We start from the raw sequence: 51,349 nt of genomic DNA, 5'->3' as shown, positions 1-51,349 counted from the left end.
TCAGCCCAGGCAACTAGCTTGTCCTGGGGGAGGCCTGTCAGGCTGGAACCACAATGCTGAGCTGGTGGCAGGTGGACAAGGTTATAGGGCTATCTCTGCAGGACAGTGTGGCCGCAGCACAGTCTCCCATCTCCCGAAACGGAACTGGAGGGGACCTGAAGCAGCGAGCATGCCCAGCGGCCGGAGCCCAGGAGAGGAAACAGAAGTTGCTGACTTGTCTGGACATTCAGACCTGGGCTGAATGCTTTCTAGACCTGAACAAAAAACGGCCTGAGATATATATATATCCATTATTTGTTGCCTCAAAAAACTTATCTTTCATATTTTTACCATATTACACTTGTGGCAGCAGAAGACCCAGGACTGGCTTCTGCTTCCACATCCAGTAGAAGATTGCGCCTCCTCAAAAAGTGAGAACCTGGATGGGCTAGGCTGGAGAGGAAGGTCAGGCTGTGAGCTGCAGAGACTATTTACTAGAGAAAAAATGAGACAGAAGGGGGAGACATTATTTCTCATATGAGAATCTATAAGGAAGGGACAAGAATTAGTATCAAGAATTTAACTCATCTGAACAAAAGAAAGTTGAATAGTTTGGTATAAAAATAAACAGTACATCAAGTGAACTCAGGGTGAGGGGAATTAAGGAGAGGGTAGAATAATATAGAGAAAAGTTTAAACCAAAATAAAGTTCAATCTCAGCAACACAAGTTTAATATGGTAAGAATATGAAAGATTAAGTTTTTTGAGGCAACAAATAATGAATATATATATCTCAAGCTGTTTTTTATTCAGGTCTAGAAAGCATTCAGTCCAGGTCGGAATGTCCAGACAAGTCAGCAAACCTTTGCAGGATTAATGAGTCTTGAAAGCCTTGTCATATGGGAGACACCAGAGTTTTAACACCCTTACCTTACAGGGACACACGCTAATATCTCAAGAATTAATTCCAAGTGGAATTAGCGAAAAAAAAGTTCATTTATTCTAAGAACTCTCAGCTTGTAGTCAGTGACTACTTTTAACTCAAGAACTAGCCAATTTTTATTTATCACCTTTAAGATTCTCGTTGCATTTTCAATCCTCTCTCATTACATTCTAGGTAAAAACCAGAGCAGCCCTTGTTTAAAATGGTGGGAAAAAACAATCCTTAAAGAAGTAAAGAAGCCAACTTAATAAGGTATTTGCCTTTTTAGGCATTTGGCAAATTTTAAAAACACCACAGCTAAGAATGGGAAGACAGCAGAAATTTCATCCTACCATCATAAATGAAGGAAATGCTAAGTTTTTTAAAAGGTTACTGAAAATCCAGATCAATCATTTTCCCCGTACAAATCTCCAAGACTCCTTAAGGAACCATAGACCTCTAAACTAAGAGCAAGCTATCTATCCAGGGTTGCTTTAAGATTTCTGGAGGACCTTTGTCTTAACACCAGAATTTTAACAAAGATTGTGGTATAGGGAGGGAAGTGCAATTTTTTTTTTAGTAGTAGTCCAGGGATGTATCTGGGGATAGTGTTAAGGACAGTAAAAGGACTTAAGAGGCTTTTTCTTATCAGCACTGGGATCCCAGGAGTCTCATGGCCTTCAGTGACAGAAGCTTCATGTGGCTCTGCCATATTAAGATGGTTTTCAGAAACTCGAGGGTTGACAATGCTTGGCTGCTGCTGTTCACTCAAGATTAATGGTAATAACTAGCACTCTGCCAGTGTCTTTATTTCTTCTCATTTGAGATCTGAACGTGCTCTAAGGTAGGGAGGGATAAGGAGTACTCTCATTTTGTGAACAAATGACTAGTTCAAGGTCATGCAGACAGTAGGGCATGTAGTCGAGGTTGGATATGTTCTCATTTAAAAAAAACAGGATCTTTTCTGCCACACCAGCTGTCCGTAGCTGAGCTTTAAACCCTCCATGCATTTCACACTTTCCATTGCATAACTAAGGAATAATAGAAGGCCAAATGAGTGGCAAGACTTAAAAGGGTTGAAAGTAATGTTAATTTTTTCAATTTATTATTTTATTCTTAATATACTTTCTGTGAAACGTTGATGTCCTTAATGATCTCCCCATTCCATGAGCTGTTGCATTTAGGTCTAGATCCAATTCATGTGTCATTAATATGCCCCCAATAAGACAAGCTCCTTAAGAAGGGGAGACAATTGTCTTTTTTACCAAGCATCCTCCTCATCTCTAAACAGTATCAGGAACTGTAAGAATTGGTCTTAGATGTGGAATCTAAGACCTGGGGCCAAATCCTGGCTTTGCCATTTATAAGATATATGGGGAAAGTCACAATCTTTTCTGGTCTGTTTCTTCATCTTCAAAATGAAGCATTTAGATGTGTTGAGTTGTTCACAGGATCGTAGAATTAAAGGGTTACCAACCTACTCTTCTCCATGCCCTTGTTTCTGAACTTAGTACAACTTTCCTAACCAAACTGGGACACACTTTTCAACAAAAAACATAATCTTCACATTCACACAATGTAAGCATTCACATGGATTTTATTAGTAACTTCATTTTCACTTTCATGTTGACAACCAAGTATATCGGTGGCTTTGCACAGTTGAGAAAAAGAGGTACAATGCAAGCTCCAGAAAGTTCGAGCGATGAAAGAACTGAAAAAAAAAATGGAAAAGTGGCTAAGTCTGTGGGTAAATGAAATGGGACATCTATCTATCTCCAGCGGCCCACCAACCTGTGGCAATCAATGGCAGAGTTCTGACCCAAGCATGTGCTTTTCAATATGCTCAATCATGAGGCCAAAAAGATTAAAGATAACCATTCTCCTTTTCCCTCTTTCGCCTCAAGATTCTTTTGACATCATAGCCCTAGCCCTTCCCTGCCCAGGTCAGGGTTACCTCTTACTCTTTCCTACATTCTATGGGTTTATTTCTTTTCTTTCTTTCTTATCTGAACTCAGGTCCTCAACTTCAGGGCTGGTGCTCTATTCACTGAGCCACCTAGCTGTCCCCATTTTATGGGTTTATTTCATAGTTTCTGTTAGGAAAGTGCAGATTATTGGAAGTAATGTTTTGTTATAAAAAATTGTCGTAGAAAAGTGTTTTCAGGAATCTCTAGTATAAGTTTTTGGTAGTCACAGGAACCTAACTTCCTATTTCCCATGCATCAATTTGCATTTTTTAGTTTCACATTATTTTCAAGAAATGTTGCCCCCACAACAGTGACTGATTATTCACTGAAAAAAATAAATGTGACCTACATTTATATATATATATATAATATATATATATATAGTATAAAAAAAAGGAAATTGAGATTTTCTTGAATCAACTCCCAGATCACCAAAGATATTTAGATATAAAACTGAGCAAGTTGAGGTCCAGTAAAATGACTTGCTTATGTCATAGCTAAATAGACAACAGAGCTGAGACAATTTCAAGTCTTCTTCCCCCCCACCTCCAATTTGAAATCTTTTCCATTTTGTCACAACTGACTCCCATTCAATGTTGAAAAGAAATCTCTATAAAATTCAGATCCTATTTAGAATTTATATTTTATTGAAGTTAAAAAAATTATAACCAGACAATATGGATAAAGTAAACAATTTTATAATTTGACTATACAGTACTCTTTTTATTCACTGATTTTCACTAATATAACAGAGGGTTGCTCTTGTCTAATTTTAAAGTTGTCCAGTTAAGCCATTATCTTGGGATTTTTTTTTTTAACAAGCTAACCCATCAGTATTTAAGAGTTTCTTCCCAGAAACATTCATATATTATATTGGAAACATTCATATTTTATTCAGGAAACATTTGTGTTTTATACAGGATATACAAATCTGAGGAAAGATACCTGGGCACACAACTATAGCTGCAACGCCTTCCAAGCTGCATTGTAGTGATAAAGTTGTTCAGCCAGCTGTTGACTATGTACAACAGATTTTAATAATGCTATTTACATTGGAGCTAAAAGTGCTCAACTACCAAGTAAAGGCCACACTCTGCTTTCACAGCCTGTGAAAACAAAACAATTATATACACTGTAAACAACACAGGGCATGACATTCATTTGCTAACCACAAATAACAGCTTTAGATCAAGCATACAGTGATGAGTGATTTCTTTAAAAACCGTATACCAGTATTTATACATCTGAATGAGTGTCATCCCCTTCAAAAGTAGTCCCTTTAGGACACTATATATTTATCCCACTAATCTGCATTTGGAATATTTCTCCTGTCATTGGTGCTTGCCATTCAAACCACTTTCAACTCAGATACTCCATTTATTCTATCACTCCAATCTTATCTCACTGGCCTCCCTAAAACATAGATGCCATCGAGAACAAAGTTCACTGAAGTTTAAAAAAAAAAAAAAAAAATATGATCATATAATTGTTTAAAAATAAATCACTCATTACTTTAGAGTTAAACCTCACACAGGCTCTAACAGTCCTCTTCAGTTTCCTGCTTTCTTATGGACACTGCAGCTTTAACCACGCAGATCAGGAACCCAATGATTGTCATGGAGACCCAGCTTACAGCCAGGAACACCTTTCTGAGACCGGTGACAACACATCCAGTATCCAGGGCCATATGGCAAGGCTTGACAGTAGGGCTTTGGATGCCACCGGCAGAGTGACACATCCCCTTTCACATACTTCTTTTTGCACTTCTTACAGGGATCTTCTTTATAGCGTGGATCTCGAACCCAGCGAGAATCTGCTGGCCTGATGTTGTAGTATTCAATGATAAATTTAAAATAGCAGCAAGTGCATTTAAGAGCTACCAAACTCTTAGTTGGAAGAAATCTGAAGATTTTCACCATTATATGATGGGGCAAGAAGGCCATGTACTGTGGAGGCTCCAGCAGTTGTTGAATTTTAAACCTTGTCTCCAAAAAGTCATGTGACACCTGCTTCTTCAAACAAGCACCTTCTAAACCCTGCAGTGCATTTCCCATAGTACTTTCTGTAGCAGAATCAACTAGTGCAAAGGGCTCTACCACTGAAACACTTTCCCCCCCAAGTTCTGTATCATCTGCACAAGAAACCTTGTTTGAGAGAGATCTTGGGGAATTTCTTGTACTTTCACTCAATTCGGAACCAATTTTTTCAGGTTGATTAGGCTGAAGAAAGAACAGCATCCCTGGGAGTGGATCTTCACAATGGCTTATACCAGAATCCTGGTTTTTCTCCACCTTGGATACAGAAATACTAATACATACAGACTCTCTCATTCTTTGATCAGGATTCTGGCTAGGAAATGGCACAATCTTCTTACTCATACAATCAACAGTCCCCCCTTTGTTTTGCATAGCATCTGATGGTAATTCTTGAGGCTGGGTGTGAGGCAGAAAAGATGGCCCATGGAGCTCCTCGGCCATCTCCACGTCACACCTGCCCTGTATTTTCATAGCGCTCTGCTGCCCCGGCTCTAAGGTTGCGCTGTCCACATGAAAGTCCACACCTGCTGACAGCGAAGCAGGGGAGGCACATTCCCAAGACTCTGTTCCCTGCAGAGAAGAGCAGTGGCCAGCACTCTCTGGGGCACCATCTCTAGTCCCAGCCACAGCGGGATTTTCCTGGGCGTTTGGGATCTCGGGGAACCCCTTCACAGCTTCATTCCCCTCCTCCCGAGTGCCGTTTGCCAGCAACACCCGGCCCACGTGCCTCCGGAAGCTGTTATTTCTAGAAAGGCCTCCCCCCGTTTCCCGTTCCCTCTGCTGCTTCAAGCATTCCGACTCCAGCCTGGCCACCATGTCGAGCACGTGCACAGTCTCACCCTGTGGTTTGCCGCCCTTGGGATTTTCTCTCGGAGGGTCCTCGCAGGCTTCCAGGACACAAAAGAGATCAGAGGCTGGAGGCACCTCCTTAGATTGCCTTGTGAATCTCAGAGTGGCAGAAGAGTTGATACAGTTTTTGGTGCACGTAGCCAGCAGAGTACTTGCTCTCTGCTCTAGGAAAGCAACCATTTCAATGACTGATGCAGGCCTCCCTGGATAGAATCCATTTCCATTGTCACTCATGTAATGCAAAGAACAGTTTTCAATATCACAAGCAAAAGGCTCAGGCTGGTAGGGGCTGACACTGCCTTCTTTCATCCTTTCTAATTGTACCTTGACTTTTTTAAGATCCACAGATTTCTTCCTTCTCTTAGTAGCTCTTCCGTCAATATCCCAAGTGCTTTTAATTTTCATTGAGCCTGTCCTGTTACTGCACTGATGGGCTGCAAAGAAGGCAATTTTCTCCTTAGTATTGCCAGGTTTCACAACAGCCCAAATACATAATGGCTCTTCTCCTTCTTCTACTTGTTGGACTGTCATGGATGGTGTATTATTCTTATCTTTAACATTCAAGCTTTCGGCGGGACCTTTTCCATTCATATTACACATAATATTTGATGAAGTAATCCCACAAGGATCTATTCTAGAGGATACTTTGAAGATCGTAGTAAAGGAAGGACACTTTTTCTTATTTTTGCCTTTGGCAGATCAAATGAGTTCTCAGTTTGTAGTTTCCAAAGGTCAAACTATCTTCTGCAGTTTATGATATGGCTTAACCCTTAGGTCAGTCAGATGCCCTACAGAAAAGAAATGTATAATTAGTGAGATGATTTCTAGAAAGCTGAGGAAATAAATTAAGAATTAAGAATACCTACATATTTATGCAAATGTAATATCACTATGAATATCAAGAAGCCAGAGAAACAAGACATATTATGACTCCACTAATAAAAATAAAGGCTCCATGATTATAGTGGCCCAATTTTGTTTTTGAAAAGAGATAATGCAAATATCAGAATTGCCTTACAACTGAAATGATAGAACTGCTTTTTCCCCCCTTCTTCCTCTGTATTTTTATTACAAGGGGTGGCTCCACTCAATGGGTAAGAGAGAAGAAAGGTATATATATTCATAAAGATAATATCAAAAGAGAAATATATCAGTAAATTTTTAAAAATTGGGTTAAGAAATGAATTATGCAAGAAAGAACCAACAGTTTGGAAAATAATTCCTTTAAAAAACACTATTAGACAAACAGAAAAGAAAAATATATTTAAGAAAACAACTCCTTAAAAGGTAGAATTAGCCAAATGGAAAAGAAAGTACAAAAACTAATCAAAGAAAAAAAAAAAAAAATAACGATCCAAGCTTCTTTCCATTCTCCACCCAACCCCTTTTCGCCTAAGAAATTTTTACATGACTCCAGGAAAATGAGTATACAAAAATACACAAATCAAACATGTATTGATAATAAACCATACAGAAAATTTGAAACAATTCTTTAGTAGATGCATTATTTTAACATTTATTAAAGATAAAATATTTGCATTTTAATGAGATGGATGTGCTAGTTTATTTTTACATAAGAATTAAATTTTCGTGGAATATCTGATGCTTTTTAACTGTTGCCAAACTTCATGACTACCACCATCAGTGAATGACATGACCCCAAATGGGATCACAACACAGTTTAAAGGGCTTTGCTCCACAATTTGGAACTATACCCAAAAGGCTATAAAACTGTGCACTCTTTGATGCAGTAGTGCCAAAATGTTTGTTGCATCTCTTTCTGTAGTAGCAAAGAATTGGAAAACAAGTAGATGTCCATCAACTGGAGAATGGCTGAATAAATTATAGTATATGAAAATAATAGAATATTATTGTTCTAAAAAAGTGATGAATAGGCTGGGGTCACATTGCTCTTCTTTACTCTTGCAGCCAACTGAAGCCTTAGGCCCCTGCTCTCTCTGCCAAAATGCCGGAGGAAACGCAGACCCAGGACCAACCAATGGAGGAGTAGCAAGACTTCTGACTTTCAGGTAGAAATTGCTCAGTGGATGTTTTAAATCATTAATACATTTTATTCTAATTAAGACATTTTTCTAAGAGAGCTAATTTCAAATTCATGTGGTGCCCTGAACAAAATCAGATACAAGAGTCTGATAGATGCAAGTAAAACATTGTGAGAAAGAGCTGAACATTAATATCATTCCAAACAAAGATGATCACACCTTTACCAGTTTGGATACTGGTTTTGGAATGATCAAAGCTGACGTAATCAACAATCCTGATACAACAGCAAAGTCTGGCACAAAGCTTTTATGGAAACATTACAGGCTAGTGAAACTATCTCTATAAATGGTCAGTTTGGTCTGGGTTTTTATTCTGCCTATCTGGTTGCTGAGGTAACCGTGATCACCTTCTAATGATGAACAAAAAGCCTGGGAGCCTTCAGCAGGAGCAGTCATTCAGTGTCAGAACTGATGGACGTGAACCTATGGGTTGTGGAACAGTAATTCTGCATCTGAAAGAGTACTTGAAGGAAACAAGAAAGGTTGATCTGAATATCTGAAAATATACATCAGAGGGAATGAAGAGATCAAGAATTTTCTCAATATCTTATACAAAATAACTTATTCAGACAAGTCTAGGAAATAAGCTTCATCAATTCCAAGATCAAGTTTGAACATCCTGCAGATTTGTCTGGCATGTGTCTGGAGATCTTCCAAACTGAACCCAGAAAGAAGATAGCAGCGCAGTTTCATGCAATAAGATGAACAGATCTGGTCAGGATTTCTCTCTAAGTATTTCTTTGCCGCCATGTAACCCATTATTGAGTTGGCATTTAGTGCTTGGGCCTTGGTTATTCTTTCCATGTTTGCTATCCAGTCACACATGCTTGTGACAATACAGTGATAGATTTCTAGGATGTCTTTCATGATTTTTCAGATAGGTTCTCTTTATTTTTATTAAATCACTTATGGAAATTATTTACTCCTTAGTCTCTAGAATATATTATTTTTTGAGGTATCTTAAAAATGTTTATAAAACTGCCTTTTGAAATCTTATTTTTATCTATTTTATTTTTTATTATTTATATCTTATAATAAAAAGAACTGAGTTTCATTCTATTCCATCCATTTTTGCATGTGTGAACCCTGAAGTCTAGGAAAATAAGTGTTAACACCAAGGGGAGGAGAGAGAGAGAGAAAAAGCCTAAGAGATTTATATGAACTGATGCTGAGCAAGACAAGTAAAACCAGGAATATACAATATACAGTATAAACAGTAAAATATACAGAATATACAGTAAAAACAAGATTGTGCTACGATCAACTATTGTCACCTGTTAGTAGTAACTGTTGACCAGCAGAATAGATTCTTTCATGTGAAGAGCATGATAACAATGCAAGGAGACTGAAAGGCAATTGCTCTCTCCTCTTCCCTCTTGCTCCTACTTATTTCATTCCCAATTCACAAACAACATCTGTGGTTTTTGTTTTTGGTTTGGTTTTTTTTACTGACATAAAGGTTGATTTGCAATTCCTTCAAGTGTGCTATGATTCACCGCTGTGGGGGCTTTCAGAGAATTGACCTGCCCCTTCACACTTAGGCAATTCTATGACAGAACTGGTTCTTTTTAATAGTAGGCAATCCCAATAAACTCGAAGGAAAAATGCCATCTACATTCAGAAAGAGAATATGGAGACAATGTAAATCAACACATGCTATATTCATTTTTTTTCTTTTTCTCTTGTGGTTCCTTCTCTTTTGTTCTCATTTTTCTCTCAATATAATAAACAAGGAAATATACTTAAAAAAAGAAAAAGAAAAACAAATGAATGTAGTACACATAAAACCCCCAAAAATGTGTTTTTACATATAACTGGGAAAATAAAACAAATGAAAATTTTAAAAAGCTGTGCTGTACAGAATGATTTCAAAGAGACCTGGAGAGACTTACATGAACTGATTCTAAGTGAAATTAACAGAACCAAGAGATAACAAGACTATACGATGATCAATTCTGGACGTGGCGTCTTCAACAATGAGATGATTCAAACCAGTCCCACTTCTTCAGTGAAGAGTCTACACCCAAAGAGGGGACTATGGGAACTGAGTTATGGACCACAACATAGCATTCTCACTGTTTTTGTTTGCTTACATTTTGTTTTCTTTCCCAGGTTTTTCTTTCTTCTTGATCTGATTTTTCTTGTTCAGTATATGTATATATAAATACATATACATATATTGGATTTAACATATATTAACATATTTAATGTGTACTGGACTACCTGCCATCCAGGGGAGGGTGTGGGGAAGGAGGGGAAAATTTGGAACAAAAGGTTTTGCAAGGGTTAATGTTGAAAAAGTACCCATGTTTTGTAAATAAAAAGCTTTAATAATAATAATAATAAAATTTAAAAAATAAACATAAAAAAAACCTGTGCTGTAGAAGACATTGAGAATCAGTCCAAAAAAAAAAAATCTAAAGAAAAAAAAATGTAAAATGCCTCACAAAAAAACCAACTGATCTAGAAAAGAGATCCAGAAGAATTTAAACATTACTGGACCAGCCAAAAACCATGATCAAAAAAAAACCTGGATAGCACCTTTCAAAAAATTATCAAGGAAATGTCAGAATTATTAGTTCAAGGAGAAAATATTGTAAGCAGCAAGAGGGAAATAATTCAAATACCAAAGAGTCAGAATTACACAGTACTTAGCAGCTTCTATATTGAAGGATCAGAGACCTTGCCATATCAGATTTTGGAAGGCAAAGGAACTTGGATTACAACCAAAAATCAACAACCCAGCAAAACTGAGCATAACCTTTCAGGGGAAAAATGGAAATTAGGTGAAATAGAAGATTTTCAAGCTTTTCTAATGAAAAGACCAGAGCTGAACAGAAAAACTCCAAATACAAGATTCAAGAGAAATATAAATTTAAAAGATTTTGTATACACAAAACCAAGGCAGCCAAGATTAAAAGGTGTAATGACCAGGCTAGTTTTCTGGAGATCCCCTGCAAGAATGAGCCTTAGTCTCAGCAGGATAGACACCATGGGGATGGTCCCCAGTTCTCTCAGCCTTTAAATACCCTATTACAATTACATCATTACAACATGTTGAATACCTATGAAGTAGAGCATCATTACATCACTATACTAAGTATACTTGAACTAGAGAACCATCATCTTATCAATTACACTGAGTTAACACTGTTTTAAGTATCCTTGTTTCAAATATACTTCTCCAGAGTTCCCACTTTCATTTTAAAACAGGTCACAGTACTCCCTGACTTCTCAGGAAGGGAGGTGAAAGCACCAAAAAGGAAATGCTCACACCCTCCCTGACTTCTCAGAGAGGTGAGACCACCAAAACAGTTGTTAGCAGGTTTCCTCTGGACTGAAGGGCCTTACTTGAAACAGGTATACATAAATCCATCAGCATGTGAGGTATTACACAAGCACATAGCAATATAGCACAGGCCAGTAGTGATATAACAAATAACTTGAATAAACATAAAGAATTACACATGCCACTGAGTCCTAAAAGTATGCAAAATGTTTAGAAGTATGTGCAGGTCCATCATCTGTTTTTATTGCTTGTGGCACACCCATAATTGCAAATACTTGTATAAGGAATTCAGTGACCACTAGGGCTGTCTTTTTTGCTGCTGGTATCGCAAAAGTAAATCCTGAAAAGGTGTCCACTACATGTCTTTTATCCAGATGACCAAAAGATGGGTCATATCCATTTGTCAAATTTCGTTGGGTCTCAAACCATGAAGGTTTTCTCTGGAGGGAGCATAGGAGCATGGAAAGGAAGGCAAGCTGCACAGGCTTTCATTATGCTTGTAGCTTCCTCTTTTGTTATCCCAAATTGCAAACAAAAAGCTCAAGCAGCCTCTTGATGATATTTAGAATGAGATTCTTGGGCTGCCTGAAATAAAGGAGTATCCACTGACATGGTTAGAAGGCTATCTGCCTTTGAATTTCCATACAAAATAGGACCTGCAAGATATAAACCTTACCTTGACACTTTCTCACTTGTTCTTGAAATTCCTTAAAGGGGACTTTTTGTTAGAAGTTACAAATTTTATTTGGGCTGTGGCAATTCTATGCACCACACCTCACTGAATAAGCTGAATCAGATATTATATTTACATCTCCTGGATAGTAAGAGGTAACATGATTGCATACAATACATTCTGCTGAGTGGACTGAAAAGGAGTTCTGACTACTCTATAGTTAAGTCATGAGAGTACATAGCACAAATGTTATATTTGGATGCATCTGTAAAGATAGTTGGTTCTTTAAGAAAAATCTTTTCTTCAAAAATCCATTGTCAATTATGTAATAGCCAGATTTATCTTTAATGGAGACCCCGTGTGTAAAATTTGGAGCTGTGGCCAATAAAATCTGCCACTCAGGGATGGTTTCACAGCATATATTAATTTGTGCATTGGTATAAAAGGTGTATTTCTTATCAGGTCTTATCCCAGATAATTGTACTACTCTCTTAACAGCCTTTAATAAAATTCTATACATAGCACTGGGTAAGGAGTAAGGCTTTGTTTTGGTTGTTCTTGGAGGGTGACCCATTCGATCACACTGTGTCCTTGATGTAGCAAAAACTAATATTTTCAAGGGTGTCTGAATAACTCTTTCAACCACATTGGATAAAGCCAGTTCAACTTCTCTCAAAGCCTCTTAGAGCTTCTTTTGTAAGCTGGCACAGTGAGTTTAAAGCAGTGTCTCTGCTTAAAACGTCATATCAAGGTTGGAACTGATAGGTAGTTAAACCTAACACTGGATGCAGCCATTGAATATCTCCTATTTCAGAAAGTCAAATAAGAAGTTCAACTTCTCTGTTCTTAAAGATAGCTTTTGTACTCTAAGCACCTTAGGATATACTCCATATCCTAAACAGAGAAAAGGAGCGTGTCTTTGAATTTTTTCTGGAGCTATATGTAATTTATATTTCCTTAGTGTTTCTATGGTCTTTTGTAGACATGCTTCTAACATTTGCTCCTCAGGTGCATGCCCCAAGATATCATAAATGTAATGTAAGAACGTAAGTTTTGGAAATGCTCTTCTTACTGGAGTAAAAGCAGTAGCCACACACACATTTGACACACAGTAGGGCTGTTTTTCATTCCCTGTGGCAAAACTGTCCATTCATATCTTTTATAAGACTCAGCTAAATTAATGTTGGGTACTGAAAAAGAATCTTTTCATTTCCTCCTTATCCAGAGGGCTAGAATAGAAACAGTCCTTAATGTCTATAACCTAGAGAGGCCATTGTCTATGCAACTGAGTAGGAGATGGAAGTCCAGGCCATAGTTTTCATCTGTTCATTTACTTTTCTTAAATCAGTCAACATTCTCCATTTTCCATTCTTATAACAAATACAGGGAATTTAGAAATTTTAGAGATTTAGAGATGGTTTTAAGTGTCCTTGGTCAAATTGCTGAACTATCTATTTCTACTGTATCTATACAAGTACTATACTATATCTAATATACTATCCGATAGTATATTATATGATATCTATAATAATATATCTAATAAGACCAGAAATTTATCACTTAAAGGCCACTGTTCTACCCACACTAGTGTATCAGTTTTCCATTGAATGGAAACAGGTAAGAGGGCAGGCACGCCTTCAACAGCAGCCCTGCCTAAAAAGCTGAAGTACTTACTTGCAATTCTAACTGTTGTAAGATATCTCTTCCCCACAGATTGCCGGGGATTTTTTCTACTACAAAAGGAGTAAAAACTCCTGTTTCAAAAGGGAAGCAAAAAACTGGAGAAAAAACTTTTCTAATAAAGACCTCATTTCTAAAATATATAGAGAACTTAATCAAATTTATAAGAGTACAAGCCATTTGTATGATCTAGACATAAAGAATGATATTATAAACAAATTAGAAGGATAGTTTACATCTCAGATCTGTGGAGGAGGAAGGAATTTGTGACCAAAGGAGAACTAGAGATCATTATTGGTCACAAAATAGATAATTTTGATTATATTAAGTTTAAAAGTTTTTGTACAAACAAAACTAATGCAGACAAGATTAGAAGGGAAGCAATCAACTGGGAAAATATCTTTCCATCCAAAGGTTCTGATAAAGACCTCATTTCTAAAATAGAGAATTAATTCAAATTTATAAGAATTCAAGCCTTTCTCCAAATAATAAATGGTCAAAGAATATGAACAATTTTCAGATGAAGAAATTCATCTAGTCATATGAAAAGGTGCTCCAAATCACCACTGATCAGAGAAATGCAAATTAAGACAAGTCTGAGATATCACTACACACCTGTCAGATCGACTAAGATGACAAAAAGATAATGACGAATGTTGGAGGGGATGAGGGAAAACTGGGACACTGATATATTGTTGGTGGAACTATGAATGGCTCCAACCATTATGGAGAACAATTTGGAACTATGCTCAACAAGTTAGCAGTGTTTCCACTGGGCTTATATCTCAAAGAGATCTGAAAGGAGGGAAAGGGACCCACATGTGTAAAAATATTTGTGGTAACCTTTGTGTAGTGGCAAGAACCTGGAAAATGAATGGATGCCCATCAAATGGAATATGGCTGAATAAATTGTGGTATGTGAATGTTATATTATTGTTCTGTAAGAAACGACCAGCAGGATGATTTCAGGAAAAGAAAATGATAAAATGCTGGAGGGGATGTGGGAAAACTAGGACACTAATACACTAGTGATGGGTTGTGAACTTATCCAACCATTGTGGAGAGCAATTTGGAATTATGCCCAAAGGGCTACCAAACTCTGCATATTCTTTGATCCAGCAGTGTCGCTACTGGATCTATATCCCTAAGAGATTATTAAAAAAGGGGAAAAGGACCCACATGTGCAAAAATGTTTGTAGCAGCCTTTTTTTGTGGCAGCAAAGAACTGGAAACTGGAAGCTCATCAGTTGGGGAATGGCTGCGTAAGTTATAAGTATATGAATATTATTGTTCTACAAGAAATAATAAGCAGGATGATTTCAGGAAAGTCTGCAAAGACTTACATGAAAATGCTGCTAAGTGAAGTGAGTAGAATCAAAAGAATATTATACATAGTAACAAAATTATGTGATGTTCAACTGTGATGTCCATCTGCATCAACAAAATGGATGACAGAAACTAAAGAACATAGTGTTTTCTTCAGTTTTGTTGTTTGCCTCTTTTTTCTTATTTTTTCGCCTTTTTGATCTGAATTTTTTATGCAGCATGATAAATGTGGAAATATGTTTAGAAGAATTGCATATGTTTAACCTATATTAGATTATTTGCTGCCTAGGAGAGGGACAAGGTAGGGAAGGAGAGACAAATTTCAAACGGAAGGTTTTTGCAAGGGTGAACATTGAAAACCATCTTTGCATGTATTTTGAAAAACAAAAAGCTATTCATAAAGAGAAATATAAAAAGGTTATTGTTTACACCCTGACATGGGAAGTGACTCCTAAGAACTGTATCTCTATTAGGGCAGTTAGGAGTATACTTAGTCAAGGGTATGGGGTATAAGTAGACTTTGATATGATGAAAAAAAAAAAAAAAAAGGATTATACTGGGAGAAGAAGGGGGAAGCAGAATAGGGCAAATTATCACAAGAATAAGTATAAAAGACCTATTAAAGTAAAAGGAAAGGAAGAAGGCAAGCACAAAATGTTGAACTTATTATTAAATTTGGACTCAAAGAGGAAATACATACCCATTCAGATACAGAAATTTATCTTATCCTATAGGAAAGGGGGGGAAAGGGTGAAAGGAAGGTGGGGCTGATAGCAAAGGTCCCATAGATAACGAAATAATATGAATAACTAAACATATATGCACATATGCACCAAGTGGTATAGTGGCCAAAGCTTTTTATTTTCAAAACATATGCGTGGATAATTCTTCAACATTAGCCCTTACAAAACTCTGTGTTCCCCCCTTTCTTCCATGCCCTCCCCTAGACAACAAGTAGTCAACATATATTTCTACCACGTTTAACATATATTGAAGTACAACATATGCATACATATTTATACAATTATAGTGCTGTATAAGAAAAATGAAATCAAACCAGCTTAAAAGAGAGAGAGAAAGGGGGAAAGGGGAAGGGAACAAAATAAAATGCAAACAAAAAACAAAAAGAGTTGAAAACGCTATGCTATGGAACCACACTCAGTTCCCCTGGTCCTCTCTCTCTCTGCATAGATGTCTATCTTCATCACCAAACAATTGGAACTGGCTTGAATCATCTCATTGTTAAAGAGAGTCACGTCCATCAGAATTGATCATCGTATAGTCTTCTTGTTGCCCTGTATAATGATCTCCTGGTTCTGTTCATTTCACTTAGCATCAGTTCATGTAAGTCTCTCCCGGAATGGCCAAATTCTTAAAAGAAAAATTGAGTTACAGGAAGAAACTATATTACTGGTGGATCTCAATCTAACCACAAAATAAACAAGAAGTTAAGGAGGTAAATAAAATTTTAGAAAGTTAGATATGATAACTTCTGGAGAAAACTGAACAGGAATAGAAAGGAATATACTTTTTCCTCAGCAGTACATGATGCCTACACAAAAACTAATCGCATATTAGAGCATAAAAACTTCAGAAAGGCAAAAATATTAAATGCATCGTTTTCAGACCATGATGCAGAAAAAATTACCTGAAAAAGAGCAAATAAATTGAGTATACAATTTTAAAAGATAAAAGAAAAAATTAAAAATCCCCAATTAAATATCCTAAAAATCAAGTGATAGTAAAAATTAAAAGTTAGAAAAATGTTGAATAAATTTAATTTTTTAAAGTTGGTTTTATGAAAAAAAAATTGATTTTATTAGAAAAGGGAAAGAACCAAATTGGCAACATCACAAATGAAAAATGGCAAACTTACCACCAATGAAGAAATTAAAAGCAACAATCAGAAAAAGAAATTAAAAGAATTAGACAATGAAAAAAAATCTTTGTAGATGATAATATATTAAGAGAACCAATTTAAAATTATTTGAAATTATTAACTTTAGCAAAATTACAGGATATAAAATACTCATGTAAATCATCAGCATTTATAGATTTCCAACAAAGTCCAGCAGCAAGAGGAAAAAAATTTTTCAATTTAACAATAACTATAGACAATATAAAACACTTGGGAGTCTACTTGCAAAGATAAACCCAGGAAGTACATGAAAACAGATAAAATACACTTCATAGAAATATAATCAGATCTAGACAATAAGAAAATTGCTCATTGACAATTTTGTCTAAATTAATCTCTTTATTCAGTGACATACCAATCCAATTATCAAAAAAGAATTTATGGAACTAGAAAAAATAAAATTTATCTGGAACAGAAGCTCAAGGATACCAACAAGGGAATCAATAAAAAAATCCAAAAGGTGGTCTAACCATATTAGATCACAAACTACATTATAAAGTGATAATTTTCAAAAACAACCTGCCACTGGCTAAAGAATAGTGGTGGATCGGTGGAACAGATAGGTGAAAAGTCTGTTAATAAATTACCATAATTATCTAGTTTAACATCCAAGCTTTTAGAACAAAAAATTCACTATCTGACAGAAACTGCTAGAAGTGGAAAACAGTATAGTAAAAACTAAATATAGACCAATACCTATCTCACATCATATACCAAAATAAGGTCAAAAGAAGTACATGATTCACACCTAAATGGTAATATTATAAGCAAATTAAGAGAACATGGAATAATTTTTCTGTCAGATTTGTTCATAAGCAAAGGAATTTAGGATCATGAAAGATAGAGATCTTTACAAAATAAAAAATATATAAATAAAACTGAAAAGTTTTTGCAGAAACAAAACCAATGCAACAAAAATCTGAACTCAGATCCTCCAGCTACCAGGCATAGTGCTCCACCTACTGTGCCACTTAGCTGATCCCACTTTTATGTGTCTTTTACCTCCTAAACCAGAGATATTAAAGTTTATGCTTATTTCTCCTACTATAATTTTATAGATTAAAAGACAGGTAGAACTATTAAGTACTGATAATTAACCAAAACCATATCAAGTCCTTCTAGCAACAAAAAAGGTATAATTTTATAATCCAAACCTTAAGATAATACATTGTGGACCACTTATAGCATCCTCAAAAAGCACTCATTAATCCCACAATTAAATAGATGTTATTCAAATCTCTATTTTAAGTTATCAAAAAATATTTCTTTTTATAGATTCTTCAACCTACAAAATTGAATAAAACAATCTTGTTACTTGTCAATTCTCAACACATTCTAAACAACTTTTAAACTTTTTTTGTTTCACTTTTTTTACATCACCTTAATTTCAACATACATTTATCTCTCTCTGCTATGTCCAGTGAGCTATGCCTAGTAACAGATTAAAAAGAGCAAGTAAAAAAGCAATTCAGCACAACCAAGTCATTAACATTATCTGACACCACTATTCCAAACCCTTAATCCCAAACATTTGCATTTTCCCAATTCTGAGGCTAAACTTGATTGCAATAATTAGAGTTTTGCTTTCTTGGTTTCTTTTTCTCTCCCTCTTACATTGTTATTATCATTGGATTTACTGTTTTCTTTTTTCTGCTTCCTTTACTCTAAGTCAGATCAGACAGACTTCTCTGAATTCGTCTTGCGAGTAATTAATATTTTCTATCACTCATGAACCACAACTTCTCTCCTAAATAAAGGGCATCTAATTTTGCTTCTAGTTCCTTGCTACCAGAAAATGTTATGATTATTTTATTCATGAGGACTTTTTTGCTTTTGATGTGCCTTTGATACCAGTGGGATTTCTGGTAGATCAATGAGTTTATATTTTAGTCATTTCAAAATAAAACCACTTTAATGGCATTCACCTTCCAGAATGGGTGGACCAATTCAGAGACACACCAACAGTAAATGTGCCTATCTTTTAAAAGTACCTCCAACATGAACTATTTTCCGTGTCATCTTTGTCAATTTTGGGAGTATGAGGCAACAGCTCTCTTATTTTAATAACTTGTCAATCTTTGACTTGGTGTTATTAGTTTGTAACTTCTTTTGACAATGTTTGCTCATATCATTTGATCATATTTGTTCAATGATAAATGACTGGTTTAAATCCCTATCCATCTTAGCTATTAGAAAGAGTAGTATCTGATGCAAACATTTTGTTGATCATGTCCATTCTTATTTTCATTGATTACATTATTCATGGGAAATAAAAAAAAAAACTTTACAATTTTATATAACCAAGATTATCTATTTTATGCTTTGTGACTCCCTCTATTGCTTATTTGATTAAAAATTCACTTTGGCCACGAACATTTCAAGTTACCTAATCTTATTTTCTTTTGGTATGATCTCTGATATACACATTGTGCATTTAGATTAGACCAGGATCTAAAGTTAAGTACTACCAGACACTTTTCAGTTTTCTCAAGAGTTCTTACTATGAAAGATATTAAAAAGATCCTTTTTAGTTCAAATGAAAATAATATTAAGAAATATTTTCTCAGAACTAAACAAAACCCTTTCCAGACTTCCTGGTTTGAAGATCTAAATCAAGTATAAAAGGTCTTTCTTAGAGAAGTGGACAAAAGTACCTCTTTGGTTTACATCATACTCACTATGACCAACCTTTTTTCATTAAAGATTCGGTCAACAAAGAATGAATTCTGGATTAACCCAAAATGTATTTTAACACATCATTTTTCCTTGTTCAAGATTTCTATGTTAGTTCTTCAAATAGTATAAGGGAGAAAAATGTATTTAGGTGGGGTTAAGAGGAAAAGAAATGAGGGAACTATGTTCATTTAAGGCAAAAATAGATTGGATAACTGGTTAATGTTAAATAAAAATTGTTCCTGATGGATAAGCCTAAAATTCAGAGTGGGATATTAATTTTTTTCCCCTGCAACACTGTCACAAGAGTTGCTCCTCAAATACTTTTTATTCTCGGGTTTATCAAACATCTGATTGTTGAGTTCAACAGAATTTGATATATCCTATCTAGTATTGGTCGACTTTTCTATCTTTTAAATTAATATCAAATTGTTTTGATAATTACTGCCTTATTGCATAATCTGAGGTCTCAAAATTCTTTTCTTCATTTCCTGTCGTTTTCAATGTGTGTGTATTTATGTGTATATATGAATATATGTGTAAATGGGTATAGCTATGAGGGGAAGGGAGGAGTGTTCATAGGAAATCAAAAATGCTGAACCAAAATAAAATCCTGATTTTAAAACTTCAAGCCCAACATTATGTATAACTACATTGTTTATGCCATATACCTTCACCAGCCTTGTTCAAATCCTACAGTATATGATCTTGGGCAAGTCAGTTAACATCTTTTCAGTTTCCTCACCTGTAAAATGAGATGGACTTCCAGCTTTAAATCTATGATTCTATGAACCTTCCATTTCTGAAAAGGAAGGGAAAACATTATACCAATTTTGCTTCAGGATTTCATATATAAAAAAGATAAATATTCCTCTGTCCTGCAACATGATAGATGAATCCCACCCAATTTAAAAAACAAAAACTTTATCTTAACATCCTCTCAACCTTTCATCCTATATATTTTTTTCATATTCTAAATTCAAATTCTTAGAGAAAAAGCAGTCTATATTAATAATCTCCACTTTCTCACCTCCTACTCACTTTGTGAAATCTGTCTTCCAACCCCATTAGACAACAGAAATTGCTCTCTCTGGGTTATCAATGGCTTTTCTTTTTAAATATCAGATCCAATGGCATTTTCTTAGTCGCTTTCCTTCTTATACCTCTAAGCAACAACTGATAACTTAATAAATGCTTACTGAAAGCTCATCTTCCCTCCTTTTAGACATTCTCCTCCCTAAGCTTGTATGCTGCTGCTCTTTCTTGATTCTCTCCTACCATGACTGTCTTTCTCAGGTTCCTTTGCTAAATCATCAACATCCCACCCCAACACTCCTAGTGTGGGCATATGACAGGACTGTTTTACATGCTCCATGATCTCACCAGGTGCCATAGGTTCAACTCTCATAATTATGCAGGCAGTTCTATAAATCATCAATCATTTATAGAGCACCTACAATATGGAGACAAAGACAAAAAACAAATAACTGTCCTTAAAAAAAAAAAAAAAATAAGTATTTTAAAACATAAAATTATTACAAGATAATGGGGAAGTACACTAGCAGGTATAGGGGAACAGGAAAGATTGTGCATAAATGTAAGTAAAAGGTGGCAGTTAAGCTGAATTTCAATTTTATATTTTACTCATTTATTTACTATTTGATTTTACCCCTTAAGCAGAATTTTGAAAGAAAGAAAGGATTCTAAGAGGCATGGAAGGACAGCCACTACAAAAAGTATATAGGTGGGTTCTGTGGAACATTTTGACGTGTGAAACACAGCAAAGCCAGTTTGGCTGAACAAGAGAGTGCAAGATGGGCAATAATACATATTGAGACTGGAAAAGATTGGTTTTGGACAAGCTTTATATTTTTTCCTTGAAGCAAAAAGTTGCCACTGAAGTTTCTTTAGCAGAGTGGTGCTTGGAAAATCAAGGCAGATACAAGAAAAATAATTTGGAGAAGAAAAAGATCTGATGATCTAGTTTGGTGGTTGTGTGAACAGAAAGAAGTATTGTCTATTCTACCTCCACTGTATCTTTTGTAGCTCCACTCACATGGAGTCCACACTCTTTATGGTCTAGTTAAACTGGCCCACTTGCTGTTCCCGTATAAAAAAATTCTATATCCCACTCCAGTCTCCTCTAGTCTGGAATGTATCCTTCCCTCTCTCCACTTCAGAATTCCAAGCTTACTAGAACTCGGCTCCTTTTCAGTTTTCTCAAGAGTTCTTACTATGGAAGGATCTTAAAAAAGGATATTAAGTGTCACCTCCTAGAGAAAGTCTATCCTGACACCCAAATTCTACTTCCTATAGGAAAGTAATTTATCCTAATCCTTCCAATTGCTAGTGCCTTCTCTCTTTCTCATTCTCCAAATTATTTTGTACTTAATTTTCACATTTTATATAGTTACTTTTCTGTTCTCCTTATTAGAAAAGGTATCTTTTAAGGGCAAGGACTGTTTTCTTTTTATCTGTTATACTACCAAAGCATAGCCATAGTTATCTGTACTTAATAATTGATTGCTGAATAAACTGAACAAAACGACAAAGACAACTGGGCAAGTCCATATTCAAACAAGATATAAAATAGTTTAATTTAATAGACAGCAATGACTGTACTTTATTTTCCTGCCAGAAACAGGAAATTCCAGGGGCACAACAAGCAATGCCATTTAAATTCATGAATTGAGGGAAAAACTAATCATTCAGAGTTGAGGCACCCTCCACTAAAATGGTCTAGCTTAATAATTTAAGCTTGGCTCCTTCTGGGATGGAATGTCCGCAAAGAATCTCTGGGTCTTTTCACAACAGATTCCTCTAATCTGACCCCAAGTCACTACCTCACTCCACCAAAAACACAGATACAATTAACATCTTACCAAAGGTGTCTTCTGATAAGAAATTAACATAGGCCTTATAAGATATATCCATAGATAAGTCAGTTTTAAATGATTCAAGAACCTCAATGCAGGTGCAAATAAATATACTTTGTCAGCTGTTTCATAAACAGATCTCACTCTCAGAGCAATAAGTCTTTTGCTCCTGAACATACTTATTTATAATTACTTTCTTATGAAATGAAAACAAGATGGTTTGATATTCAATAAAGGATTATCTTTCTCTAGTACTGAAATTACCCTCAGATATTTCCATTAGGCAGAAATTTTAAATTTAAAAATTGCCATTAAAGACAATATAAAAGTAAACCTAGGGGCAACTATGGTGGCACAGGACTGAAGTCGGAAGAAAAACTTTCTAAATTCACATCTGGTCTCAAACACTTAATAATTGTGAGATCCTGGGCAAATCATTTAAGCCTGCAGCCTTATTTTCCTAATCTGTAAAATGAGCTGGAGAAGGAAATGGCAAACCATGGAATCACTAAGAGTCAGATAGGGCTGAAACAAGTGAACAACATAAGCCCAATGCTAACTACCACAATAAGGTTCAAGTTTATTTTGTTTGTTAAATAGATCTACATTCAGAAAAAGATCTAAGGAGACTGATGTAAATCAACACATGCAATGTTCATCTTTTTTTTGAGTTTTTCTCTCTCCCACAGTTTTTCCCTTTTGCTCTGATTTTTCTCTCCCAACATGATACAGAAAGCAATGTCTATTAAAAATAAATAATGCTTAATGATTTCACAAAACTAAATAAATCTATGTAATGTTTTATAAATTTTAATTTAGTGGTTACTGACTGCAACAGAAAAGTTAGTTTTACTGGTAAATTTCCTTTAAGGCACATTAAACTAAAAAATAAAGTCATGGATGGAAAACAAAAACAGAAACAACACAAACAAGTGAAAAACCTACATACGCCTTCCCTCCTTTCCCAACTTCATTTTGGGTCAGGCAAGGGAAGCCATTTTCCTCATCGGTTCCCAACTTCATAATCACCCTTAACTGCTGTCTCCAATTCCACAAATCTAATTAGTTATCTCTTCTTATCAATTCTACCTCCATAACAACTCTTTCTTTCACTACACAGAACCAGCATCACCTAAGGTCAAGCTCTTAGAAATTTTTGAATGGACTACAGTCTCCTAGTTAGTCTCTATTCTTCACCCTCCAAAATTACCATCCATCTTCTGTAGTAATAGTTTTGACTACTTTCCTCAAAAAAAAAAAAAAAATCTTAGTGGCTCCCTATTACCTCTAAGATAAAATGCAAACTCTTCACCTTTACATTTCAAGACTCTTATAATGTGGCTCTAGGCTTTTTAGTCTTTTTACTTTATTCCTCATGAAACACTTAAATATTGAGCTGAATCTAGCTATTTACAGCTTCCTATCCAGGTATGTACTCCTCGCCTATTCTACACCTTAGAATTCATCTTAGAAATTAAAGAATCACAGAATCACAGTCTTACTAGCCCTATCCACCCTTTAGTGCAACCAAACTCTTATTAATTAATGTTTATTATATGGCTGAGAGAAGGGAAAGGTGGTGGAAAAGTCATGGAAAGCTCCAAAATAGTGCAACTAGGTGAGTTTTGGGTTTATGGTAGTAAGATGTTCTGAATTTAATTATTGGTGTAAGGTCAACAGGGTAGAGCTTGTCTATATATCTGTCAATGAGATGTTATGAAGTTTGGGGGGAAGGAGATCTGGTTTTAACTGTTGTAAGTAATTTGAATTGAAGAGTCCAGCTGTTGATCTGTATTGATGGAAGGGTGTTTCTATAAGAGGAATTTCTCACAATAATGACACCACTGGTCCAAAAATCACCCCTTAATAAAATTAGAATTGCTAACTCTTCTTGATTTATTAATGGGTAAATGAAATTATTCCAGATACAAAGAGGCAAATGAAAGTGTCCAGATATTTAACAATGATACTTGGTAAGACTTATTGGAAATCTAATAACACCAAATCACAGAAATGAATCTACAAGGACACTTGGAGGTCATATAATACAACCCAGTCATTTTACAAGGAAGTGGAGGCCCAAAGATTACATAGTTTAACCCAATTAAAGAGATACTAAGCACAAAAGGAGTTTGAATCAAAGTCCCTTGATTCTAAATGCAGTGCTTTTTTCAAGCTACCTCTGAATTTTATTAGCTTCCTGAAGAGCATCTTTTAATAGGTTTGTGAACAAACTATTCCTACTTTCCCCAAATAAAATATGCCAGGGTTTGAGGTAGCATAAAATTATTGTGCAAACAGTACATCCAAAATATCTGGGCAGCTAGGTAGAAAACACTTTGACTAGATAGAGGTCTTCAAAGAAAGGCTTTCCATATGTTCATTAGAAGTCTTTAAGGATATGAGAGGTATGAATGAGTGTATACAGATTTTCATTAACTTTTTATTTCTCTTGAGTTGGAGAAAACCTTTTGCAAGCATATATATGAGGTTGTGGAAGGCTACCTGCCATGGCTGTGACCAGATTCTTGGTGCCGTCTGTGGGGGTTACTGGCGAAGGTACTGGAATTCCCAAGAACATCAGGGAATGGCTGCAGAGTGCCTACTGCTTTGCCACCAAGAGGAACGACTTCTGGAGGAATTTGACTGTTAATTTGGGATTTTTTGCTGCTGATGTCAGGCTGACTCAGAATCTGAGTGACACTGACCTGATGTCAGGTCAGTAGCTCAGCTGATTTAACTAGTGACGACTTCATTTCTAATACTGCCTTCTGTGATATGAATGCAGTTTCTTGGAAGCTCTATCCAACTTGCAGCTATGATTATGACGACCTTCAGGAGATCTGCTTTGACTAGCTACCACAAATCTGATTCCGACTTGATATCTTTTTTCTGTACAACACTAAATATCTTTTTTTCTTGGGTCAGTCTATGATCAGCTATAACTTTCTACTTAGGCATGGTGTGGGGTATATTGTCTTTGTACCATATATTGCACATATCTTACAAATCCTCAAAGGTTGGACAGTATGTTACAAAAGGCATTTGCTGTTCTCTTCAGTTATTAAAAATTTTTTTTTTCCTCTAAAAATGTTTGAAATAAAGACATTCAACAAAGAAAAAAGATTGCAGTTTCAAAATTTTGTAAAATGAAATGTTAAAAAAATATAAAAATCACAGAAGGCTCAAATAGCTCATGCTTATATCAAAAATGTAAACTAGTTCAATGAGAAAAAGAAAATGCTTTTGTTTATTAAATATAATTACTATTATCCAATATCTTGTGATTGACTTAAAAAATTCTCAGAGCCCAGCAGAGAATTAAAAAGAACTCTATTATTGTTGGATATATCCAACTCTTCATGACACCTTTTGGGGGTTTCTTGGCAGATACTGGACTGGTTTGCCAATTTCTTTTCCAGCCCGTTTTATAGAGAGAAAACTGAGGCAAACAGGGTTAAATGTCTTGCCCAGGGTTATACAACTATTAAATGTTTGAAGCTGGATTCACTTCAGGTCATCCTGACTCCAGGCTTGACACTATCCACTGCATCACCTAATTTAATTCTTGAACATACCTTATCATCACAGTACTTTAAATTTGAACCCATTCTCTCCAGAAATCTTTTCTCTGCAGACGATGAGAGAGTAGGGAGTAAATGCACCCTATTTGGGGGGTAAATGTTATTATATACTCAATTTTCCACATTATTCTACTATCTTAGAAAATAAACTTTCTAAAAGCTAATTAAAGGTTGCTAGACAAGTTGTCAATGGAGGGAATATTAATACAAGAAAACAAGCTTTTTAGGGTAGCTATTATGCCATTTGTCAAGGCATGTGGTCAATAGGATTCTTTTTTCAGATATGAGCTTCTAAAATCCCATCCAATTCTGAGTCTGTTTAGTAAATGTAACAAAGAATATTTTAAAAGGTAATATCGTTCTATGAACCACTACATAGAATTCCCAATCCTTCTATTTTTGTCCACCTGCATTTTTGATTTCCTTCACAGGCCAATTGTACGTTATTTCAAAGTCTGACTCTTTTTATACAGCAAAATAACTGTTTGGACATGTATACATATATTGCATTTAACTTATACTTTAACATATTTAACATGTATTGATCAACCTGCCATCTAGGGGAAGGGGTAGGGAGAAGGAAGGAAAAGGTTGGAACAAAAGGATTTGCAACTGTCAATGCTGAAAAATTACCTATGCATACATCTTGTAAATAAAAAGCTGTAATTAAAAAAAAAAAAGTAATATCACTGATATTTTTCATTTTTATTTTTACATCAACTAAATTTCCCAATGTATCCCTCCTTACCCCAAGAAGCATACTGTTGTTAAAAAAAAAAAATACATAAAAGTTTCATAAAGCTAACCTCCATATTGAAAAAATCTGATAATATATGCAGTGTTCCATACCTACAGTCCCCCTCTTACTTTTACAACAGACTTACATTTTTTAAAAGGCCTGTTTGTCCAAGATCCTGCCCAATCAGTCCCAGATTCTTTTCCTTTTCCTTAATGACAGGCATTTTTCACTGATACTGAAATCAATTTGTCTCCTTAGGGACATTCTAAAATGACTGTGGTGGAGCTAGAGTGGCCCGAACTACCCCAAATCTCTGTATTATCCTCCAGGGCAAAATGGAATTCAAGACCTTTAAGTATTTGGGATCTACAATTCTCTTTCCTGTAAGGCCACAAATACAAGCAATAATCTTCAGTACATTAATTACACTATAAGGCACATTTCTAAGCATACTACTTATGATTCTAATAGCAAAGTCAACCCAAAGAAAATGAGACATTTTATAAAGGAACTAAATAAGAAGGTATTGGACTAAAAAGGCTTGTGATAAAATTAACAAAAACAAGAAATATCCATATCGAACATCACAAAAAGAATTTAGTTGTATCCACCTGAATGAAAAAAATGAACACAAAAAGAAAATCCAAAACTATATGTCCATTTATGGTAAACAAAAGATGAAAGATCTTTAATCCCACCATTTTACAAATGAAAAAGTGAGTACAAGAAAGGTTAAGCAACTTATCAATAATCACAAAGACAGCTTGTGCCTAAAATATACCAAATGCTCTATTCAAACACAAACATTCTAAATGGGTTCACTACAGACAGGCAGGCCTCTTCTAAGATTGAGGGGCCCCTGGGCTCTCAGTAAGTCTTTTACTCCTTATTACCTGACAAATCTCTTCACTTAAGAATCTTCTCAGCAGACTCCTCCTTCACCAAGAAAACAGACTAACATGATAACTCTATTTAATCTCCTATTCCATATCTCAATATCAACTCATAATTTTTTTCCTTTATTCCAGTCTCTGATAAAAAAGTAGACCTTCTTTTGTTGTGTTTTTGTTTTTGATTTTTTGCTCAGCGAAGTCCCTCTCACTATGCATCTGATGTTTTTCCTTTCAATCTATTCTAGGTACCAGTCATCCCAGCCTTCTCTTTTCCTTAAACTTCAATCTCTCTCTAGCTAGGTGATCCTTTTCTGTTGCCTACAAATATTCCCAGATCTCAATAATTCATTGCAAAAAACTTTTTATCAAGTTGTGTACTTGTGCACATGGAATCATGTTATATACTAGGGACCCAAGATACATATATTGAGTCCCTTCTCCCCCCGCCCCCCTCCCAAAAAAAAAGACTTTACTGAGGAAGTATATTGCAGTCAAATGCATGAATGCAAAAGGCACAATATAAGTTTTAGGAACAACTAACAGGACATTTGGGCTAGAATATTCACCAAATGTGTGGTTGTAAGGTTTAACAGGAGACGCTGGAGGCAGAATGAGAAAGTTTTTAAAAGCAGCATGAAAAGCTTACAAAAATGAACCAATGAAGTCTCTTGAGAAGTGAAGTGACATGACAGGACCTGTTTTAAAGATATCTTAAAAATACTAACTTGAGAACTATGTGGATTAGAAAATGAAGACCATTAGGCCATTAGCCATTACAATAATTGAAAGGAAAGGTAAAAGGGTCTAAAATGTAATAGTGGCCATACCTGAAGCATATCAGATGTGGCAGCATGCAACTTGAGTTCAATGAAAGTACCATACAAATTCCAAATGAAATCCAGCTCAACTTTTTCTCCTATTCAATTTTGTCCATGTGAAGTACCTATAAAACAAAACAAGCATCAATTAAACACCCACAACATGCAAGTTCACATCTATAAAAATCTAATAAACTACTCCCAAAAGCTATACATACCAATTTGGGAGGCATATTTTTCCTTTATTTTTACCCCAAGCAGGTGTTTAGACCAATCTATTTCAATTTAATAAATATCATTTCAGTAAACAAAGTTTTTAGCTTTAAAATTATTGTTTAAATAAATCTTTCAAATCAGTACCAAATGTATTAGCAATAAAAAACAAATATCAGCAAAAAGGTGTCGTTGAATGTTCCTAAAATAAAATGACTAGCAGGCTATAAATGAACTCAAAGAAGAATCAAGTGCAGATGGGCTTATAAGTTAAATCATGTCAAATATTTCAGTGTTTGAATTTCAGTATTAAAACACAAAAATGGGGAGAGGGAAAAATGGACCCTTGCAATTTTTGTATAGTATAAATTTAGGCTTGATAGCCAATCAGGAAAGAATACAACTAAAGAAAATAGCCCAATGAACATCAATGCAAAGAGAAACAAAAAGAATAAAGTGTAACTCCATATTAAAAAGATTATATGTTATGAACATATTGGAGTTATATTAGGAAAGCACAGTTGACTCAAAGGAAAATTACAAATATATTAATAGCACTGTGTTTAATAAAAGACAATTATATCAATATAGGCTAAAGCAGCTTTTGACAAAAAATCCAGTATCTCTAAAAAGCATGGCCATGATTATTTTTTCTCTTAATATGGTGAGTAATATTAATCTGAAATTAAACGCAATATTATGTGAAATAGAAAAAGATTAGAGGCGTTTGCAAGAAGATGGCAGTAAAGCAAACAAGAAAATCAAGGAAATAAGTATAAAGAAGAAACAAAAACTTTAGTAAAAGATATAGCATTATAGAAAACCCAAAAGTCAACTAAACAACTAAATGAAACAATAACTTCAAGATTATAAAACAAGCCCATAACTAATTAGCATTGCTAACAAAACCCAGCAGAAAGAGATGGAAAATATATACAATTTTTCAAGTCTCTCTGCCAAGTCACACACATGAAATGTACAAATACAACTAAAAACACTCTACAGGAATAGATTGATCTAAATAACTGGAGAACATAACTGGAGAAATAACTGAAGAAATGTCCACAACAATTAAGTTGTGTCAATGAACAAGTAAAAAGCACAGTGAATAGCACACCAGGCCTGGAGTTGGCAAACTCCATTTCCTAAATTCAAATCTGACCTCAGACAAGGGCAAGTCACTTTACCCTGTTTGCCTCAGTTTCCTCATCTATAAAATGAGCCAGAAAAAGATATGACAAATCACTCCCAACATCTTTGACAAGAAAATCCCAAATGAGGTCATGAAGAGTAAGATATGACTGAAATTAGAACAACCCACGTCAGTGTAATATAATCAACAGGACTACCTAAACTACATACATATTCATCCTATACCAAAATACCAAAGGATTATGAATTTAGGATTTATGAAACTTAAAATAAATTCATCAAATGCAAACCTGAGCTTGGTAGCTCCAGTTTAAATGCGAGTTTACAAGAGCTATTCATATTCATATTCACTTTCAGTTGCAATCCTCTTTCAAATCTTTTCTGTATGAAGAAATGCTGACATTAGCTGACAGCTGTCCCGCTCATAGTAAAAATTATTTTTTTATTAAAGCTTTTCAAAGCATATGCATGGAGAATTTTTCAACATTCATCTTTGTTTATATAGCAACTTATAACTTGTCTTTTTCCTTTTTCTTCTAAACATATTTCTACAATTATCATGCTGCACAAGAAAAATCTTATCAAAAAGGAAAAAAAAAATGAGAAAGAAAATAAAATGCAAGCACACAACAACAAAAAGTGAAAATAATATGTCATGATCCACATTTAGTCCCCACAGTCCTGTCTCTGGGTATAGATGGCTCTCTCCATCACAAGTCCACTGCAACTGATCTGAATCACTTCGATGTTGAAAAGAACCATATCCATCATCAGAATTGACTGCTGTATAGCCTTGCTGTTGCTGTGCATAATGATCTCCTGGTTCTACTTACTTCACTTAGCATCAATTCATAAACGTCTCTCCAGGTTCCAGTTCCTTTTCACTACAAAAAAAGGTTGCTACAAACATTTTTGCCCATTTTCTCTATTTTATGATCTCTTTGGGATACAGGCCCAGTAGTGACACTGGGGGATCAAAGGATATGCATAGTTTGATAGCCCTTTGGGCAAAGTTCTAAATTGCTCTCCTGAATGGTTGAATCAGTTCACAACTCTAACAATATTCTAGTTTTCTCACATTCCCTCCAACATTTATCATTATCTTTTCCTGTAATCTTAGTCAAACTGAGGTGTGTAGTGGTGTCTCAGAATTGTCTTAATTTGCATTTATCTGATCAATAGTGATTTAGAACATTTAAAAAAATAATTTTAAAAGATGCATAAGTGAATAACTCAAAAAACAACCCAAATTCACCCAAAAAGTGAATAACCACTTTTTTGTATAACTATTTCAAAAGAATCACTTCTGAATTCCAAACAACAAATTTGCAAGCTAACTTTTGAAATATGTGTTCATAAAATGGGAATAAATAGCCTATACCTCAATTCAACCCACATTTATTTTCTATCTATAATATGTAAGAGAAATCATGTATACCAGAGAAATTACTACAGAAGCCAACAAAATAGTCCTTGTCCTCAAGGAGCTTTCAGTATTTAAGATTAAAGCATCAAATCTAGAGTCAGAAGGCAGCAACTAATCAAACTTCTCCATTTTACAGATGTTCAGGTCACCTAGATACCAAGTGAGAAAACTGGAATTTACTACACATATTGAATACAAACCTAGTGCTTTTCCCCACTACATTACAGTGGCAGATATTTTAAGGATAAAGAAAGCAACAAGCAACTGGCTAGAGAAAAGAAGAAAAGAAGGATCACAAGAAGAAGCACTCCTTTTATGAAACTTCGGTTTTAAAAACCAAAGATCCTCAGGACAAAAAACAAGGTATGAATTACAGACACAGAATCAGTATATATGAATATACAGAAAAACTATAATGTTGGTTTTGGAAAGATGTTAGCAAAAAAAAAAAAAGGGGGGGGGGAGGGGATGGAATGACTGCAAGAAGAACAAAGAACAGGCTCCAGGTCAGTCTCTTATCTGCAATCTAATCTTAAAAGGTTGCTTTATACAATAAGAGGTGACTGGAGCAGGGTCAAATTATATGTCAGAAGCAGGGTTCAAATATATGACTTCTTGACTCTGACATAAGTTCAGTATCCATCACACCATATTCTCTCTCTTTTTGTTGACACATCCAATGCAATAAACAAAGCTAAGATGATATAAAATGAAAATATTCAATGGTGGAGATGAGGGATTTATGAAAAGAAGGGCACGCTAATGTACTACTGTTTTCTGTTTTTATTTTAGAGAAGCTATAAATTGCTCAGGAAACTAAAAGGTTAAAGGACTAGTCCAGTGGGGAAAGTATGTGTCAAGACAGAACTTGCCTTTCTGATATTGGGGATATAAAAACAAATATAAGTTTCTATCCTCAAAGAGCTGGTTGTGGGGGCTTAAGGAGAGAAGGAATCATAGATATAAGTGTGTGATTTTATATATATATATATATATATATATATATATATATATATATATAAAACACACACACAGGCTTTGATAAGTGAGCTTTAATTTTATCTTACTGGAATTAGATCTGCAGGACATTTCTGTTAAGAATATCAAAGCTACAAAGTAAGGAATAAGATAAGGAAGAAGTGTTTTGGTCATGTATACTTATTGTGTATCTAAGTTATATTTTAATATATTTCACATCTACTGGTCATCCTGCCATTTAGGGGAGGGGGTGGGGGGGGGGGTAAGAGGTGAAAAATTGGAACAAGAGGTTTGGCAATTGTTAATGCTGTAAAGTTACCCGTGTATATATCCTGTAAATAAAAGGCTATTAAATAAAAAAAATAAAAAAATAAAAAGATAAGGAAGAAGACTAAGATGAATAAAGGGAAAAGGGGCAGTTATCCTAAGGAAAAGAAAGATTCTAGGAGGGACAAGACCATCATTCAGAGCCAAGGATAAAGTCTAATTTTTTTTTTTTCAAATATTTCTTCTCCCTGTTAAACATTTTTAATTCTTCAATGAATAGGTCGTCAATTCAGGACAGATTCAAGGCACTTTACCATGCTGTTTGCCTTACAATTTATAAATGTATTTCATTAACTTCATTAACTATAACTCCAAAACTTAACACAATTCTCTAGATATGGACTAACTAGGGCAAGAATACAAAGGAACTATAGACTCCATGTTCCTGAAAGCTGCTTCTTTTAATATAAGCCAACCTTTTGCTATCAAAAGTATACTGCTTGGTGTAGCCTCAACTTGTAAAACAACATATGAAACTGAATATTTATAAAAATCAAGTCTGGACCCAAAAAAATAAGAAAATACACCTTCTTTGAAGGGTACTTGACCCAAATATGAAAATCGGAAATGACAGATGTACTATCTTATCTGTACTATCGAAGTGTCATATTCCTCTTTTCATTTGTTAAAGGATGGCTATATTGGGAAATAAAGGTGATATTAAAAAAAAAATTTTTTTTAGGAAGACAAATTCAGGTTTTTAGGGCACTTCATTATAATGGAACAATGAACAGGGCACAGGTATTGAAAAGATAGGAAGTCCTCAGTTTGAATCCTGTCTCAGAGATCTACTAGCTTTGTAAACTGCAACCTCTTTGTGCTTCTGTTTCCTCATACACAAAAGTCTACCTCACAAAGTTGCCAAGATCAGGTGATTTAAAAATTTTAAATTGTTTCAAAATGCAGTAGCAATATTTATACTAGCTATTATTATAATAAAGAATCTTAATTCAAGCTGCTTAACAATCCATCTAATTATATTATTGTTTAAGTTCTGTCTATTGAGCTTCTCCTTTATACTTTTATCAAAAGCTCTGCTGAAACCTTGGTAAATAATCTATGGTTTAAAAAAAAAAAAAAAAAGGAACTTAGAAGAGTCTAGCTTAGCTGTTTTCTTGAAGCAGGTAAGCTGGTGCTTTGATCACTGCTTTCTAGATGTGAACTCTCTTTAATGATTCACTGTAAAATGTTTACAGAAATCAAATTCATTCTCAAATAGCTCTTTTTTTAAAAAAAATGAGAAAAACATCTGTCCTCCAATTTTGTGTCAACAACTCTCTCCTTTTCAGGAACTTGAAAACATTATTAAAAGTGTCTATACCACACCCACCAAAGGAAGTTTTTTATCTGGTTCAGGTAACCTCAAAGAAAATGAGGTGCACTCCCACTTTTTGACTTACCAACTCCCCATTGGCTATTTTTGTTATTTCCAGGACAAAAGTCATTCTCCCATGGAAGGGCTGGGGGAAGTGCAAGCAAAACAAGACTGTAACAACTCTTCCTGTTTTCCTCAACAGGTATTGCCCCATCAAGCAAAGGTCCTGCCCCTTTACAGCTGTAGTTAATTTCACAATACAACTAAAAATGACAAAAACAGCCCTGCTCTTCCTTACTTTTCCTTGATAATTTTGGCTCAATCTGAGTTTTAAGTTTGTAACAAAAGCTCCTGTATTTATCTTCTGTTGACTTGTGCGCATCATTTTTGTGTCAGAGGACCCTCTGGTAAAAAAATAGGATTAGGTCTATGAACAATTTCATAGAATCATGTTCGTAAATAAATGAAAGAAAAGCTAAATTTCAATCAAAAGTTACTATGATATATAACTTTTCCCCCCTTCCAAATTAATAGAGCACCTGAAATCTATTCACACATTAAAGAGTTGCAGGTGAGAAACTCCTGTTATAAACTTACTTACATTGGTTCATGAGTTTTCTGTGCATCCATATATTAGTCTGTTCATATAATTTGTATTTTTCCTATTAAAATTGTTCCCCTAAAGGTCTTCACAACTTCATCCTTAACCAGGTTTTTTGCCTTAGTTCTGGCCCAACCTCATACACAGAATGTTAATGGAATCCTACTAATTCTACCTCTGAACCTTTTTTACATCTGCTTTCCCAAAACAGAGATCAGTTTAAGATTTGACCGACTCACCCTTCTCTTCATTCTCTATTACACACTTTGAAAATGCTATGGGTTTCTAGGAGACTTGTACAGTGTAACAGCAAGATTATATGATGATCAACTATGGATAAATTTAGCTCTTCTCAGCAATATGGTGATCCAAGACAATTCCAATAGACTTGGAATGGAAACTGCCATTCAAAACTAGGAAAACTATGGAGACTGAATTCTGGTGTTTTCACCTTCTTGTGTCTGTTTGCTTTTTCTTTCTAATGGTTTTTTCCCTTTTGGTCTGGTTCTTTTCTTGCACAACATGATAAATATGGAAATATGTTTAAAAAGTATTGTATACGTACAACCTATGTCAGAGTGCTGTCTTAGAGACAGAGAGAAGGAAGGAGAAAAAATTTGGGACACAAAATCTTAGAATAAACAATAAGAACTACCTTTGTAGTTGGAAAAATAAAATACTGAGGGAAAAAAAGAAGAAAGAAAATGTAGTCAGTGATTCCCAGCAATAGCTCTTCATCTCTTTTAAAATAAGAATCAGCTACAGAATACAATTTCTACTTGTTGATTCTTCCACTTTCTAACGCAGAGGTAGGAATCTTTTTCTGCCAAGGGCCATTTGGATATTTCTAACTTCACTCATTTAAAGCAAGGGGGGAGTTGCTGCACCTAGCTTTCAGCTGAACATCACCTGCAGTTGCCTTAGTAAATGACTTTACAGGCCTCATACAGCTGAATGTTTCCCCATCCATGTTCTAAAAGATAAAATTAAGGGAAGAATGAGCAGATGTCTAGATAGCAGATTACAGAAAGAGAGGGAGGGATGAAGGGAGAGGAAAGGAGAGGGAGGGAGAAAGAGAGAGAGGGAGAGAGAGGGGGGAGGGGGGGAGGGAGGGAGAGAGGGAGGGAGAAAAAGAGGGAGGGAGGGAGGGAGAAAAAGAGGGAGGGAGGGAGAGAGAAAAAGAGAGAGGGAGGGAGGGAGAGAGAAAAAGAGGGAGGGAGGGAGGGAGGGAGAAAGAGGCAGGGAAAGAAAGAGAGAGAGAGAGAAAAAAGAATTACCCTAGTCTAGCTCTTTTACCTCTCTCCTATTATTCTCTTCAGTAAAGTATACCGGACTACTTTAAGAAAAAACACCAGATCTGGAGTTAGGAAGACTTATTTTCCCAGTTCAAATGTGGCTTCATATACATATTAGCTGTGTGATCCTGGGCAAGTCATTTAACTGTCTCAGTTCCTCATCTGTAAAATGAGTTTTGTATATAAAAAGCTATAATTAAAAAAAAAATGGGTAATTTTTCAACATTGATCCTTGCAAAAACTTGTTTCAACTTTTCCCCTCCTTCCCTCTCCCCTCTCCCCTAGATGGCAGGTAGTTCCTATACATATTAAATATGTTAAAGTATATGTTAAATACAATATATGTATACATATTTACACAGTTATCTTGTTGTACAAGAAAGATAGGATTTAGAAAGAAGGTAAAAATAACCTGAGAAGAAAAAACAAAAATGCAAGCAAACAATAACATAAAGAGTGAAAATGTTAACTCATATTCATTTCCCAGGGTTCTTTCTCTGGGTGTAGCTGGTTCTATTCATTACAGATCAATTGGAACTGATTTGGATCCTCTCATTATCGAAGAGCATGTGTCCATCAGAATTGATCATCATATAATATTGCTGTTGAAGTGTATAATGATCTTCTGGTTCTGCTCATTTCACACAGCATCAGTTCATGTATGTCTCTTCAGGTCTCTATATTCATCCTGTTGGTCATTTCTTATAGAACAACAATATTCCATAACATTTATATACCACAATTTACCCAACTATTCTCCAATTGATGGGCATCCATTCAATTTCCAGTTTCTAGCCACTATGAAAAGGGCTGCCACAAACATTTTTGCACATACAGGTCCCTTTCCCTTCTTTAATATCTCTTTGGGATATAAGCCCAGTAGAAACACTTCTGGATCAAAGACTATACACAATCTGATAACTTTTTGAGTATAGTTCCAAGTTGCTCTAGAATAGTTGGAGCCATTCACAACTCCACCAACAATGCATCAACTACTCCAGTATTCTTGCCAAGAAAATTCCAAATAGGGGACACAACTGAAATGAATGAACAATAAAAAGGTACACCAATCCAGAGTCATGATATAGTAACTCAAAACAATTCAGAGCAAGACGAAGTCAAATTTGTCTCCTTGCACTTGGGACCTAGGAACCTTGTGCTTATTAGTTGTATGACTCTAAGCAAGTCACTGGAAGCTCTCTATGTCTTAGTTTCCTCATCTGTAAAATGGGATAATAAACAGTACCTATCACATAGGGTTGTGGTGAGGACTGAGTTAAATGTAAAGTAATGCTAGCCATTATGATGATTTGCTGCCTAATAGGGTAACTAAGGTCAAGGGTTTTACTACACTCAATTTTGTTTCCTGTCAACTCTGATTCACCTTTCACTGTACCTACTCTGTGATATCTAGCTTGATGACTACACATACTCTGATAGTCTCCTCCCCCAAACCCTTTCCATCCCTTTTACTGTATTTTCCTCCCAAAAAGCAATATAACTCATTTTAAGTCACATAGAGGGATAGCCTAGAACCTAAAGTGAAACAGCTAGGAGCCAGAACAACCAGCAACCCAAGAGACCGTTGGATCTTTTGAATGGGAGGGTCTTTAGGAAGATAAATCAATTGCAGTCCTTCAGAGACACCACCTTTAGACATATTTAAACCTACATTACAACCACCTACCTTCTCTACCCATTTTAATCTTGTAATAAAATAATACAATACCATCTCAAAACACTAGTTACCAGGGACCATGGCTCTATTTATTATCTAACAAAATTATTCAACAGTTAAGTGCTATTTATTTCATACAATAATATGCTATTCCTAGCTAAACCTTTCAATTTCTTCCCAAAATACATTCATCAGGAATTAATATAAATAATGTAAACTCTTTTATTCTAGAGATGGCAATAATTATATAGTCCCTAATACGTGCCAAGTGCGATGCTAAACATTTTTACAAATATTCTCATTTCATCCTCACAATCCTGAGGTGCAAATGCTATGAGGAAAATAAGACAAGCAGAAGTTAAGTGATTACAGAGTGAGACTGAATTTGAATTCAGGTCTTCCTGACTCCAGAACCAGTGATTTGTCTTTGTCCACTGTTCCTGGAGGTGCCCCTACACCACTTAATAAGGCACAGTCTCTTTGATCTGTGAAACGTCCACTTTGGACACAAGGAAATCACTAATCAAATCCAATCTGTCCTTTTGTTTCATTCTCCACATAACAAAAATTGATTTGCAGTACAGTGTACAAGAATTCAGTACTGAAGATCCTTTAACAATTTCCAATGATATTACTTAAATACAATTTAAAGTATTTCCAAATATTCCTTGTCTTTGTAGAATTTCAGTTTTCAAACTATGCATTATGACATCATTTCCAACTCGGCTGGACTATCCTTAGTTCAACATTAAATGTGCATGCCAAGCATAGTCTTAAAATGGGGGTTAGAAGGAAGGGGAAAGAGAGATTAAAGAAGAGGCAAAAGACAATCCTTGCCCTCAGAGAGCTTACTATATAATGAGGGAGACAACATGCAAAGAAATATATACAAAGCAAGCTACACACAGGATAAATAAAAAATTAAGAGGGAAGGTACTGGAATCAAGAGAGATTATTTTTGTGATTTTTTTTTTAAAGCATCTCTAGCTTTGTTTCTCATTTCTAAGGATCTATTAATCTATTTTAACATAGCAGATGAGTTTCCTGTAGGAGATGGGATTTCAGTCTCTATTAATTACTGTTTAAAACTCATAAATCACAGCATTCATATCTTTTTTTTTTTTTTTTTTTTTTTTTAATTTAATAGCCTTTTATTTACAGGATATATACATGGGTAACTTTACAGCATTAACAATTGCCAAACCTCTTGTTCCAATTTTTCACCTCTTACCCCCCCCACCCCCTCCCCTAAATGGCAGGATGACCAGTAGATGTTAAATATATTAAAATATAACTTAGATACATAATAAGTATACATGACCAAAACATTATTTTGCTGTACAAAAAGAATCAGACTCTGAATTATTGTACAATTAGCTTGTGAAGGAAATCAAAAATGCAGGTGTGCATAAATATAGGGATTGGGAATTCAATGTAATGGTTTTTAGTCATCCCCCAGAGTTCTTTTTCTGGGTATAGCTGGTTCAGTTCATTACTGCTCCATTAGAAATGATTTGGTTGATCTTGTTGCACAGCATTCATATCAAGGGAAGTTAATCCTAATAGTACAAATGCATCACACAATATGTATCATTCTTTAAATTTTTAAAATCAACAATGCTTCTATGTAATTTCAAAAACCACAAGAAAATTATAAACAATACACAAGTCTCATGGATGTGAGACACTAACAGAAAATTTATTACTGATATAATCCAGCTTTATGCATCTCCAAATTAGTAATGTCAAAAATATACGTATTTCTCAATACTTGCATTCTATACTTGTTTCATTAAAAAACTAGTAGTTAAGAGTGGATGCTTATCAGCTGGAGAATGGCTGAATAAGTTATGGTATATTAATGTTATGGAATATTATTGTTCTATAAGAAACAATCAGCAGCAGCATTTCAGAAAGGCCTGGAGAGACTTATATGAACTGATGCTAAGTGAAATGAGGAGAACGAGGAGATTATTATACACAGCAACAAGATTATACGATGATCAATTCTGCTGCACATAGCTCTTTCCAACAATGAGATGACCCAGGCCAGTTCCGATGATCTTGAGAAGGAAAGAGCCATCTATACTCAGAGGACTGTGGAAACTAAGTGTGGACCACAACATAGCATTTCCACTTTTTGTTGTTTGCTTGCATTTTGTTTTCTCTTTTTTTTTTTCCCTTTTTGATCTAATTTTTCTTGTGCAGCAAGATAATTGTATGACTATGTAGAATATTTTGGATTTAACATTTATTTTAACATGTTTAACATATTGGATTACTTGCCATCTAGGGGAGGGGGTGAAGGAAAGAAGGGGAAATTTTGGAACACAAGGTTTTGCAAGTACTAATGTTGAAAAATTACCCATGCATATGTTTTGAAAATAAAAAGTTTCAATAAAAAATTTGGAATTATTAAAAAAAAACTAGTAATCACTTCTGTGCTCACAGACATAAGTGTGACATCAGCAATTACCATTCACAGCAGAGTTCTACTATGCTTTGAAATAATTATTGTCCCCACTTAACTTAACAAACCCCATATAAATCCAAATTTTAAACTGTTCAGATTTAATAGCTTCTACTTGATTCCAATGACTTTTCCACATTCACAAGAATATCAAGATCTGTGAAATTAAGCTTGAATCATTAAACATTTCAAAACTAATTCCAACCCAGAATTTCTCTCCAAGTGGAGTTCACAGCTTAATAGATCTGGCAAGCTCCTGGTCATTTCAATGAGATCAAAAAGCTTCCTTAAACTTGTATATGAAGTAAACATGAAACAAACAATTAATACTAAAACAAGCCAAACCTCAAGTAAATTTCCTTATCCCCAAGGTAAGGGTTTTCCTAGAATAAGATAAAGGGACCATTTACTTTGTCATTATATCTCTAGGGAGTTATTTCATCTTTCATTTCCTTTACTTTCTCTTCTCTATGACTCATGTTTTTTCCTTGTCCCCAAAAGGGGTAAGAGAATGAGACTCCAATGACTTTCTGACCATAAAACAAACACATCTGAAACTTCTGCTCTTGAACCTTCCAAGAGGACACATCCAAGATTAATAGTCAGCTCTGGCAATTGTTTATGATGAAAGATATGAAGCTATCATACACTATTTTTAAGTGCTCTTGGATAGGTCAAGCGAATATAATAAAGATGACAATACTCTCTAAACTAATCTATTTATTTAATGCTATACCAATCAGACTCCCAAAAATCCATTTTAATGACCTAGAAAAAAAATAACAACAAAATTGGAAGGTCAAAGCAAGCACAAAAGGTCAAACAAGATTTTCAAGGGAAGTGATTAAAAAAAAAAAAAAAAAATCAAATGAAGGTGGCCTAGCTGTACCAGATCTAAAACTATTGGTCACCTAAACCATTTCGTATTAGCTAAGAAATAGACTAGTTGATCAGTGGAATAGGTTAGGTTCACAGGACAAAATAGTAAATAACTATAATAATCTAAAGTTTGTTTGACAAACCCAAAGATCCCAGCTTTTGGGATAAGAATTCACTGTTTCACAAAAACTGCTGGGAAAATTAAAAATTTGTATGGCAGAAACTAGGCATTGACCCGCACTTAACACCGTACACCAAGATAAGGTCAAAATGGATTGATGATCTAGGCATAAAGAATGAGATTATAAATAAATTAGAAGAACATAGTATAGTTTACCTCTCAGATCTGGGGAGGAGGAAGGAATTTGTGACCAAAGAAGAACTAGAGATCATTATTGATCGCAAAATAGAAAAGTTTGATTATATCAAATTTAAAAGTTTTTATAACAAAAAAACTAATGCAGACAAGATTAGAAGGGAAGCAACAAACTGGGAAAACATTTTTACAGTCAAAAGGTTCTGATAAAGGCCTCATTTCCAAAACATAGAGAATTGACCCTAATTTATAAGAAATCAAGCCATTCTCCAATTGATAAATGGTCAAAGGATATGAACAATTTTCAGATGAAGAAATGGAAACTATTTCTAACCATATGAAAAGATGCTCCAAATCATTATTATTCAGAGAAATGCAAATTAAGACAACTCTGAGATACCACTCCACACCTGTCAGATTGGCTAAGATGACAGGAAAATATAATGCTGAATGTTGGAGAGGACGTGAGAAAACTGGGACACTGATACATTGTTGGTGGAATTGTGAATACATCCAAGCATTCTGGAGAGCAATTTGGAACTATGCTCAAAAAGTTATCAAACTGTGCATACCCCTTTGATCCAGCAGTGCTACCACTGGGCTTATATCACACAAAGAGATCTTAAAGAAGGGAAAGGGACCTGTATGTGCCAAAATATTTTTGTAGTAGCTAGAAAGTGGAAATTGAATGGATGTCCATCAATTGGAGAATGGCTGAATAAGTTGTAGTATATGAATGTTATGGAATATTATTGTTCTGTAAGAAATTACCAGCAGGATGATTTCAGAAAGGCCTGGAGAGACTTACATAACTGATGCTGAGTGAGATGAGCAGAACCAAATCATTATACATTTCAACAATACTATATGATGATCAATTCTGATGGACATGACTCTCTTCAACAATGAGATGAACCAAATTAGTTCCATTTGTTCAATAATGAAGAGAACCAGCTACACCCAGCAAAAGGACTATGGGAAATGAGTGTGAACCACAACATAGCATTTCTCCTCCTTCTGTTTTTGTCCACTTGCATTTTTGATTTCCTTATCAGGTTATTTTTACCTTATTTCCAAGTCCAATTTTTCTTGTGCAGCAAAGTAACTGTATGGATATGTATATTGTGTTTAACATATACTTTAACATATTTAATATGTATTGACCTACCTGCCATCTAGGGGAGGGGGGCAGGGGGAAGAAGGGTAAAAGTTGGAACTGAAAATTTTGCAAGGGTCAATGCTGAAAGATTACCCATGCATATATCTTGTAAATAAAAAGCTATAATAAAAAGTAAAAAAAAAAAAAAAAAAAAAAAAAAGAAAAGAAAAAGACAAGTTGTTTGTGGCAGCCCATTTTGTAGTGACAAGAAACTGAGTAGATGCCCATCAGTTGGAGAGTGGCTGATTTAAGTTATGGTATATGAAAATAATGGAATATTATCTTTCCATAAGAAACATATCAGCAGGATGATTTCAGAAAGGCCTAGAAAGACTTCCATGAACTGATGTTAAATGAAGTAGAACAAATAGAACATTGTATACAGCAACAAGATTACATGCTGATCAATTCTGATGGCTGTGGCTGTTTTCAACAATGAGATAATTCAGGCCAGTTCCAATGATGATGGAGAGAGCCATCTGCACCTAGAGAGAGGACTGTGGAGACTGAGTGTGGATCACATTATAGTATTTTCACTTTTTTGTTGCTGTTTACTTGTATTGTTTACTAATTTTATCGCTTTTTGATCTGATTTTTCTTGTGCAGCATAATTATGGAAATATGTATAGAAGAATTGCACATGTTTGATCTCTACTGGATTACTTGCTATCTAGGGGAGATAGTAGAGAGAGGAAAAAATTTGGAACACAAGGTTTTGCAAGGGTGAATGTTGAAAACTATGCATGTGTTTTGAAAATAAAAATCTTTATTCTCATTCTATTGTTATTTGCTTGCATTTTGTTTTCTTTTCCTTCCTTCTTGATCTGATTTTTCTTCTGCAGCAAGATAACTGTATAAATATGTATACATATATTGGATTTAACATGTATTAGACTACCTGCCAGCTAGAGGAAAGAGGGAAAAATTTGGAACAAAGGGTTTTGCAAGGGTCAATATTGCAAAAATTACCCAGGCATATTGCTTTGTAAACAAATAAATAAAAAGCTTTATTAAAAAAAAGACAAGTTATAAAAAATGCAAATTTGAACAATCAAGATGACATTTTTTTGCGTTTAATAATATTTCAGAAGCTGCTTTATTGTTATTTTTGTTAATAAAAGTTTATTGGACTAACTTTCATAGTTAATGTCAGACTGGGGGAGGGGAAAGAGATAGAATTGTGGTTTTGGCTGCCAATTGATCTTCACTTGAAGGATAAAGAAAACATATCCACAATCAGAATCCAGTCTTTCTGTCACCAACTTCTTTTTTCCCCCCTTCCTCACTAGGTCAGGTACTCCATTCCCTCTCTTTTCCTCCCTGGAGAACTTTGGAAAATAATTATTTTCAAAATGTTGCCCCTCAGCCACTAGCACCTGCATTTTTTCCCTTTTCCTTTCAGTGTTTCCTTTTTTTTTTTTTTTTAATTTTTATTTTTAAAACATATGCATGGATAATTTTTCAACGGAAAATGACAACTGTAGCAGGGCTTATAGAATTGGTACACCAATGTACTGTTGATGGAGATGTAAAGTCTCTAAATTGTACATATTCCTTTGACTCATGATACAACTACTAGAGTTAATTAATACTCCAAAGAGGTCAATTACAGACAGAAAAGAGTCATATGAACAAAAAGTATTTAATAGTATTTTTTGCTGTAACAAAGGACTAGAAACAAAAGTTGAGTGCCTATAAACTAGAGAACAGTTGAACAATTATTCTGTATGAAGGAACCGATATAGAATGAAATGAACAGTACCCAGAACCACTTCTATTGACTATATCATAAAAGAAAATAATAGTGAAAAACTGATCCAGGTAATAACCAAATACAATTGAAAAAGCCTTATGAAGCATGTCTCCTAGCACTTGAGAGAGATGGATTGCAAATGTAAAACAAAGGATGCATTTGCAAACATGGATGTCTCCAATTAACTTTCAAAAACATTAAAAAGAACAAAAAAGTTTAATGGAGAATGCATATAAGTAGCAGAATGGTATACCCATAAATGTAAATTATATATCCAAAAAGCTAAATATAGTGCAAAGCATTTTCCATGGAGCCTCTTCTGTTGTTTGTGTTGTAAGGCATTCTTATGAAATTGAGAAAAATTGAATGCAAGAGAACATCCCAGAGAGGTGATATTTCTGTTATGTACTTTCCTGGAGTCAGATCATATGTGATACCATTCTGGGTACCACATCTTTAGAAGAACATGTCTGGAGAGTTTCCAGAAGAAGATAACAAAAATAAAGAAGGCCCTGAAATCATGCTATATGATATTTAAACTAGAAGAGTAAAGGCTTTGAGATACACAAACTGCCTTCAAGATCCCATGGAAGAGGATTTGGGGCTTGGTTCCACTTGATCTCAGAGGGTAAGATTAAGCACAATAGATAAGAATGTGCAAAAAAAGTAAATTCATGATAGCTGTTACAAATTTTTCTTTTACAAATTAAATCAGTTATCTAGACCAAAACTAACACAAATTTTACAGGTACAGGAGACTAGTCTATTAGGTTGCCAATTCCTTGGGAGCAAGACCAATGCCATTTTTTATCTTTGTATTCACAATACCTTGTAAGTGCCCTCACACATGTTAATATTTACTGAACTGAATACATTTGAAGATAAGGGTTTTAAGATGCTTAAAAAAAAAAAAAAAAAAAAAAAAAGGCATTCACCTTCAGTAATGAGATGAACCAAATCAGTTCCAATAGAGCAGTAATGAACTGAACCAGCTACACCCAGCGGAAAGAACTCTGGGAGATGACTACGAACCATTACATAGAATTCCCAATCCCTCTATTTTTGTCCACCTGCATTTTTGATTTCCTTCACAGGCTAATAGTACACTATTTGAAACTCTTGATTCTTTTTGTACAGCAAAATAACTGTTAGGACATATATGCTTTAACATACTTAACATGTATTGGTCAACCTGCCATCAGGGGGAGGGAATGGGGGAAAGGAGGGGAAAAATCGGAACAAAAGGTTTGGCAATTGTCGATGCCGTAAAATTACCTATGCATATAACTTGTAAATAAAAAAGCTATAATAAAAAAAAATTGAAAAAAAAAATAAAGGCATTTATAAATCTGAGTCACTTCCCATAAACATCAAGGAGAATAGGATCTATATTATATCTTACATTCTAGGATAAAGCCAATAGGATCACAGAATTAAAGCTAAAAAGGAACTTCAAAGGTAATCCGTTTCAATCCCTTTACAGATGAGGGAACTGCAACAATTACATCAGAACTAAGTTGCAGAGAGGAGTTTGAAACCATATCTTTTGATTCTGATTCCAAGAGTTCTTCTATTATGCTCTTGTTTAAAAAGAATCTTTCCTCTAAGATTAGTGAAAATTATAAGGAAAGATGGAGGAACAATATCAACGACAGCACGGCTCTTAGCAACCTTCACCTCCTCTTCCTCACTTCTTCTAACAGAGGCATGATTCTAAAATTAGGTATAGATCTAAGCATGAAAATATGAGGAACATTTGCTTCAGAAGGTGATTAGTTAAGTTCTCAATATGTCCCAACACGGACTTCTTATCCCCTCTGCACTTAACTAATTTGTCTAGATCTCCACTTCTGATCCACCTTGACTCTCACTTCCAACCCCTATTCACAGAATCAAGACAAACTCAGCAAAACATCAGAGGCAACTAGATGAGGCAGTGGATAGAGCACTGGCCCTGAAGTCAGGAGGACTTGAGTTCAAATTTGATCTCCATCACATAACATTTCCTAGCTGAATGATCTTGGGGAAGTCACTTAACTCCCAACTGCCCCCCCCCCCACATACACAACAAAAACCAAAAAACAGGGGGGGGGGGGGGGGATGGAGGGAAGAGGTAGTAACCACATAAAATTTAAATATTCTGATTTACTTTCCAAAATGCTGATGAACAATTTTAAGACCTAACCCTTGATATCCCCACAGTCCCTCTGAAAGTGTACTAAAATATCACATACTTTTTCAAGCTGCTTATTAAGCTTTCATTTTTCAAAAATATGTCCGATTATCATTAACCAGCATTGAATTACCAGTTTTGAAGCTCTACCTGCAATGCTCTACCTACATCAAAATGGAAAAAATATAAGCAACGAAACTTGCCATTTCAATTGATACAAAGCATTTTGTTCCATTTATATGGAACTAAAATCTGTGCAACAGACCCAAAACTGCATTGTGTAGGTGGAATATACTGTGAGGCAGAAATAGACTGGAAAATAAAATGTTCTAGAAGAGATGAGTTGTTAAAAGTGGCTCTACATTTATCTTGTTACAAAAATATGCAAGCTTACTTTTAGTATATCTGAATCACATCCTTTAGAATCACTGTACCTTCATCACATCATACTAGACTATTTTATATTCCTTTTCCATTAACTAGCTTTCTAACAACTATTGAGTGACTACTAATAACTAAAATGACAGTAAACATTTGACAATATTAACTAAGATGATATGCAAATGACGTTTAGTTGCCCCTTTTTTCCATTTTACATTTGAATACCATTAAATAACAAGCTAATGTATACACAGACCCATAAACATGAACAGATGGGTGGTGCAGTGGACAGAACATAAGGCTTGCTGTCAGGAAGACTCAATAGCCCCAAACACTTACTAGCTGTTTGACCCTATGTAAGTCACTTAATCCTGTTTGTCTCAAGTTTCCTCATCTGTAAAATGAGCTGAAGAAGGCAATGGCAAACTACTGTATTATCTTTGCCAAGAAATCCCCAAATGGAGTCATGAAGACTTAGACCCAACCGAGTAACAAGATTTAAACAAGCTACACAAATAAATAGGATGCATCTCTCCTTATTTTCCACAAAAGAGAGCAGGTGGTAGCACCTGCAAGACATTTTCATACTTGCAATCTTTAAAAAAAAAAAAACCAATGATTACACAGCTTATTGGGATCCACAGACATTCTGGCCTCTATTTTCATTCATCTTTACTTTTACTGTAGAATTCCCATACCCCCATGCCCTTGATTGACCCTTTTAATGTGTCAAACATAAGCATCATTTGATATAACATGTTTACTTTATGATTTTCCTATCACATCAAATACCCCATTTAACTGGAATATAACAATCTGTCTTCCTTTAAGGATATAAACAAAGATTATCTTTGTTTAAGGTAATATCACATTTCTTCCCCCTTTTTTTAAATAACAAAAAAAAGTAAATAGTTTTTGTTTATGAAGTTCATCAAGGATAGCAAATAAAAAATATCTTCTTTGTGAGCAAAGAATCCATTATCTTTTACTTGTTACAGTCAATTACAAAAGATAAATTAAACAGAAAACAAGAAAAGGATAAAACTCCCAAAAGCTTATAAAAAGTCAGGATTATTTAAGAAACTAGAAAACAGGACCTAAAATGTATAGTCAAAGAATTTTCTAATAAAATAGTTACATTGAGTTAAGACATCTATTTTAAAAAATATTCTGAGTTGATCAAAGATGATGGTGTAGGAATAGCCATGCTATAGAACATGGAGGAGTTTCCAAATGTAAATGATTATCTATTCTAGTTTCCAAATCTATTTAGAAAGCTTTAATAAAAAAAAAAAGTGCATGACAATACACATTTTTAAAATTTTGAACCTTCATATTTTAAAGCATTATAAACCAGGATCATTACCCATACAGTTTGCAGTTCAAAGAGTAAGCTCCAGGAACATGCATGTAAAGCAAGAAAAAGCTTGTTGCAGAGATATTTGTATAAAAAATCCTCAATTACCCAAATTAAGAAAGGCAAAGATAACAATTCAGATAAGTCCTAAAATAATTCAATTATATCATTTTAACTAATATAGTTAACTTCAATTGTTTCTACCACCAAATGCAAAGTCAGTAAAATTTCTTTTTTAAAGTCACCTATACCTCTTCCCCCCCCCCTTTTTTTTTTTTTTTTAATTTAATAGCCTTTTATTTACAGGATATATACATGGGTAACTTTACAGGATTAACAATTGCCAAACCTCTTGTTCCAATTTTTCACCTCTTACCCCCCCCACCCCCTCCCCTAGATGGCAGGATGACCAGTAGATGTTAAATATATTAAAATATAACTTAGATACACAATAAGTATACATGACCAAAACATTATTTTGCTGTACAAAAAGAATCAGACTCTGAATTATTGTACAATTAGCTTGTGAAGGAAATCAAAAATGCATGTGTGCATAAATATAGGGATTGGGAATTCAATGTAATGGTTTTTAGTCATCTCCCAGAGTTCTTTTTCTGGACATAGCTAGTTCAGTTCATTACTGCTCCATTAGAAATGATTTGGTTGATCTCGTTGCTGAGGATGGCCTTGTCCATCAGAACTGGTCATCATCTAGTATTGTTGTTGAAGTATATAATGATCTCCTGGTCCTGCTCATTTCACTCAGCATCAGTTCGTGTAAGTCTCTCCAGGCCTTTCTGAAATCATCCTGTTGGTCATTTCTTACAGAACAGTAATATTCCATAATTTTCATATACCACAATTTATTCAGCCATTCTCCAACTGATGGACATCCATTCAGTTTCCAGTTTCTAGCCACTACAAAAAGGGCTGCCACAAACATTCGTGCACATACAGGTCCCTTTCCCTTCTTTATAATCTCTTTGGGATATAAGCCCAGTAGTAACACTGCTGGATCAAAGGGTATGCACAGTTTGATAACTTTTTGAGCATAGTTCCAAACTACTCTCCAAAATGGTTGGGATTCGTTCACAACTCCACCAACAATGCATCAATGTCCCAGTTTTCCCACATCCCCTCCAACAATCATCATTATTTTTTCCTGTCATCTTAGCCAATCTGACAGGTGTGTAGTGTATACCTCTTCCCTTTTTCTGAAAATTCAGCTAAATCGCCTCATCATAATAGATGTCAGCCCCTATCAAAGCAAAAAAGTGTCTAAAGACACTTCAAACTCTTCCCCTCCAAGTGGTTAGGGCTCCCTATCTTATTCCTCAATTACCTACAATTTAATTATCAGCAACTTGCCACATAGGCTCCTAGGATACAGGGGCTAATTTAGTACTTGTATCATATTACAGATAAGCATTTAATAAATGTTAAATGGCAATGACCTCTACGCGGAAACAAAGCGCGTTTAAAAGCAAATTGGACAGCCAGGACCTCAATCATTTCTCTTAACAATTCTTCACAGGCAGGCACTGGTAAGATCAGTTACCAGACAAGGATTTGTACTTCCGACTTTCCGCCTAGCAACTCCACGCAGTCTAACAATTTTTGTAGCAATGAGAAGCCCAGTTAAGAAAGTAGCAACCAATGCAATACGCTGTCCGATATAACCTTTGCTTTAAAGGAAATTTAAATTTTCTGCACGCAAAAGTTAACGGTGACGTCTGCTTTCTAGAGCCACCTTGGGGAGAAATTAATTTCCAGCCAACAGTTCTGATTCAAATCCGGTGCAATTCAAGGCTCCCAAGGGATCGCATTTCCCTTTATTAAAGGGATCCTTATCTCACCTGGGGCCTGCAAAGACATCACAATCTATCTCCTGGAACCCCGTGATGTCACACACATACACATACTTAATACTCCAACGCCGTCGGAGGTCAAAAATCCTAAGAAACCTGGGCTCAGGTAAACCGAGAGAGGAGAGGAGGAAGGGGGAAACCGTAATCACCTACTCTTGGGAAGGTTATGGGAGGGACGCAGGAACGACGGCAAGGACAATCGCCAGCTCACCTCCCTCTCCCCAGATCTGGGAAGGCTAGTCCACTGGCACGCTAAATTGGGAGGCCGGGACCCTGACTTCGGGGTGCTCCCGGCTGAGCACCTGAAGACCTTCCCCCACAAAGAAGGGCCCTGCTTACTCTCTACAAACACGTCCGAACCCGGCAGGGCAGCCCCCGTTCTTCGGCCTAACACGGGTCTCGGACGCGCTCATCTCCCCCCACCCTCAGTCGCGGAGCCAAATCCCACCCCTCCCCCACACGTTCATGGTCACGACCGCGGGGGTCGCGGGCACTTCCCCAGAAGCGGCTGCGCGCGCGCGGCCCGGGGAGAAGAGAGGTCACAAGCAAGGGGGGCGGGGGGGGGGGGTCCCGCCCGGGGGAAGGAGAAAGGGCGGGTGGCTGGTCACTTCCTCCTCCTCCCCGCCCAGCCCCGAGGAAGGTGGAGGCGGGAAGAGCGCTCCCGGAAAGGGTACCTCGGACCCGCGCCCATTCCCTCTAACCGCGGCCCCCATGACTCAGTGACCTTCCCCCTTTACCTAGAGGTGGCAGAAACCGGGAAGTGGGTGGCGGTGGCGGCGGCGGCGACAGCAGCAACAGCGGCGTCCGAAGGCCTCTCCCTCTCCCCCTCCCCCCCATCCGGACGCCACTGGGAGCGAGCGCCCAGCACAGCTCGGAAAAGCCCGACGCTCGCCCCCGAAACCCAGTTGTTTGGCTAAAATCCCGTGGCGTCATGCGCCGGGCCAATCGCCTGGAAGGGAGGGGGCGTGGCTTCGGAGCGGGGTGGGGTGTACCACAGCGCCCCCTGCCGGGGTTCCCTTTCAGGTGTTGAGAGCTTCCAGGACACGGGGAACCTGAGAGGGGAAAACGTGAAAAAGTCTGGTTTCTTGTTTTAGCTCGGGCCGCGCCGTTCCCCAGGGGCGGGGCTTCTCTCCCCTAAGCTGGAAGAAAGCAGATGCAAAGCTTGTGCAGAAGGGAACTTCTAAGTCAGACGTTGCGGAATCATTTTTACCCAGCTAGAACCCGGGGCTGCCCAGGTGGAGGAGGAGTAAAAGGGAAGGGGGAAATATCTTCGTGGCTATTTCCCGTGCCGTCCGAAAAGGGCTGCGGGATTCTGGGGTTGCTCGGCGGGGCCGGCTCCTCGAGGCCTCTTGTGCTCTCAGCAGAAAAGAAAAAAATTAGGGGTACTAGTCAATAAAACGTGTTCCAAGCTCCTGCGTGCGGTGCAGAACACTTCCTGCCCTCGGTATGTGCCCTCCTGTTTTGCACGCGGAGTCTGGAGAACCCCAATCAAATCCCGCCGGGAGCTAGGTGCCTGATTCAACGCAAAGGCTTTTACCTGCCCTGTGCCTCATTTTTCTCATCTGCAAAATGGGGGTAGCAGCCGTGAAGGTCAAACGAGATATTTGGAAAGCTGCTTGCACACATTTAAAGCACTTTCTAGACGCTGTTATTGTGATATCAAGTGGTTGTGGGTGCGTATATTTCTTTCTTTGTAACAGTCCTCACTAGGGAGCCGGGTTCC

General features: G+C 35.8%; 1 protein-coding gene across 4 annotated transcripts; it reads right to left on the bottom strand.

Moving 5' to 3' along the window:
• Positions 1–2,480: 2,480 nt before the first annotated feature.
• FBXO34 (F-box protein 34) lies at positions 2,481–50,539 on the bottom strand. Of its 4 annotated transcripts, none has more exons than XR_004232015.1 (4): positions 50,364–50,539; positions 28,295–28,410; positions 4,381–6,541; positions 2,481–2,612 (listed from the first exon to the last, which is right to left on the bottom strand). XR_004232015.1 is itself a non-coding variant. In XM_031952623.1 (3 exons), exon 3 carries the CDS (start codon positions 6,351–6,353, stop codon positions 4,452–4,454), a length of 1,902 nt encoding a protein of 633 aa, XP_031808483.1. In that variant the 5' UTR covers positions 6,354–6,541; positions 28,295–28,410; positions 50,364–50,539; the 3' UTR covers positions 3,493–4,451. The 4 variants fall into 4 exon arrangements, 1 of the variants encoding a protein (XP_031808483.1); XR_004232013.1 differs by lacking the exon at positions 2,481–2,612 and adding an exon at positions 3,493–3,974; XR_004232014.1 differs by lacking the exon at positions 2,481–2,612 and adding an exon at positions 3,493–3,974 and having other exon boundaries at positions 4,399–6,541.
• Between the last annotated feature and the right edge of the window lie 810 nt (positions 50,540–51,349).

Source organism: Sarcophilus harrisii, chromosome 2 (genome assembly GCF_902635505.1).
Source record: "Sarcophilus harrisii chromosome 2, mSarHar1.11, whole genome shotgun sequence".
NCBI classification, from domain to species: Eukaryota; Metazoa; Chordata; class Mammalia; order Dasyuromorphia; family Dasyuridae; genus Sarcophilus; species Sarcophilus harrisii.
The sequence above is the reverse complement of the archived record's forward strand: the minus strand, read 5'-3'. Positions and strand labels throughout refer to the sequence as shown.

Excerpts from the sequence above, each read along its gene's own strand:
- FBXO34 (XM_031952623.1), bottom strand. The coding sequence starts at position 6,353 with ATGTGTAATATGAATGGAAAAGGTCCCGCCGAAAGCTTGAATGTTAAA.